At 31.5% G+C, this 72,089-nt stretch overlaps 1 protein-coding gene across 1 annotated transcript in view; it reads right to left on the bottom strand.

The window, feature by feature from the left end:
* Positions 1–1,624, bottom strand: part of LOC132717730 (uncharacterized) — a 5,915-nt gene extending 4,291 nt beyond the window's left edge. Inside the window, 1 exon segment of the mRNA XM_060701285.1 lies at positions 1,574–1,624. Coding sequence (XP_060557268.1) covers positions 1,574–1,624 — 51 coding nt within the window.
* Positions 1,625–72,089: the final 70,465 nt, after the last annotated feature.

Here is a 72,089-nt window from a genome sequence, read left to right as displayed (position 1 = left end):
TATTATTACAAAAGATAAAAATTTATCATTTAAATGTTCTTATGGAAAAAAATGTTGATAAAATCAAAGTCATTTAGAAGATTATATAAATATGATGAATATTAATATTGTGTTCTAGAATAATTTTTATCTGATATATGAATATATAATATATATCATAATAATATTTTTTTTTCTTCCATTGTCACCCAATTTACTTTAAATAAAACAATTCATGAAATTAGGATGAATCTGGAGGAATGCTGCTTTAACATGTAACATTTCAACCGTTGAAAATTCTGCTTTTAGACCCATCGAACAAATATTAACGACTCGTAACATATCATGATTATATAAGTTTCATATCATATCGTTGTCAATAAGAATAAACATTGGCCTCTAAATATAATTAAATAAATTACATTATTTAAACTAAGAATTTTAGGATTTATACTTAACAACATAAGCATTTATATGTATACCATTTTGCTCCCCAGCATAATGTCTAAAAGTGTAGTAAATTAAACGCCAATTAAAAATATGTTGTTATACAAAAAAAAAAAAATTACAAAAAGAAAAACAAAAAACAAAGCAACACTTGTTTTGTTTCAACTTTGATCAGCTTGCACTATGATGATACTGTTCTTATGATTTTCTTGACTCACTAAGATGAGGTTTTAACATTTTTATTGTGATTTTACAATCTGACTGATAGGTTAGATAAATCACTTAATATAAATCATGTTATGACAAAATAAAAGACAAAATTGAGATAAGATATATTTACAGAGGTATGTTGAAAGCTCGACATTAAGCACCATTCTTATTTGTTATTTATACTGCCATGATTTGTGAGAATGTGTAGATTTAGTTATCCTCCATGAACGTTTTCAGTAATTAGCTTTGGACTAATGTCATTTTTGTTATTACTTGTTGCTTTTTTTAAACTTGTAAATATAAACAAAAAAAACTAGGCTTCGCGTTTGTCGATGAATTGATGTTCATAAAAGGAATACTGTTTCCCTTTGTTAAAACTTTTATTGTTTGAATACAAAAAACTCTATCATCATAGAAGCATCTTTGTTTTTCTTTTTATTTTCTTTTTGTGTGTTTTATTTCTTAAATAATGCTTCTTTTCGTAATTTTCTTGTAAGTGATTTTTTAGCATATGTAATCGTGAATGTACATTTTAGACAGTTATACCATTTCTAGCTAGTATAACAAGTACATCTAAGTTGAGGTTAGTCAAATGAAATAAAAAACATAGACGTAAATAATCTTGTCTTGTTGTTAATGGTATTTCTGAAGATGGTGGTACTCAGGAGGTTCTGGGACAGACAATTCAATCAGGCAAATGGTTTCTATAACACAATAAAGCAAAGATACGATTGATGGTTCCACTAAATGAAATAAAATGTCACCATAGACTTTTTATTACCTAGAAATACATTTTTATTGGATTTATAGTGTTTGTCTGTAATGTTTTTACATTTTTTTATGTCTTTTCTTTTGTAGCCATACAAGACAAATATATTTAATATATGAAACTATAGTTTGATTTAATAATCAAATAATAATTATTGATTATTAATACCGTCTGGATATTGCACTCTCGTGAAAGGACTTCACGCCTTTTCCTAGCCATTTTGGAAAAGTACCTTGCCCAGTTTGGGAAATTTTGCGTCGAAAAATTTCTAAATTGGGGAAAATATTCTTTTTAAACTCTTGGCATATTATTTTGAATAGTGCAAAGGCGTTTTTTTTCAAATCAATGCAAATATCATTAAAAGCATTAAATTAATTCAAAATTTGATAGTGAAATGAGTGGAAACATCTGTGAAGTTTGCCAGTTTTGATACCGAGAATTTCAGTTCAATTGGAATTTTTTTAAAACATGATGGGACTATAGTATTTTTAAGATTTATTAACTAATTCATGTAGGCCTGGAACAATAACTTCTTTGCAAAATTGTAGATCAGTCTCTCAGACCACCTTTTCTGAAAGACATAAAAGAAGGTTTTAAACGATTTTAGCTCAAATTAATCTACGAATAGCCAAACAAAAACGTTTTTCATTTCAATTCTGTGTGTATCAGTTATTATCATTTTCATTTATTTCTGTTTTAACTTTCCCAAATCCAAATGATCTTTGTTTAAGTTTAAAAACGTGTTTAGACTTAAGTGGAGTTCCTTTAACTATGACCATCAAAAGTATAAAACTGTGTGATTAGATGAGGATATGAAGATTAACAGAGGAGCAGTGATTTCAGAAGGCAATCACTCAATACTTCTTATATTGTTTCGTCAAGGTCAGTATAAAGGATCGAACTGTGCAAACAAGTCATGAAAAGAGAGGAAGGGAAGAATGATGCATTTTGTGAATACAATATACAACATAAATAAAACGCTATCAATTTAAGATTTCATTTTGTATTAAAGTATTAAATATCAAAGAAGCATGCACTTAATTTACACTACAACATCAATCGTTTACCGTCTTGCAACTGTGTTGTTTTTCATAGTATTTTTTTACTAATTGGATTAAGTTTAATGCATGTATGAACATCAATCATTTGTATCTGATTAAATTTAACCTGATCAGCAAGATTTCCCATAAACACATGTGTGTCAGCAAGTGTAACACTTTTTGTATTTGTATTATTTAAGCAAACAAATAATGGTTGTTGTTAGAGCTGACATCGATTGATACTGGCTTCCATTTCATCTGTTATCGACTTAATATCATTCAGGCATGCTTTAAGTAAATTGGTCTATAATGGAAGGCCTAAATACCAAAACTAATTAAATATGTCGTTAGTATTTAGTGTCAGGCATAATAATAAACTACAAAAGATTCCTACATGTTCATGTACTTTGTTGGTTAGTGTGTCATACATTATCTGAGAAAAAGCTAGAAAAATAATGTTTCATCATTGATTTTTTTACTCTACAACATTTTTTCCAAGAAATATTATAAAAGAATATCCAAGTATCCAAGTGATGAATGTGTATTCTGTCTGTTTTTCTCAATTCTCAACATTAAAAAATTTATGATAAACAAGATCATCAAGGAAAGGCGGCGTTCAATGAACACAGCCCCCACCCGACCCAGTAACAAGAGCCAGTGGCAAGGAGCCCAGGAGGACAACAAAAACAGGAAAGGGCATAAGGCAGAGTACGGGCAGGCAAACCACTACCTAAGAATAACTAATTAGAATCTGATAAGGAACTAAAAGAAACAAATAAATAATTGAACACTACTGTAGGCCCATAAAGTCAAAAGGCACAGGGGAAGGGGACATGAGACCCGGGAAGGGAGGGGGGGGGAATAAATAAAAACTAGGGGCAAAGGGGAAGATTGCACATTTTACACCAATCTACTTGAAGCAATTATGTTATTTTTTCTTCTTTGCCAAACTTTGCATTTCATCATTAAGCGGTAGAATACATGTTTTGTTTTGTTTTTCGAGAGAAACAAAAACAACAACAAATGAATTGCCAATTATCTATGTAACATGACATGACTAAATACCAACTTTCTTTCAATTAATTATATTAGATTTCTTTATTTAACCAACTTTTTGTTAGAATTGAAAAAAGTAATTTGATTTAATTGTTTTGTTTACAATACATAATTAGTCAAAAAGGTTGACTTATCGCGATATTATGTAAAGGAAATAAAATAATGCAAACTGCATAATGTTTCGAACATTCGTTATATAATCAAATTGTGTTAGTTTATCAGAAATCGCAATAATGACAGTGTGCCGTCATACAATATTTAAGATTAGCCGATGCTCTCAGATACAGTTGATGAAATAGAACGACATAAAACGCGATTACGCCTTAGCGACATGACTACTTTATAATAACAATATTTGTTATAAAAGTTGTACATTAACAAAGAGTGTATGTCATAAGAAATTTTGAATTTTAAGTGATTATAAATGAATATATCGTAGTAAACCTCCAAAAATATAATAGTATAACTGCATAAATCGAATAATTAGCGTTAAATTGACAATGAAAAAAATAGCATTTGCCTTCTTTAACAATATAAGTTATTCCATTGCATCTTGCAAAAGGTAGAGTACATACACGTCAAATAACTACGATTCATTTTAGCTCGCCTATTCTATGAGAATAAGTAGAGCCTTACTAGTCACCCGAGCTTCGGCGTCGGCGTGACCACTTATGTTAAAGTTTTTGTAATAACTCAAATATTTTCGAATTCCATTGACAGATCGTTTTGATACTTTGCACACTTGTTCACCATCATGACGCCAACTACTAGACAGGTGGAGGTAACTGTATCAAGTATTTTGACAGAATTATGACCCATTTTTGACTTAGAATTTATGTTAAAAATTTTGTAACACTTAAATATTTTAAAAGTCTATTGGCATATGACTTTGAAACTTTGCACACTTGTTTACCATTATGCCCTACATCTAGTAGACAGAATGAGGTAACTCTATCAAGCAATTTTACAGAATTATGCCCCTATTCCGCTTTAGAATTAAAGTAATTGCTTAACGCCTAAGATATTTTCATATTTCATTGACATCTTGCTTTTAAACAAGTTGTAAATTGTATTCACTTCTTTGTAAGCATAATATGACTCTCTCCAAGGCATTTAACACGGATCTGTAAAGATAATACATAAATATTTTTTCCCCATAGTAGTTCTATACAAATTGTAAATGTTCACATTTAATAAGTTTGTTTACAGTTTTATTTATTTTTTAAAAGCTTCAGGAAGGATTTATTTCAATACCGATAGTCCATTTTTAATTCACGCCTATGATAAGGAAAAAGAGCATACTTAAAAAGATTTTCCAAGGACGACTTTAACCCATGAGCATATTGCGAAAAGTGGCCGTTTTCATTGAAAACCCCCTTGGCAGCGTTTTACTATAATTGCGTAAGTTTTTCGTAAGTATTTTCCTATCTTTACGCTTACGTTTAAACTTATGTAAATCGTAAGTGTGTTTCACAAAACGTTCGTAAGTTTTTTCTTAAACTTGCGTTAAAATAGTGCGTAACTCGTAAGAAGGTTTTCAGAATAAGTCCATAAGGAGGAGTTAAAGTAATATTTAATAACCGCATTTTTGAAAGAGGCTAAACTGGTATTTCGTAGAGTCAGCTACGGACACTCATGAATGTTGCTGAGCAATTTGTATTTTAAGTGCATATTGTGCCAACGGCAATCCACCACAGAGGGGTTCCTCCCGATTTCTAATATATTTATAGAGTAGAAAGGAAAACACAATATGATCCATCATGGAAGATATTGAAAGGGTTTTTGTTTGTTTTGAGAAGTGAAAAATATGTAATGTCCGCAAGTGAAAATGTGGATTTTCACTTAATATTATATCAAGGGTCGGCCGCAAAAAATATGATAAACAGGATCAACAAGGAAAGGCGGCGTTCAATGAACGCAACCCCCACATGACCCAGCAACTCGAACCAGTGGCAAGGAATTCTTTATTTCATATAAGTTACTGCAGTTTTGCGGTAAACCCTTGATGTCATTTTATAAAATTCTCCATTAATCTACACAAAGCATAAGTAAATAGAGAATACCATGCTAGTGTCTGATATTATAAAATTTATCAGGCAAGGCTAAGAAAAAAATGAAGGTCGAGGCTCTGCCGAGCTCTTCATTTTTTTTCGTGCCGAGCCTGATAAATTTTATAATATTAGACACTTGTTTGGTATTCTATTTATCATGTTTTCAATTTCAATTGTTGTTTGATTTTTTTTTTATTTTAATTGAAGCAAAACCCTATCCAGAACCTATTCAGACGGCGCGCAATAATATGTGAAATGTCAAATCAAAAAGAAATAGTCCCGAATGTTTTAGTTAATTGTAAGTGACGCGTTCATATTCAAAATTTCTATTCGATTCAAAGTTTATCAGTTAAATATTTCCAACCCAGTAGCAGGAAAATATATTCCATTCTTTTTATTTCATTTCGCAAATTTCGCATATTTTTGATGAGGTGTCTGATAAAGTTTGGGGTGACTGATAAAGCTAGGTTTATCAGGCATGCACTTTATCAACAGAAATCAATGTAATGACATGATAAAAATAATATAAAACGCTTAATAACTGATTTATAATACTTTTGGTCGAGGTCAACCACGACTTAGGGCGGTATAGAATACCAGTATAGTTTTGGAGAAGACAATGGTAATTAAAAGACTTTGGTCTTTAAGCCGATAGGACGATTTCCATATATATTTGTAAATGTCTTTTACTAATATTAATTTTTAATAAGTCCATATGCCACATTATCATTTCCTTTCTTAGACTTTACTTTTCTAGAGCCTCTTTCACCATTAAAATATATTACCAGTCACATATGTCTATAAAATTCTCGGTTTCCTGCTCTTCCATTATTCGAAGATGATGTCAGTCTTACTTAAGTAAGTTCTAAGTCAACAAATTTTAAGCATAACTTAACGTAAAAACTTACGAAATTCTTACTTACGCAATTTTTTAGTAAAACGCATTTACGGAAAAGAATCAGACGTAAGTTAAAACTTACGTAAATCTTAGGCGTAAGTACGTTAGTAAAATAATAATAATAATAATAATAATAAGAGAAACATCCGAAAAAATGTTAAAAAACTAACATACATATTTATGTTAACAAATTTAATTTGGTGTTATACATCCATTTCCCCTTTACATGGATAAAAGTACCGAGGACGGTATGCAAATAAAAGTAATAGTCTTCAATATTTAGTTTGGTTTAGTTAGGGCAATATTTCTATGCATTCATGTATACATTAATGCATGTAAATACAACAAAATTAATTTATGTATAATAATTCAGTAGTTTTAATCTAACGCTTCGAAATCGTTGTTATGATAATAATTGATTAGTATATAAATTGTTTTGAAGATTCTATTGTAATGGTATCATGTCTAGTTTGTAAAGTATCACATTTGAAATAGTGTCATGTTACAATTGTAAACGATTTACTTTCATTAATGGCTATGCGATATTTAAACGATCAATTCGCGAGTTGTCAAAAACCTTAGGTGATGTTTAGTGATATATATAACAAGTATATTTGGATGGTCGACACACTTATGAGTGATCATAAGTTTAATTAATCATTATACAATGCCCACCATCAACGTGTACTTAATGGAAGTTATCATTAAGCAAAAATATTGTCTAACAATCTGAAAGCTCTTCATAAATCACGATAAAACCTACTGTTAAATTTGTGTAAGCAGGCTTTGTGAGAACTGAAAGTTTAAATATTACGTGTTCTAACCTAAAATTATTTCAGTTATTAAATCTAGTAAAAGGCTGTGAAGTTCAAATTGTAGTTTATTTTGTAACTTGATTTTACTTTTGAAAAACTAAACATCAACGTGGTAGTAATAGGGGTGATGATTATATTATATATATTTTAACCTTCCATTGTTGTCGTGTTTCTGTTGACATGCGTTTATGGGTGTGCATAGCTTATATTCTTATAGCATTGACTTTTTACTACTCTCTGCATAGAAATGAACATTACTGTAGTCATTTCTCAAATAAAAATTTCAGTGGAATGAGAATTTAAGAGATTCTTTTAATGACAATTATATTTGATAATTTTGCAGTCAATATTTATTTCGCACTTTATATGCATAGACTATATTGTTATTCCTATGTGGTTCCTCAAATTCATTTTCGCTTACAAATAATCTATAAATTCAGACTTTATAAGGCATGTTTGGAGCAAAACAAGGCAAGATATGATTAATAACTTAAAATAAGAAAACAAGTGTTCGTGACTAAAGCTTTTAACTATATGTGTTTTGTGTAAAAAATATTTGAGCATTATACCAATGTAATGATAATTGAGCTGTTATCATCAGCAATTGCTCAGGTCAATGCTATGATGGAGTGTAAGTTGTATATTGGCCTCGTACATTGATATTTTTTTGAACAGGCATGGTTACGAAATTAATATATCGAACATCAAAATAAATATATATAACCGTTTAGTGAAAAGTCTAAAGTTCTTAAATATGAAAAAGTTACGAACACTTAAATATATTACGCACCCAAAGAAATCATGTTTTATTTCATAGCAAATGTTGTAAGTAACATGTTGGTGTGACATTACTGTTTTATAGGAGTTAAAACACAATAGACATACCTTAAACATTGATGATGATGTAGACGTCCGTCGAAAATACTTCTGATACTGAGTTTTAACAGACGGATAAAGAGGAAACTTTAAAAGGTTTTCAATCGAATATTCATTAAATTTGTACAGCTATGATTCAGAAAATGATGAGAGTTATAGTGCGATATACAAAAAGTATAACTATAGTTTACACTTCCTTCTACGATCAACAACATTAACAACAAGTAACCTAACAGAGAATTGATGACTGAGTATGAAAAGTAAATCAAGAAGCACAACAAAATAGAAGATGTAGTACCTTTAAAGCAAATAAAAATCGGAATGTCAGCACAAAATAATCACTTAATTAGAAGTGTCTGATTAAATACCTAGAAATGACATGAGTGTGGGTTGTTTGATCGATGCCAAAATATGAGAAATTGAAATTAGTTGTCAACATTTGTTGAATTAATACAATTAAATTGAATAAGTTAATAAGGTATTGTCATCATTTGACAGTCTTGTGTTATTACAAAAAATAGGGATGGTTTCTATAAAAACTAAAATACAAGACAAAAGATAATGACATATGAATAGAACTGAATCATAGAAAATTATAAAATGACAAGGGATACAATTCCTCTAAATTTCTTCAATTTTCAATACAAGGGGTCACAAACAAAACTATACCATCGTAAAACAGGAAGCCGAACTTTGACAAAAATATATCGCATATTCATTATATCAACTTTCACACTATATATATCTGCATTGTCAACTTTCTGAAGACTTGCTTACTTAATAGCCTTTACTTCATTGCTTTTGTTAACCATATCCATTGCACTGGATTCTTCTTAAACAACTCTGTATTAAATAAATTTATCTCTTTTGCATGGAATACATTGTATGTAAATACAGTAAGGGTTGTCATTAGTTCTGGTGCAGACTGGTGTGATGATATTTTTTACCAATGCAAGAGACACAACTGCTGAGGAAAACATATCATTTTATAGTCCTATCTAGATTACTGAAGAATAAAATTTATCCGCTATAAAGGCACACTTCAGTATGAATGATGAAGGCGGAATTGTATTACAAAAACACATTGCGACATCGGGTTATAAATCATTGAATACACATAATTATATGTATATACACAATCAAATAATCAATGAATAATGTACTATAATTGGCTACTTTGTACAGTTTCAGATATACAGTACCATTGAAAACAACATAAAATACACACATAATAACCAGGATATCGTACAGTTTGGGTTTAAACATGTTTAAGATTATCGAGGGATAATGAAAAATTAAAAACTTTATAGACCGGATATTAAGTAAATATCTAGCATGATTAATTCAAAAACTGACACAAATAAAAATTGCAACAAATACTGTAATTTTTGTTGTTTATATTGAACTTCTGCTTGTATAATCCGTCAGTGTATTTTAATACTCTCTCAATTTAGCCTCATTTTTCTATAGGGACATTCTAAAAACAGACTGATGTAATACAACATATAATCACCGGCTATAAAAATAATTTAGTTAAGCTGAAATTGCTTGTTTCGTCATTAATGCGTTAGCGTTAAAGAAAGATTGAAACAATTCTTTGGTTCGTTGGTGTTTTCTACAAATGGTCGTGAATTATTTATTTCTTGCTGAAGAGTATGGCGACAGATCGTAGGAATAGAAACAGAAAAGACATATCAAATATATAACGTTAATCTAGTTGCATTATTTTACTTAAATCTATTGAATTTTACTTGTTACACTTAAACTTATTTGTTCGTGCGTGTGTGTCTGTGTGTGTGTGTGCGAGGGCGCGCGTGTGTGTGTGTTTAGTACAGTTTTCAAAATGTAGCTTATTTGCGTTTGTTGCATTTCGGATATCATACCTCCTTTTGTTTGGTGTCCTGCTGGGCTACTTGCTGATAGTCCTATGTTGCTGGGGTGTGTTGGGGTTGTGTTCATTGAACACCGTCCTTCCTTGATGATCTTCATATTTTAGTATAAACGTTTATATTGTGTTACCTTTATCACAATTTGTCACATTCAGCGATATATTGTAACGGTGGTAGCATATAGTATGTTCCAAATATAATTAACTCACTTGTCCTTGTGAGAAAAAAACAACAACAAATTCTTTTTAGACTAAACGTGCATTGAATCGTACATCTTTTACCAATTGACTATTTTAAGATTGAGTATAAGGTTGGAATAGATAAACAATATACAAAATGTAACAGACAACCTCTGACTTCAGAACAAGACTAGAACAAAATTATTTCTAAATTCAAAATTTTACTATTTCATGTTTAAATGTTGAATTCTGCTTAAGCCGGTGCTAGGGGGCGTGTACGGTAACTTGCACTTTCCAGTACCGTCCATGCACAGGCTCAATCCAACCGAGCCTGCAACATTTTCAATTTTGCCGTGTTGGGCTTTCTTTAGGGATTCTGTATTTATCTATTTTACAAAGAAACAAAAATGTCGATAAGGGGGGACAACAATTTTGAATTTATATCGTTATATTGCATAGTTTAAAAACTTACCAATTCATTAGGATTCATAAAGATTCAATATCCTTCAAGATAAGATAGAGATACATGTAGAAATAGTAATGAATATTAAAATTTTCATGACCTGGAATCTAATAACAAAGGACCTATATACAAATATACCTAACACTTAACTCTGGCGTGGGTTCGATCCTCGGGAGATGCTTTGGTAGTTAAGCGCGGAGGAAGGTAGTCTGGTACTGGTGTAACTCTCCAGGAACGATGGTTAGAAAACTACCCGCCTATATGACTGAAATACTGTTGGGAAAAGGCGTAAAATAAAACAAACAAACAAACAAACTAAATCGATTAATATCGAATTCAGTTGGTCATTTGTTTTTTTATTCATCGATGCTAAAAAGCAATTTTTCTCTAGCGAGTGTATGCTGCTTTAATATGCTTATCTAAAAAATAATGTGGATAAAAATGCAAATGTCTTAATATTGCAGAACGGATTCATTGGGGTTCGTTATTGATTGTATTTGTTTAAAATTAATGTTTATTCAAGACTTCATTATCTACATTGTACGGATACGGTTGTCCAAAACATTCGCGCACTGCAGTTATTGTCGTGTGAGTTATTAATAAAAACAAATGAATTATATATCACTTCAAGGGGAAATCTGTCTCAGATACGAAAACAAAAGAAAAAGCCGAGTAACCGGCGTGTCGTGAAAAAGAATTGTCATACCGGCGCAAAACAAAAAATTGGGTTTAGTTCATTACTGCAATTGTATTAATTTTTGTTGCTTGTTATGTGGTATTTGCTTCTTATGTATAATTTGTTTTACTGTCCATAGAGGAAAGATTGATGCAAAGTCTTTTGTAGTTCTTATTGTTTTTATGCAATGTACGTGTAACATATTCAACCAGTGCACGAATATATTGGACAACCCTCATCACATGCGCCGGCATTACGGAAGGACTTCTGCCTGACCGGTTGTCATGGTCTACCAACTCTCGCCCTTCTACAGAGCCTTTGTGCCATTTAAAAACCAGCCTTCGCGACACTGAACTTGTCCCGCTTGTCCTTTTAAGTTCTTTGTAGGTATATATTGGTGTTTTACAAATATTTGCACAAAATTTAATGATCGTCTGTATTTCCAAACGTTTAGCGACTGACATTTTTACGTAATTACAATATTGACGACCACACACACATGTTTGTTTACGACCGTTACAATAGGGCAAATGGCGTCATATTTTCTAGTGATGTTAGGAATACGTACACACACTTTGTCCTGATTTTTTTTGTTTATATGTAGTGTTTAAAGAATACCGTGATGCATCAAAGTATTGAACTAACCCAATTTTGTGTTGTGCGCCGGTATAACGTTACCAAGGTAACTGTATGACAATTCGTTTTCACAACATGCCGGTTACACGTTTGTTTCTTTTGTTTTCTTATTTGAGACATATCTCCCCTTCAAGTGATATATAATTCATGTTTTTCTATCAATAACACTCACGACAATAACTGCAGTGCACGAATTTTTTGGACAACCCTCGTAGATGGGGCTCAAGTTGACAATAAAACACAACAACGTGAATTTTCATTCTTGCAGTTATAAAGAATACAAAAATATTCTCGAATTATGGACCAAAGACAAGAGTAAAGTACACCCTTAACTTATGTGTAATTAATTGTAAACAAATGAAATTAATATGATGCAGTAACATACATGTATTACAAATCTGACACGATCCTTTTTGAGCAACAGAAGGCAGCAAAGAGGACAATATATATACCAATAGTGACGTATTTGGTAAAATAATCTATGTAAATAATTTAAGATAAAATAGGACATAACTCGTAAACTTATCGCTTTGAGTAAAATATGCATAACAAATGACCATTAGTACTCATACTTAAATCATAAATCGAAGTTATGGTGATGAAATAATATTAATTGTGTAATCCCATCGGTTTATTTGTAGAAATTGTAGTATGTTTACTGACTGATTACATGGGTTTATTCCTTACTTTTCTCAGTTAAGTGTAATTGATTGATATGGATGTACATATAAACAGCAAGCTGTGATTTATTGTTAGATGTATAAGTATTTAAAATGTCATTTTGTATGAAAACTTGCCCGTTAAAAATATGTCAGTTTTCTTGATATCGTTAATGTGAATATAACCCAAACTGGCATAGATAATTCCGCAAACACTTTCGATTTTGTCTGGCAAGTCTATTTTCAAAGTTTCGACTTCTCAATACTTTATCCTCTTGCTACCATAATGATACGATACACTGAATAATTGAGAGATTAAACTAGGAGATTGTAACATATCGATTCCAGGTCTAAGATTTTATATTTCATAAGACACATGTCTGGTTAGGGAGATGGAAAACGAATTTACTCCATTCTGATAACAAGGTAAGTAGTCTGGCATTTACTTTATAATATACCCGACAAACATAATAATAAACGTTTTACACGGATATAATTAATTTTGGTCTCAGTTCGCGTTTTATAAGAATGTAATTTAAAAATACATCATTTCATAGCATTAGTTTTGTACTTCATCAGTTAATAAAAAGTTTTGTTTGTATATTCTTTAAATTGAAAGTGCTGATTTTTATTCTCAAATTTTATATTTAATCATTGCAAAATAGAAAGCATAAAATAAGTAAAATACCATTCAAACATGCACTAGTAAGTCAAATAATTATACATCAACAAGTAGTATGAGATAGGCAGAAAACAAATAGAAATAATCTTTCCTGCTGATGTTAAGTTGCTGATATTTGTAAGACATTTGCACTTAGGAGGTGCTGGTACAGACAATTCAATCAAGCAAATGGTTTCTATAACGCAATAAAGCAACTGTACGATTGATGTTTCCACTAAATGAAATAAAATGTCACCATTGAGTTTTTATTACCTTGGAAATGTTTTCTTACTGGATTTGCAGTCTCTGTATTTGTCTGGCTTAAATTATGTTGTCTATTCTATACTTTATATCCATAAATAACCCTTATTATATTTATTTATCAAAGTCTTTTATTTATTAAGAAACAAGGGAATAACTTATTTATACTAATTTTGAATCAATATAAAATATTTCACTGCAAACGTCACCGAACTCCGACTACGTCTCCAACTGCCAAAGTTGCACTTGGGCGTCTAGACAACAATTATAGTTTTTGACAGAGATGTAGCTCCGTTTGCGATACTGTAAGGGAGATTACTTTTACAGGTTTGGTTTTAAGTTTTACGGAAGTAGAACGCGGAAGTGAACAATAAATCAAAGTATCATGCTTAATTGTCGTAGATTGTAACATACTTGCTTCGCTAATTGGAAGGTAACTGCTTACTAATTACAATGGCTGTTTGGATGAATGGAAAGGAAACATTTTAGATGATTATGAACGAGCATGACTCCGGTTCAAAGTTAGAATTGTCTGCCGACGTACAGTAAGTAAATAAATTCGCACGTGTGGTGAGAATCAAACATCTTATTCTGATAAAAACTAGAAATTCTGATAACTAGAAAAACATACCTGCCAGGACATGTAGAAAGGTAATTTTTTTTTATTTCATGATGAATTCTTTGTGAACAGTTCTGATGAGTCATATATCTCGGTGGTCGACCGAATTAGTAGGCTATCCTAGATAACTAACCATATTTTCTCGCAAGTTATTTTTTACTTTTGAATAAGCGATAAGAAACAAGATGAGCGGTGAAGCTAAATAGAAAGAAATAAGTTGATTTATTAACGCATTTCTTAACATTTTACGTATCATTTTAAGCATATGTATTTGCATTGCGTCGTCCGTGCACTCTTGTTCGTGAACACTCTAGCGGTCACATGTTTGCCGCAATCAGCATCAAACTTTGTCAGGATGCTTATCTAGGTAATAGCTCGGATGAGTTCGAACATGGGTCATCTCAGATGAAAAACTAGGTCACAAGAGCTATAAATATAAAAACCTTGTTTACACTCTAGCGGTCACATTTGTGCCTCAATCATTATCAAACCTTGTCAGACTGTTTGTCTAGGAAATAGCTGGGATGAGTGTGAATGAAAAACTAGGTCACAGGATCTAAAAATAGAAAAACCTTGTTAACACTCTAGTGGTCACATTTTTGACTCAATCATCATCAACCTTGGTCAGGCTTCTTATCTAGGTAATAGCTCGGAACAAGTTCAAATATGGGTCATCTCGGATGAAAAACAAGGTCACGTGATCTTAAAATAGAAAAACCTTGTAAACACTCTATAATCACATATTTGACTCAATCATCAACCTTGGCGGGGATGCTTATCTAGGTAATTGCTCGGATAAGTTTGAACATATGTCATCTCGGATAAAAAACTAGGTCACAGTAGCTAACAATAGAAAAACCTTGTTAACACTCTAGTGGTCACATTTTTGACTCAATTACCCCTCCCCCTCTTCCGCCGGTCTCCTGTCCCCTTTGACTTTGTGGGCCTATTATTCAATCATTTATTTGTTTTCTTTGAATTCCTAATCAGTTACTTATTATTTATCATTTAGTGATTAACCTGACCGTGCTCTGTCTTGTGCCCTGTCCTGTTTTTGTTTGGGGTCCGCCTGGGCTCCTTGCCACTGGTTCTTGTTGCTGGGTCATACGGGGGTTGCGTTCATTGAACGCCGCCTTTCCTTGTTGATCTTGTTTATCATATTTGTTTAGGTAATTGCTCAAATGAGTTTGAACATGGGTTATCTCGGATGAAAAACTAGGTCACAGGAGCTAACACTGTAGTGGTCACATTTTTGACTCAATTATCATCCAACTTGGTCAGGATGCTTGTCTAGGGAATTCCTCAAATAAGTTCGAACATGGGTCATCTCGATGAAAAACTAGGTCACAGGAGCTAAAAATAGAAAAATCTTGTTTACACACTAGTGGCTACTGTCTTGATCCAAATATCCTGTAAATTGGTCTGAAAATAGATAAATACAGAATCCCTAAAGAAAGCCCAACACGGCAAAATTGAAAATGTTGCAGGCTCGGTTTGTTGCGTTCATTGAACGCCGCCTTTCCTTGTTGATCTTGTTTTTCATATTTGATTGAGCTGAAAGTTTGTTTTGATGTTTGAACTGCCTTATAAATGAAAAAATGCTGACAGCCACATATCTTTTCTTTCCTGTAGATGTACCCAAGAGGGTCTGTAAAGGATTATGAATTTTATATAGCGGATCAAACACATACCAAATTAGAAGAATCTATGTGTTTTTTAGACTTGTGTGACAACATAAAATTCTGGAAACAAAGTGATCCCTCGGAAGCATTAATCACAACAAAATAACATAAGAATTGCAGACTCGGTTTGATTGAGTCTGTACATGAGGGATAATGAATAAGTGCAACATCCCTCACGCCCCCTAGCACCGGCTTGAGCGGTACTCTTAAAACTTAAGCAGATTAGACTTTACATTGTAACATGTCCCCACTATATGTCAGGTGATGGTCAGACAAAGATTCAAAGTGAAGTTGTTTCTGAAGTGCTAGATAAGGCTGGCACTCATAGTGAAAATTTTGATGATCCAAACTTGCCAGTTGTTAATGTTGCATGTGAAAAAGCGGGACCAAGCCAGAAGACTGATGCTTGCAAGGGTTCTAGTAGCGAATCTTTACCATCTTTGAATTTAAATGATCCAGGTGAATACCTGATTCAGATTGATGGCAGTGGCCATTCTGGGTCTGACTTTCTTGATTATTGCTCCACAGTACATTTTGCAGACACTGAGAAGCATGAAAGTTCTGATGTAAACCAGACCACAAGTTCAGAAAGGAATTCTGCTGGCGAAATTACAGATGAAATAGATAAATACAGAATCCCTAAAGAGAGCCCAACACGGCAAAATTGAAAATGTTGCAGGCTCGGTTTGATTGAGCCTGTTCATGGACGGTACTGGAAAGTGCAAGTTACCGTCCACGCCCCCTAGCACCGGCTTAAGCAGAATTCAACATTTAAACACACAAATGGTAAAATTTTGAATTTAGAAACATCCGCAGATGTGTTCATACGGCGGTTATCATGGAACCTTCAATGAAGTTGAGGAAGACAATTATGTAGCCGATTTCATCAGAAGAAGCTCTGAAGCTATCATCAGTTCACAGTTTGGTACATATGATAACAAACCAGGTATTATAAGAATACACCGCACCATGGTAATGAATGAACTCATTCAATTTTATAAGGACCCAGCAATACTTACAAAATCTTTACAGTTCTTTTTTATAGATGAGCAAAAAATAGTTAAATACAGAATCCCTAAAGAGAGCCCAACACGGCAAAATTGAAAATGTTGCTACCGTCCACGCCCCCTAGCACCGGCTTAAGCAGAATTCAACATTTAACATTGTAACAACGTAAAGGATTTCAACGAGCGGAATATTTTTATTACCAGCAAGCTTCTAAAACAGGGCTACCGCTATCATAAATTACGGAAATATTTTACTAAATTTTACAATCGTAACTTTGATTTAATTTCTAAATTCAATAGTGATTTAAAAACTCTTCTGCGACAAGGGATTAGCCAGCCTGGTTTTTATGGCGATGTGGTTTACAAACTTCGTAAGATTTTGGGTCATGGTAATTTTTCTGCTGTTTTTACTAAAATTATTAAACGTTTTATTAAAAGAGGTATGACCCTACTATTTTAAGACATACTGCATGTTTTAGTGTTCAACCCTTTTACAGTTGGGACACTACGCTTTCCTCTTTTGATTGCATCTGACGGACCAAGTGGGAGACTCTATGATGATAGTTTTTAAAGCCCTTTGGGACTGAATTGTCTTAATGTTCGTCTTCTGCCTTGCTTCGTCGGGCCCTTGTAGGTGATTTTCTTGTTGCTCTGTCTTCCTTTAGGACATTGAGTACTTTTGTTATGGTCATTGGGTTTACTTTTATATGTTTCTACATGATTATTTAGTGTTTTACTTATTTAACCTTTTGTAACCATGACAACTGTTAGAATTTCACTTGGCGGGGATTCATTTTATTTACACTGTCTCGTTTATAGGAACATGGTGGGGCTAAGAGCGAGGTTTGGTGCACCATTAACCGGTTTTAAAACTCCCCAGCAGTCATTATTATGCTGCTGACCGTTCCAAGGCGGCGCCCCACTGTGTTCCTCAGATGTATGTCTATGTTGTTTCATACTGTTTTGGTGACACTTTTGCTTGTGTCCCTTGTTGTTTTCTCGTCTACGGTAAGTATCTTCCCCATTGCCTCTAGTTTTTATTTCTTTGATTAACCCCCCCCCCTTCCCCCGGTCTCCTGTCCCCTTCCCCTTTGTGGGCCTATTATTATTTTCTTTGAATTCCTAATCAGTTACATATTATTTATCATTTAATGATTAACGTGTCGTTGCCCTGTCCTTTTTATGTTTGGGGTCCGCCTGGGCTCCTTGCCATTGGTTCTTGTTGCTGGGTCATATGGGGGTTGCGTTCATTGAACGCCGCCTTTCCTTGTTGATCTTGTTTTTCATATTTTAAACGTGAAATAGTAAAATTTTGAATTTAGAAACATCCGCAGATGTCATTATGCGCAAGGTGTAAGCAGGGATGTCTATTGGGAAGAGTTTCTGCTGAAATATACAGATGGAGAAGATTTCAGAATTCCAGTTCTTTCCAATGAGTTTCTACTGAAATATACAGATGGAGAAGATTTCAGAATTCCAGTTCTTTCCAATGAGTTAGGTGATTGTGAATGGGAAGCTATTGGTAGAATACTTGTAAAGGGTTACAAGGATGTTAAATATTTTCCAGTAAATATTGCTCCGGCATTTTTTGTGGCCATGGTAATTGGCGAATTAGCTGTAACCCCAGACATTCTCATTAGCTCATTTATGTCATTTATATCTAAGACTGAAAAAGACGTCCTAGAGCAGGCACTGGCAGGTGCAGAGCATGATCCAGATGAACTTATTGAAATTTTTGGTAGATTTGGATGCCACTCTCTCCCCATGATTCTTCAAATAACTCACAGGATTATGATTCGGGAACCTAAATATGCAATTGATGCACTTAGAGAGTCGGACAGCTAATTTTGACAACATTTTTACCAAGTCCTGAACATTATTCATTCAGTGTATGGCTCTTGCGGAACAACCATTCAAGAGGTTATGACCCTACTTTTTAAGACATACCGCATGCTAAGTGTTTAACCCATTTACAGTTGGACGCTACGCTGTCTTGCTTCGTCGGGCCCTTGTAGGTGATTTTCTTGTGTTGCTTTGTCTTCCTTTAAGACATTGAGTACTTTTGTTATGGTCATTGCGTTTTCTTTTGTATGTTTCTACATGGGCATTTCGATGTTTTACTTTTTTCACCTTTTGTAACTCATGACAACTGTTAGAATTTCACTTTGCGGGGATTCATTTTATTTACACTGTTTCGTTTATAGGAACATGGTGGGGCTAAGAGTGAGGTTTGGTGCAACATTAGTCGGTTTCAACTCCCCAGCAGTATTTATGCTGTTGACCATTCCAAGGCAGCGCCCCTCTGTGTTCCTCAGATGTATGTCTATGTTGTTTCATACTGTGTTGGTGACACTTTTGTGTCCCTTGTTGTTTTCTCGTCTACGGTTAGTATCTTCTCCTTTGTCCCTAGTTTTGATTTATTTTATTTACCCCACCGTCCCCGGGTCTCATGTCCCCTTCCCATGTGCCCTTTGTTTTTATGGGCCTTATATTCAATCATTTATTTGTTTTCTTTTAGTTCCTTATCAGGTACTAATGATTTATTCTTATGTATAATTTTAGTGGTTTGCTCTGTCTTGTGCCCTGTCCTGTTCTTGTTTGGGGTCATCCTGCGCTCCTTGCCACTGGCTCTTGTTACTGGGTCGGGTGGGGGTTGCGTTCATTGAAAACCGCCTTTCCTTGTTGATCTTGTTTATCATATTTTATTGAGTCTTTTGAATGTCATTCCAGTTTTAAAGGAAAATGAATCCTTTATGTATTTGAAAAAGTTTATACGTGGACGTCAAAAAGGAGAACTTAAAAAGTTCTTACATTTTTTAACAGGTTCTGACATGCTTTGTGTTGACAAAATTGAAGTTACTTTTGTAGTGCGACATGGGGCTGGAAGAGTTCCAACAGCACACACATGTGGACCTTTGTTAGAGCTACCCTCAACCTATGTGAACTACCCCGTTTCAGGAACGAGTAGGTAAGCATCCTTCAATCTAAAGAAAACATGAACATGATGATTGCTTGATCAAGTTGTACAGACTCAATCAAACCGAGTCTGCAATTCTCTTGTAATTTTGTTGTGATTAATGCTTCCGAGGGATCACTTTGTTTCCAGATTTTGATCAGCATCGTTTGATGTTTGATACAGGATGGATTTAAAATTATGGTTAGCTGTAAACTGTTTCATTGATGTATTTATGTTTTATTTTAAGACATTATAGTGTGTTTTGAAGTTCTTGTTAAAGAGTTAATAATTGATTTTTTTTACAACCAAGATGTAGAGCTTAGATATAAAGCATGTAACATCTTCCAGGGGATGTCTACCAAGTTTGTCCAAATAACCCCTAGGGTCAAAATTGACCCCGCCCCATTGATTTTCCTTATATAAACATGTAAATCGTAGAAACTTAAAAAAACTTCTTGTAAAAACCCAAAAGAGTAAGACCTTAGATATTTGGCATGGAATTTGTTCTAATGTATATCTACCATGTATGTATGTACTGTAAATCCGGTGTTTTTCGTGATGTTTTAATTTTCGCTATTTCTTCTGGGGTGAAAAGGGACTCTGCTTTAACCTTTTTCTCAGGTGAGCGATCCAGGGCCCTATGGGCCCTTTTGTTTATGTTAAGAAGCTATCAAGTAAGCTTATGGAATGTCAGTGGTTCTTCTCAGATGGCCGTTTATACCTGAAATAATACTGCATTTATTGAACGAGTTGAATATATTATGCTAGTCTCTGGCGAGCAAAATATTATTATTCAACGGGCTCAATAAATTCAGTAATGAACGTGCTCGAATATAATATTCTATTTACCACACACTCACAATAAAAACTTTAAAGTGCAAAATAATCCTTTTTCAATGACGCGCCTATGGAGTAACGCTAACGTTTAGCGCGTATAATATTTCACATTACATGTCCCACTCCTTTCGCCCTTGTGTCCTCTCCGGGTTTTTGTTTGGTGCCTTCTGGGTGTCCTACTTGGGTGTGTCCGGGGGCGGCGTCCTGTGAACGTTGCCCTTGCCTTGTGGATCTTTATTAGTCCCCTACCGGTTTAACCGGAGGGGACTTTAGGTTTACCCTCCGTCCGTCTGTCCGTCTGTCTGTCTGTCCGTCTGTCTGTCAGTCCGTCAGTCCGTCCGTCCACAAAACTGGATCCCGCGATAACGCAAAAAGTACTGAAAATATTTTTATGAAACTTGATATATGGATAGATGGCAGTATGGAGATTATGCACGTCTTTTTTTTTTTCTTCCTATGTTGAAAATTCTGGTTGCTATGGCAACAAATAGTCTGAAAATATGGCAAATTTAACACATGAACTGGATCCAGTGATAACTCAAAAAGTACTGAAAATATTTTTATGAAACTTGAAATATGGGTAGATGGCAGTCTGGAGATTATGCACATCTTTTTCTTTTCTTCCTATGTTGAAAATTCTGGTTGCTATGGCAACAAATAGCCTGAATTTCAAGATTTCTGATTTAAATTTTTCAGCTTTTTCACTATATGTTCTTTATTTCTTAAGGTGTTTACTTCAAACTTTAAATATAAGTTTCTGGTCATCAACCACATCATATGTGACAAGGTTTATAACTCTAGCACAAAAAATATCAGTATTACCTCCCTTGAACTTAGATTTTTTAGGGGAAAAAATGTTGTCTTTTTTAAATAACTTCTTTATTTCCTAATGTATCTACTTCAAACTTCATATATATGTTTCTTATTATCACTCGACATTTTTGAGAAGGTTAAATACTCTAGCAAGACTATTTCCAGAATTATGTCCCCCTTGAACTTAGATTTTTTTCGAGAAACTGGTATTTTCACTCCAACTTCTTCATTCCTTATAGGATTTACTTTAAAATCCCACATCGTAATAATATGACAAGGTTGTATAAACATAATTTCCTTACTAAGCAAACTTAACACATTACTGTGATATAGACAAACTTATTTTATTATGTTTTGTGGTTGATATTTTCAAATACAGACTTCATCCTCAAATTCATTATAAATGGCAATACACAGGAGTGTATGACAATTAAAGAACTTTTTGAGGGACCGGTAGGGGACTACTGTATTGCCCGCAATACTATCAAATGCTTGTTCTTGTTATTTTACACTATGTTTGTATAACGCAAATGACGTCACGTTATGATACACACAGAGCCGTGCAATACCATTTTACGGAGACCCAAACTCGGCACTATAATGTGATAAACAAGCATCCGGAATCATTAAAAAAAGTCTGGAATTTATAATAAGAGATATTGTGGATATTGTATGATTGAAATAAGATTATCATTCATTTGACATGTTCTTTAACGTTTCCAGAGTTTATTGTGACAACTATTGTGAAATCTTAACGCTCTAACCCGACTCACGTGGATCAAGTTAGGAAACTACCAGTTTTTTTCTTTATTTTGAGAAAAGTTTTCTTCCTTTGACTGCCTAGTGTATTTATTTTGAGAATATTTACAGAACAATGAATGAAAAGTTCAAAACGAAGAAACGGAAAGTTTGGTTGTGTCTCCCTTTAAAACAAGACAATTTTAACTTATTGCAACGGTTGACATCCGCAATAAAGACAAGTCATACGTTACTTCTGTTATTAAATAATCATAACAAGTTTAAATTGACGCAATCATTTTATCTTAATGTATTGAACTACTAGCAGTTAAAATGTGCGAACCAAAAAGAAACTAATCGGAATACATTGTTTTTTTTAAACTTTCATCCGGTTTGAAATTTGGTTTTATGTATATCATATTTTGTCAAACCAACAAAAAGCGTTGGAACAAAGACAATTTTTAATTTTGATTTTTTTTTATCCCCTTTCTGTTTTTTCACCATTATACCAATTTATTGACAAGTTCAATTTGACCTTCGAAGGGCCCTTGTAGGTGATTTTCTTGTTGCTCTGTCTTCCTTTAAGACATCGAGTACTTTTGTTATGGTCATTTGGTTTACTTTTATATGTTTCTACATGATCATTTTGGTGTTTTACTTATTTAACCTTTTGTAACCATAACAACTGTTAGAATTTCACTTGGCGGGGATTCATTTTATTTACACTGTCTCGTTTATAGGAACATGGTGGGGCTAAGAGCGAGGTTTGGTGCACCATTAACCGGTTTAAACTCCCCAGTAGTCATTATTATGCTGCTGACCGTTCCAAGGCGACGCCCCTCTTTGTTCCTCAGATGTATGTCTATGTTGTTTTATACTGTTTTGGTGACACTTTTGCTCGTGTCTCTTGTTGTTTCTCGTCTACGGTAGGTATCTTCCCTTTGTCCCTAGTTTTTATTTATTTTATCCCCCCCCCCTTCCCCGTGTCTCATGTCCCCTTCCCCTGTGCCTTTTGACATTATGGGCCTTATATTAAATCATTTAATTGTTTTGTTTTAGTTCCTTATAAGTTACTAATTATGTATTCTGATGTAGTGGTTTGCCTGCCCGTACTCTGCCTTGTGCCCTGTCCTGTTTTTCTTTGGGGTCTTCCTGGGCTCCTTGCCGCTGGCGCTTGTTGCTGGGTCGGGTGGGGGCTGCGTTCATTGAATGCCGCCTTTCCTTGTCGATCTTGTTTATCATATTTTTTGTTTTACATGTACATATGGTACGTGTCAACAGTCAAAAGTAATGCAGGAGATATAAATTTACTTGCTTTCTTGGTAAAATAATAATTGCTTAGTAGTGAAAATTAATTAAATCAAGAATACATTCTCGCTAAAGCAAATTGAGCAATGAAGACTAATGAAATAATAGATAGCAAACAAAGTAGTTTTCACGATAAACATTTGTTCACAGAATTATGGATTTGCTTTTGGTTCAGTAACAATTAATGCTTTAAATGTAAAATGTGTATGTACTGTATTGCTATTACACATTCATTATATTGTGATAGTATTTTATATGAATGCACTATAATAAATACTCGTAAAATATTGTTGCGTTGTTGACAGGTCACTATTACTGTGATGTCACTGAAACAGGACATTCTACGATATATGATGTCTCTGTATTAAGTGCATGACACGTCCACCTATCTGTAAGTCCATAAAACACAGTGATGTTCCCGCAAGATTACAATTTATTAAAACTGTTTATTATGATTGATTTAGACGGTGTTTATCTACTGTCTGACAATTGTCACATAAAACATAGCTTGTGCACATACCTCTCAGACATTTTGAAGTAAATGAACGCTGTCAGTTGTCTCCGGTACACAATCTATGTCTCGATCCATCGTGTATTTATTTAAACACAAAAGAAAGTATTGCACTAGTCTAGTGTCTATATGTTAAAAACATTACTTCTCTTATCTAATTTGAATTATACAATACATATTACGTGTAATATTGAGCGAAATGTTCACATATACATAAAATGCCAATTAACATATACTAAGTTTAAATTATTTGTTTCTTAGAAGTTTTTAATGTTGCCTGGTAATAAAATATTCGACACTTCATATTGCAAAATAAAACGACAATTAGTGCATCAGACAGTCACAATTGATAAATTGAAATTTCTATGACAATCATTTAAAAAACATATTTGCCATTTTTATATCGTTGATTATATTTTTGAGTAAACTAGATATGTGTCCATAGGATACGGTTGCCCCCACACTCCACTGTTTTGTAAATCGTATGACTCTGGGTCAAATATTCTTGGGGTTACATGTGCCACAAGTTGGAAACTAAAAATTGTTTACTAAGTAAATACTAAATAAATCCACATGCGAACCCCATGGTGCATAAATACATATGCTGACCAACATTCTTATAAACTTTCAGGCCTACAGGTCAAATACTTTTTGAAAAAAAAATCCCAGGTGCATAGCTTCACAATGATGTTGAATATTATTCCTGTAAAGTTAGTTGATTCCAAATAACACAACATAATGAAATGGTTTTTACTAAGTCAAGGGCAATACCTCTACAAATACTGGATAAATCCACAAGACTAAGATGCACAACTACACATGCTGACCAACATTCCTACTCTAGGTTAAAAACATTTTGAGCTACGCATGACACAAATTAAAAATTGCAGATTTTCAGTAAGTCAAGGGCATTTAATCTAAAACATACTTAATATACACAACTACACATGCTGATCAATATTCCTGTAAAGTTTCATGACTCTATGTCAAATACTTTTTGAGCGGCACAAAATGAGAACGGACGGACGGACAAGGGTAAATGTAAATGCCCCCCCCCCCCCACCTAAAGTTGGGGCACAAAAAATGTGAAAGAGAACAAAAACTAAAGTTAAGTCGTCAACGTGTTTGAAAACAGGTAACTATGTAAAAGATTACAGGCGTTTGAGTAGCAATGGCACATGCACATATCTCGTTCTGTGTATTGTCTTATGTCCGTGTATTATTTACACGATAACAATTTAATATGAACATTTATAAAGATTGTGTATGTCCGTTTCAAGATTGTGTTTAATGTTAAAATGTACGATAACATATTGAACTATTTGACATTTTCATTAAAACTATTATTGTAAAGTTATGCACATAACCGAATGTGTTATTTGTTCTCACGAGAATGCAATTTATATTCGCATTGTTGAAGCCTAAAAGATACATGAATTTATGTATGATTTTATAATGCCGTTATCAAAATGATTTTGTAATTTTGTTTTATGTTCTAACATTTGATTGGTCGAGATCCTATGTATGATATAAAAAAATGATTTTAAACATTTCCTGCAGATTTGGTAAAGAGATATAAAGAAGACACTTGTAAGCGATTTCACCATATTGGTCGTAAAGTAAAGCTCCAGCATATTTAGTTGTCTCCAGAAGACAGCATCGCATAAGTATTACCAATGTATTCCTTATATCTCTTTACCAAATCTGCAGGAATTGTTTAAAATCATGTTTTGTCTTTATATCATACATAGGATCTCGACCAATCAAATGTTAAGTTTTCGTTTTTTTTTCTATGAATACGATTGGTGTTTTATAGGACATCTGAATCTAAAACATCCCAATGAAATTGTAACTCCATATGTTATATATGGATATATGATATGTTTGGCTTTCTTTAGGGATTCTGTTCTTTCTCTATTCCATACATTTACATATTTAATTTTATTTCTTGAAGTACTTACTACATATTCACTATTGATTAAATACAACAAGTAATGATTATTAGTCAGTTTTCTTACTTTATCGAATTTGTAAAAAGTCTTTAATCAGGTAAAATTTACCTAGTTTGTGTTGTCCTGGTTATTTCGATTAAAAATAAGTCCGTTATTATTTGTTTGGTACATTTTGAAATTAGAAAACTTTCCTAAGGCATAATTGCAAAAAAAAAAATAAAAAAAAAAAAACAAAAAAACTGGAAACAAAGTGAGACCTCGGAAGCATTAATCACAACAAAATTTCAAGAGAATTGAAACAATTACCCATCGATAAAAGTTACTACGGAGCATCATCTACCACCAGTCTCTGATAATAAGTTGAAATGTATTAATGGGTAGCGTATTATCTTTTGTGTTGCTTTTGTGTGGACAAATAAAAGTTAGTTATGTAAAATGGTATTAAATTTTACGACCTTGGTATGCGAAAGACATTTTCTTTTTCACCGAAGATGCTGCCAATTATATATATATTTATAAAATATATAAAAATATTTGGTTATATTATAAGCTTCCTCATTTTTCTTTCTTCTGTGATCTTGAACACGATGAAAACATGTATTTTGAATTTATATTGACATGTCTAATCAGTTATCAAATTACCGGACAAAAGCTTTTTTGGACAAAACAAGACTTGATATGGGATGTATTTAAGTTATTTGAATCCGCTATTGCTTTGATTACTGGCGATGTTTAGGAATTTGACTTAATTGTTCAACTTCAACACTTATTTGTTGTATGTCAGAAAGGATTTGTTGTATGTCAGAAAGGGAGAGGTATTTAATAACGGGAAGTGAATACATGATTCCATTATAAATTCATTCATAAAAATAATGTATTTTGATAAAACTATTATATCTTAGATTGGCATGGTGCGTGACATCGAAGAATAAAACACCGATTAGCTTTATTGTACAGCAATATATTTCAACAAATAGTATGTATAGTAAGTAGTTAAAAAGTAACATTAAACATAGATATTTAATCAGTTAAATATTTATTTACAGCAGGGCATTCATGCACATATAAGTGATATATTTATGCCACAACAATCATCATATGTATATCTGAAAAGGAATCAGCCATGATACGTCTCAAAAGCATTTGTTTCATGAACTGAAGCAAAGTGGAAACACAGTGTTAACCATGAATGAGAATATTACATTACAGTAAAACGTATTTTAGTGGCCAGAACCAACACAGATTTCATTTGCTTTCAATCGCAGCATCTTTCTTTTTTTATTTTTTTTTAATTAGTTAAAAAAAAAAGAAAAGAAAAACAAACAAACAAACAAACTCAGCACTGTAATACTAGATTTAAAAAAACAAGAATAAAGATCAACAAGGCAAAGGCAACGTTCACAGGACGCGGCCCCCGACACACTCAAAAAACCCTAGAGCGGACATAAGGGTGAAAGGAGTGGGACATGTAATGTGAAATAATATCAACTAAAACGGGCCCATAAGGGAACTAAAGGGATAAGGGCTGTAAGGGTGAAAAGGTGGGGGGTAAAAATGGTTGAGGGGGGATTGAGGAAATACTTACCGTCAACGACAATCCAACAAGACAGACAACACAAAACATGTAAACATCCAAAACAAGTAACAACACAGACATGAAAAACACGTGAAGGAACACACAGGGGTACCGCCTCGGAACGCTAAGTTGTAGTTAAAGTCTCAGTGTGCTTGCGCTATGTCTAAAAGAAGGTTTTCTTCCACATATCCTAGTAGTCGAATATAAAAATGTAAAAAAATACATTTCGAAAACATCACCAGTGGCTTGTTCTACAAGGTGCCACCTTTAAACTAATATAGATAGTTTCAGATTAAGTATTGGTTGTACGTGGGATACAGGAATCATGTTTTAAAGTGTGACAATATTTAACCGCTTCGTTAATTCTTACAAGTGCTTTTATCTTATGCTAAATCCAAGATATATCATGCGTGGTTAATAACTACTATCAACAACAGAATAACTTCTCTGCTAACATATTTAATTGATTAAAACTGTTCAAAGTGCATGAAGATTAAGACATTCCAGCTACATGTAATTGTTGTTTTGTAGACAACATTAGATGTTCGATATATCCAATAAAATCATCGAAAACGTCCAAATCAGCATTTTGCAAACACATATATTTTGGCTTTCATTTTGATTTCATCTGAATACACATACAACATGTGCTTGCAAATAGGACTTGGTCATTTTGCATTTCATATTCAATTTGTCAAAACTTATTTGTGAAAAAAAAAATCAAGTACGACATAGACGAAAGAAAAATCAAACTTGGAATTTAAATACGAATCCATAGACGTCATACAAACTGTTTCGTCGAGACAAACAAAATCTCAAAATACGCCTAGGTTTTATCATGTTGATTATACATCAATTTTGTGAATGATTCAAAAATCAGTTCAGACATACTTTTGATACTTGCTTTCTATCTGCATTTAAGTTTGTTTATAGGATAAGTGCTATTGTCATATACCTACTATTTTTCCGTTAAGTCATTTGCAGTTTTGTCATAAAACTTTGACTTAACTTTTGTATTGAGTCAATTCTTTAAAATATGAAAAATGTTCTTATGTTAATTTCTTGAATTTTTTTTTATTTGTATCGCAAATTGTCTTTGTCTCGCAGATTGCTCAATAAGTAAATTTATGCTTGTCATGCTATTAAATGAAAGTTATAGATTTCTACTTGCATATACTGGTAAACGTAATTAAATTCAATTCAATAATACATTGCAAGAAACACTTTATGCAGCCAATAAATATGCACTTTTTGTCAATAGGAAATAATTAGTTTGGGGTCTTGCTTTTATCTTTGTGGGGATGGTGGTTAAAATATGGTTAACAAGAACAACAAGGATAGGCGGCATTCAATGAACGTAAGTCGCACTAACACATTATTATGTCATATTGCAACTTTACAGCTTTTGCTGATGGAGGAAGACCCAACGGGCCCCTCTGAACATTATTTCAGGCAAGAAAGCAGTCATAGATTTCTGTGTGCAGACATCAGTGCTTTTCTTATGAACATTTATTACTTTTCAAATGAAAAGAAATACCGAAAATAGGAGATACTGTCGTTCAATAGGCTAGATTGATGACCTTCTCACATAAAAACAATTCAAAGTCCCTGACGAGATTTTGCTTAATGTTGATCTTGTATAGGCATGGCAATGTGATTAACGCGTCTGACTAGTAATCTAATGATGATGAAAGTGTGTCTATTAGCTTATATTTTCCTACACAATCGAACTGAAATAAGTTTTGTATATAAACCAATTATCTTTTGCTTGAACCATAAACTTGGATATTCACATCATCGTCATTAAAAAATTGTTTATACCTGAAATGATATCGTAAGCAGCTAAACTGGAATTATCCATTTATTTTGATATCATTTTTTTATACAAATCATACCCTTTTTTACCAGCTATCTGTATGAGAAAGCCTAGTAAGAGTATAAATACGATGTGCATCCTCGAGAATCATAATATCACTGAGCAGGAATTGCAATGAAGCAAATGTATTGGGAGTATTTTAATAAAAACATTTTGTTCAACTTTATTAATACACAAATGTCTATTTCATGTCTACGTTTCTTTCGTTAATCAATAAAACCTAATTTCAGAATTTGTATGACGTAACTTGCTTCAAATTATAGCATGTATACTAATTGGCTACCGTTAATATTGTATTATCTCTTAATTATTATTATAATTATTGTATTATTCTCTTAACCCTGCGGACTGTTACAAAATCAAATCTAGTAAAAGTCCATACAACAAATGAAGCAATATAAGGGTTAAGGAAAGTAATTTGATATAAGTAAATTGACTAAAGTAGATTAAAGGTAGATCGCACACATAATTACATTAACATCATTAAATATTTAAGACATGACAGTTTATCTCCATATACTGCCACCATACGTACATTGATTTATCTAGTTCCTGCTATAGTAAATCATGATATGGATAAAAAGATATAAAATACGCATTTTGAACCCGGCTGCTTATAGGTGATTTAATTCTCCATAGGAAATAAAATTGTTTCTCATTTGATAAATTTACCAATTCGTTTTACGTGTAGTTGTAATATAAAACATTTTGAACAACTTTATATTAGTATATCAGTTCTGCATATGGAGACAAATGTGTAATTGTTAAGAATTCATATACAGGGAACACTTACACTGAATAATTCATTTAACCTTCTGCAATAATTTATTTGACAGCGCTTGTAGCTCCAGAAAAAAAAGACAATAATTAAATGATACAACAACGTCATTGTTGAAATGGTTTTAGAGAAATGGAGAAATGTGCGTTCTTACTCATTCATCATTTTCTTTTTGTCATTTTCTTTAGATTTTAAGCGGGAGTTTTTCTTGTTGACTGGCATTGTCAATCAAACAACAAAAATCTTAACCTGTCAATTGTAATGTCAACACAACATTTAACCACACAGATCTAACAAGATTACTGTTAACGTTAAACAGCCAAAGTACAATGATGTGTTTGATTTCAATGAGTATATTTTTATTAGAAATATTTTTATTTTTTTTGAAGCGCTACGAACTGAATTATAAATTTCTCATGTGACATAGATTAATTACTTTTCTGTTGATATCTAAATACAAAATGACAAATTCAGTTGTAAATGTGTCAGAGAACAGAGATTGCTAATTTTAATATGTATGAAATGTTATGTTCTGTTTTAATTTGTTTTAAGTAACGACATTAATGGTAAATGTACGATAAAGATCGAATGATCAAGCGGCATCAAACCAAAAATTATTTGACGTTATATAATCTCGAGAGAAAGGTCGAATTTATGTGCCAAAGTCAAATCAGGCTGACGGTAAAGCTGGTAACATGCAGGCATCAGCAACAATATGAGCCAAATGATTTGATAAACATGAATCTTTATCTCAAGATAATTCTTTAGAAACTTGAAGTATGTGTGTAACAAACGAAAGATTGGATTCTAGAAAAGGTCTAGATCAGAAGCCGAGGGAATCTAGAATAAACCGATTTATTATTTGGCAATATTACATTCGTTCAAGCACACCACGTAGGTAGACAAACTAAACATTAGTCATTTAGAACAGAACGGCAACAACAACAAAACAACTAGTTCTCAACTATATGTTGTGTCATCCTATATTCAGATAAAATCAAAGGGTTCTGGCTTGCGTTGTTAACTGATTGACAGATTGACATTAGTACGGATTATAAACGCCGTATTTTATTGTCATTATGGGTATCATCGAGTCATTATTGCATATTGACGAGCAGCAATCAAGTATAAACATCTAAATAAAGTATATCGTATATCGACTCGTATACCATTGGCATATTACTGAAATATCATCATATTGGAACAGGGAGTGTAAGTATCAATTTTCTTTCCCTTTAATATTTAATTATGTAGAGTAATCATGTGTGCGATTTGCCTTTAACACGTTTTATTAATTTACTCATATCAAATTCCATCAATTAAGAGATTATTTCATTATTGGTAAATATCAGCAAATAAAACATTTATGATAGCAATTTCCATAACAATATTTATATTTTAATTTCTTAATTATAATCGATGTAACGATATAATTATTTTGAACAAATTCTCATTGTTGCATGTGTGCTTTTTTCCTTTTTTTAAAATTTATTCATTTACTTATATATTTTATTTTGCTTTTTTGTTCTTATTTGTTTTAATTTTGTTTATCGATCTGGCGCCGTTTATAGTTCACTTGAAGTTGTTTTTGTCACATAAAACACATGTTTGGCTTGATATACTCCAGAGAAACAAACAAAAATATAATGAAAAGGTTTTTTACCAATTCATCAAATGCGAAAGGTTATTTTGGTTAAAATACATGTAACATAAAGAGTTAAATTGGTAGTTTTACTTGTTGCGTTTAACTGCAACATCACTGTCTGTAGCTATTGTTAAGAGAAACCCTTAATAACATTCTGGTGTTTTACAAAATACACCATCAGTAACTGTTAATACAATCGTTTTATTTGTATGAGGAAGTGTAGAATAAAAAATGTATATGAAATGAAAAACATTTAAAGGTCAGATTTGAATCGTTGGTATTCTTGGTCTTTTTGAAGAAATATTGCATTAAATTAAGTTGTACACATTTTACACATTGATTCCACCTTTATTATAATCTACTAAAATTCCAGTTGGAACTGATAGCATTTGTTTCTATCGTAGATCATCGTTCACATGCAAATATACATATGAGTGAGGTTATATGCTCCGTCATGAACATAAATATTGATATACCATGCTTCTTGATACAAAAAGGAAACATTATAATTTCCTTTACCTTTTTCTTCATTTTTATGTATTAACCACCAAGACTGATTTGTTATTCGACGTCTGAACACTCATAGAATTTGTAAATGACACCTTTCCTACTTCGAACCATACAATCTAATATAATTTTAAACATTTTAAGATTAGCCCCTGCCTTCTGGTGGTTGTTGCACTTCAGCTAGTGTGGTATCTTTGGTCTTCTACACAAAATAAGAAAGTCGCCAATATGAATTTTTCAGCATTTATGGAACTTATGATAAAATGGAATACAACAAAAAAACCTGGCTTGTCTAACTGCTTTTTTAATAAAGATATTTGCTAACATTGATGAAAACAAATGTTTGCCCTGTGGAAATGTGATTTACTTTTATACCTTCTGTAAATGTGTAAAATATTCTCATAAATTCCAAAACAGGAGAACTAAGGAAAATAGAAGAAAAATCAAATGGAAAACAGGCAATATATCAATAGAAATTAAAGTTCACCTCAGGTAACTCTACGAAATGACAACCAAACAGTATTGTCTGTAGACAATAAAATAGTATAAAGAATTGCAAAGTAAAATTGTAAACCTATTCAAGTGCTTTATTAGTTTAGATAAACTATATTGTCCAAGTATTCCTTTTAAACATTACCGTTTTATTTGTAAAGACTTTTCATCGTATTCGCAAGTATCATCATCATGTGTAATTTAAAAATTATGGATAATTGGACACTTAACGGTTAATTTGTTCTAAACAAATTGAAAATATAGAACAAGTTGAACTACCGTTGATCATGATCCCTTCAATATATTCGAAAAAATTAAAAACATTTTGAGGAAACCTGCTCGAACTTAAATATTTACTGTTCTCTAAAATTTTAACAACTCGTTGTTATCTCCGAAAATTTTTATTTAGTAGAAACAATAACTCCATTTAGGCCCTGTCAAAATACATTTGTGTATCATGCGTGTTTACTATAATCAAAACCTTAAAGTTTATTTGATTAGAAATTTTATGTGATTATACTCGAATCTAATTCTAGTTGACTGACATTACCAATCAAACAAAAATAAACTTCAATTGTCATAGATTCAATCTCAACAAACGTGTCATCGCAAAAAATAACAAAATAACACGTCTCTGTTTAATGTTAAACAGCAAAAGTATAAATCATAATAAAACTAAAATCAGTTGATATTTTAATTTAAAGATTCGTTTTATTAAGTTAAGAGACGAGTGAAATTTGACAAATTTCTCGTGAGAATAAAATGATTTTTTTTCTGCTGTGGATGATTGAAAGAAAGATGAATTCGTTTGTGAATTTAATGAATGACAACGAATGCTAATATCAGAATGTTGCCATTTAAAATTTTATTTTGTCTTTAATCTGTACAGTTCTAATTCCCATAGGGAAGTTTATGGAAGTTTATTAATGGATTTTTAAAATAAAAATTGCTAATTTCATATTATGATAATAATGAATATTTATCACAAGTAGTTAAACATTTCAATGAACTAGATCAGTTTGTAATACATTAGTTCCTCGTGATAGACAGTGGTATGCTGACGGTATTGTTGATGACTATATTTTTGAGTGAAATACTTGAAAGGGATCAAAAACATCTAATTTTACTATATAGCTAGCTAGTGTGAAAAAATTAAAGGCGTTTGAGCAGCAATGGCAAATGCACATATCTCGTTCTGTGTATTGTCTTGGGTCCGTGTATTGTTGTAACTGTAACACCTGGCCTTGGCGAGGCTTGATTCTCTTTCATCAAAGGTTTAACATCCATTTAAAGCATGGCTAAGGCGTGTACATTATAAAGTTATTGTTATCTGCACAATCAAATTAAATGCGATTTTTGTTTATTCATTTAAATCAGTGTCTGTGAAATTTTATCCAAATAATTTAAAATCCCTCATTTAGAAATGAAATGTCACATAGTGTCAAATTTGAAATATTGGATGCAAATAAGATACGGCATTCATAAATCCATTCTCTTCCATAAAGTCCCCTGACAGTTTTACAATGAAAATTGTAAAAGACTGCTGTTTTGATATAATTATTCAGTTTCTTTAACCAAAGATATCAATTTTGCAAAAACCTTTTAACCCTTTCCCTCATGAGCATATTGTGAAAAATGGCCGTTTTCATTGAAAAGCCTACTGTTACAAGTTCAAACTGCTATGAAACTATGAAAAATGCTTCAATACTAACTTCAAACTTGGCACAAATGTTGACTGGACCATTGCCTTTGTAACGACATGCTCAGTCTTAAATTTCCTGTTACCATGGCAACGAGGGGACATCTAAAAATTACCAAAAATCACTATTTTGCCTTGATTTTTTTACATCAAAATTGATTTCAAAGTGCTGCAACTTCTCAAGGGATTGATATAGAGTCAAAGGCTTTTCAGCGTTGGTTACTTACACGTTACCTTATGATCGACCTGGGGTCATTTTTAGCCTCTCACAAGTCCAAAATTTTCTTGGCGATAAGGGGGACTACCGCCACCTTCAACCCCCCCAAACAACATTTCTCAAACGAAAACATGTGTTTGGGACCAAAATAGGACATGTTTTCACTATTTGAGGTCTAAAAGAGGGGGGGGGGGGGTGTCGAAAGTGCGTTGTTTCGCGTATATATGAGGTAAAGGGTTAACGAATAAAAAAGAACGTCATCTCAGAAATTTTACATTTTTCCTATTACATATTTTTGGATAATGACCCTTTTAATTTCCATGTTATTAAAAAAAAACATCTTGCTTATAAGCTTACAGTTTCAGCCTCTCAGTTTTAGAGAGGGTATATTCGATAAGTATTTGTTTATGTTCCAATGAAATAACGATACCAATGGAAAGGCTAAGACATATTTATACCTAGAACATTAATAAATAAATGCGCGTAGAGACTTTTCCCCAGTCTTTTCCATGTTTTCCTTTTTACAGTGAGTAACGAAATCAGTACTGTGCTGGACGTCAAATATCTTTTTACACAAGAGGAATTATTTTCTAAGTGTCTACTCACTACTCGGCCATGCTACTTAACAGGTGTCTAAGATTGGTTTCATTTCAAGACATTTCACGAGAAAGGTGTGCGCGAATTTGAACATTTTTTGAGTAATTATATTTTGTTGGTTTGGCAATACATTATATGTCATATCGCCACTTTCCAACTTTACTAGAGCAGGAATACCTATGATGCCCTTCCGTGCATAATTATATAAAATAAATTGTTGACCACTACTAGGCATTTCTTTTATGCCTAACGTAAAATATTTAAGGCTTTAGATCTTATTTCCTGTATAACAAATACGTTTTACTGTATACTCGTACGTCTATGTAAAACATCAAGACTATGCCAATTTTAGACCCTTTGGTATAATTATTGATATAGAAAACCAGTAAGGTAATGCTTTATGTTCAATACCTAATCTCTGGCATATATAATCAATGTGACCCTTTTGTCAACTCGAACAGAAGGGAAGCAGTAAGTTTTGCATCTAGATTCAATGGAAAATATAAAAGTCTTTGTAACTTTATCAAATGAAATAATTTAAGAAAAAACAAACTGCATACAATCATTCTTTTTCAAAACCAGATTTTTATAGATTATTAACTTTAAATTTTACTATAATTGCACATTCACCTGGTTGTATATATAAAAAACTAAGATATTATTGTTTTATATCCCTAATAATATAATCGCAATTAAAATGAAATATAAATCTTTATTTGCGTCGTTTTGTAGTCCCATGAAATTTACTAATGCAAATAAATACACACGTTTATAATTTGCTCTAAGCGGCAATTGAGATGTCACTTGGCGTATTTCACACGGTATATTGTAAAGTTGTTTTCCCACGAGGTTTTGATACTCGCACAGTTAATGCTTTGAAACAGACGGCAATTGCATAGAAGTAAATTCGGGTAATGATTTGGTTAAAGCAGAGCCATATCGCAAAAAAAACTCGATGTAATGTAATTAAGATTTATAAACTCGCAAGCAAAGTATCGACAATTGTATGTGACATTAATAGTTTATCACAGGTTAGTTAATACGTTGATAATAAAAATGAATTTGAAATTTAATGACCATTTGTTGTATTAACAAAACAGGAATATAAAAATAAGATACTAGTAAAAAAGATTATTCAATCAAAACTAAAATTTGATAAGCAAAATACACTAACCATTGTTACATAGTAAGAACGTTTAAATATGATTTCCGCGTCACATGACCTAAACTGTATTGTGTGCCGTAAAACTGTAAAAAAATATATTTGCTTACATATGTAAATTTTACATGAAATGATGTTTAGGACAATAATGATACTATTGTTTTATCATGCATTCTTTACAAGAAAATGGTTATAAAGAGTCAGAATGTCATTTTTTTCGTTCCGTGACTCATAAATGCAAATGTCTTATCTTGAGGTTCCTTATTATACTTTTTTGTTTCATCAATTTATTATTTTATTCCTATCTGCATTGAAAGACAAACAATATTAAGAATTACTAAATTTTTTGAGGAAAAGGTCAGTTAACTTCAATAATTTAGAAACTATCTTATTCAATTTGTTTAAGGAGCGAATTTTCTAAGGTTGTGATTTTAAAGGATATATTTACGTTCAATTCATAGATTTGAATGGGGATATAGAAACAATTATATTTTTCATTTCCGGACTTGCTGTTTGCTTACAAATCCTGCTGATCAACTTCATTTTTTTCTAAACATGAAATGATTCCTATAACAACATGTCCGTCAATCACAGGTTATAGCCTTACATTGATAATAATTATTACATTGATAGTAAATATTGCAATAACTGAATTACCATTGATTCACTCACCGAGTTCTCTGTTTTCCTTCTTGTACGTTTTGTGCACGTGAATATCCAGGACATCAAAGAGGAAAATATAAATGTTAGCAAAATCAATATTCCCTGTGGCAAATATTTCTTGCCTACCGTTAATGGAGATGCATTGAGTTTGTTTAATTAACACAGTAAAGTTTCATAGTAGAGCTAACAATAAATTCATTTAAAATACTGCAGAACAGGTAACAAGTGCGTGAAGCTTGCTTGTAAAAATTTGTGTTACAATTTTTTTTGAAAATGCAAAAGAATCACATTAAAAATCATTTGGACAATTTCATAAAAGCTGTAATGCGTAAACGTCATGGGGATAAACTTTTCTGATGATGACTACTAGAAACACTTGAACGTAATAAAATCATAGCACTATCTCGTATAAAATGTCGCCAAATAGAAAGAAGTAGAATAATGTAGGGAGCTATTGCAGATGAACTTTCCGAACTTGTTTAGTTTTCATAAAAAGCGGACTAAAATTATGTGAATTTGGATTTGGTAAATTTTGTAAAATGAAAAGGGAATAAACGCTAACTTTTCCAAAATGACCGTTAAATTAAATAATAAAGATAATGCTGATCTAAAGCTAATTAAGGAAATCGTAAACTTGCAATAATTACAGAAATTATTTAGTATAGATTTCGTTTAGGTATTTAGGAAACTCTTACCAGTAATTAAGAAAGGTGATATCTAAAATCATTTAAAAGGCTTACTTACAGTTTTAAACAATTGATTCTCTAGAAAGATAACTCATAATAACATTTACAGAAAATATATCTTACTTTGTATTATTGAAAATATAAATGTTTATTAACGATTTTTGATAAATCTTACTTTTAAATATTGATAAAAACTTACTAAAGTCAGCGAAAATGCTAACCGACATATTGAAAATGCACTATAATAATTACAAAACCCGTTTTCTGACAATTTTTATTATGCAAAATCTTTTAGAAAATTATGCATAACGCTCACTATCAGCAATTTAAAGCTCTAACCAAATATATAGCAACTATGTACTTAAAATTACAGAAAGCGGTTGCTAACTTTGCTAACAGAGTTTTTTTCCCAATTACAATTACAACAAAATAATCATAAAAATGCATATTAACACTTACTGGCCATGGAAAACGATTTCAATTTTATAAAACGCTCAATGAAATGTAAAAAGGATAATACAAAAATATCATCTATCGATTTTAAGAAACGGTAAATAACATTTATAATACGAATCGAATACTTGCGAAACGTTTGAAATGCATTTATCCGTGTTTTTGTTAGGATCGGATTATTTGTCCTGGGGTACATGTCCAATTCGCGGTATTGAGGTTTGCTTTACACATATCACATATTATATAATTATATTTTCATTCAAACATGTATTATCACCGTGTTTTCATATATGTATCATATCTGGAGAAAGTTTGAGCAAAAAGGTTAACTTTCATAAATGAACTGCTTAATTGATTAAAGCACATGGGTTATACATGAACAAATTGATAAAGTCTCCGGAAATATATTTAGCTGTTATTTAAATTCGGTTTAATCTGGGTATTATTCATGCCCTATGTACGTTACAAAAATTACTTAATCAAATTAGATAGTTTGGCAGACTTTTCGTGCTAGTACAAACAAATGTACTAACAATAACAGCCAATCTATATATCTTTATATTTTTTAGCATTTATATACATGACTGTCAACCTCGTATATGTCGGAGTTGATGGTTTTTTTTATAAATTCGTATTTGTTTTACGTAGCTTGGCTGTATCACTTTTGTTGATGAAAGACCGATTGTTATTCGGCGTGGGCGATATTCATGCTGCAGCTATTGTCTAAATCAATATTAATTTTATGCATCTTGTCAAAACATTCATGTAGAAAATAAACGAAAATAGCAAATAATCTTCGTAGGAGATATGTGTGTTATTATTTGGCAATTAGAGTGCAGATACGCTTTAGGCAGTTAATTAAGTATTATAATCATAATATTAGTCGTTTTAAATCAAATACTGCAACAATATAACTTTTTTTGATAAAAAGAGCTAAAAAGTATGTATATTTCAAATATAATATATCATACAAATTAAATTATGCATTGAAATGAAACAACAAAATGAGAAATCATTCCCTTAAAATTACTTGTTTGTTTTGGGAAAAATAATCATGATATATGATGTCTACTCAAAATCGTCTGGCTCCAAATAAATGAATCTCTAGATATAAACACGGACCATATATAAAAAAGAAGTGAAAACAGTGTATGTTTGTTTGTTACAATGTATAATGCAATAATTGGAATATTCTATATCGTGTCTGTTTCTGTATACAGATCGAACTAAGTTAACCGAATTTGTGCTACAATGTATGTAAAACTGTGAACAATACCGATAATTACCCCAATGGCAGTTTTAATGTACCTAAACCCTTTTTATGTGCTCCTTATTTATTATGGTTACCTCTTCAAGAATATGTACTAGAGTTCCGGAACAACTTCCGGAGAAAGAAAATAACGCCAATTGTAAAACTGTCCCATACCATTGATTTTTATATCAAATATAAAATAGACTGGGTATCAAATTACATTTGTAAGTCCGTAAATAATGGAACTATAAGGAGTTCTCATTTACATTATACCGTTTATTGTTCAAACAAGTTTCAAAAAATAATCGTATCCCATTGTGTACATTGACGACTTAAATCACTGTTGTTAATGGAATCGTGGGCGGTATATAAGATACCTTTATAAAGCAATCTCAATTTAATGTATATTTACCATACATTCATGTAGAAACAAAAATAGCAAGCAATCCTCTCGGGAGATCTGTGACTTATCTTTGGCAATTAGATAATACACTACCGCTTAACTGTTTCTGTCAACACAGGAGCTTCGCTTCCATTGCCCAATATTTGCAATTTTCAAATTTCATAAACCATTGCCAAAGAAGTATAAACGCCATATATGGAGATACAATGATGGTGACTATGATGGTTTCCGTGTTTGATTGGAACTCGATAAAAAATGAAAATGTTTATGAATTTACTTCTAATTTGACAAATGTTATATTGAATTTAGGGAAAAAGTATATTCCTAACAAATGTGTTACTATAAACGATCATGATAAACCCTGGATAACAAATGATATCAAACATAAAATTCGTCAAAGAAGAAGAGCCTATAGAAAAGCAAAACTTACTAACACTACTGCTCATTGGAATAAATTCCGTAGGTTAAGAAACCAAGTTGTTTCTTCTATAAAACAGGCAAAAGATCAATATATAGATTCTCTTTCAAACAATTTAAAAAATTCGGCTCTTTCATCTAAAGATTGGTGGAAAATATTACGAGGTTTTATTTCTGATAAAAGTCTGTTGGAATTCCCCCTTTATGTGATGATGTTTTAAATGAACTTGTCTATGATGACAGAAAAAAGTCAAATATTTTGAATACTTATTTTACAAGACAATCATTAATTACTGGCTCTGACAAAGAAGTCCCTATCTTATCATCTGCTTCAGCTAATCCTCAATCATTGGAGTCAATTACAATTTCCACCTCTGAAGTTGAAGATGCAATTAAATGTCTAAAAATTGTAAAAGCTTCAGGACCTGATGGTGTTGATAACAGACTTCTAAAGGAGTCCGTTGAACACGTAAAATTACCTCTTTGTGAATTATTTAATTGTTATGTTCCATTATCTTGGAAAATCGCTAATGTATGTGCAGTTTATAAAAAAGGAGATCGTTCACTTGTGTCAAATTACAGGCCTGTATCCTTGTTATCAACAATAGAAAAGGTTTTTGAACGAATCATATTTAAGCATGTATTTAATTTCCTTAATCGTTCAAAGTTTTTTACTCCATTTCAATCGGGTTTATTCCAGGCGATTCTACAGTAAATCAGCTTGTCTTTTTGTATGATACTTTTACTAAAGCTTTAGATGAAGGCCTTGAAGTAAGAGTTGTATTTTTTGATATAAGTAAAGCTTTTGATAAGGTGTGGCATAAGGGGCTTCTTTTCTAAACTTCATCATGCAGGAATAAGAGGAAATCTTTTTAATTGGTTTTCTAGTTACCTCACTGATAGACAGCAGCGGTGGTTTTACCTGGAAGTACTTCAGATCTTACCAATATGGAGGCTGGAGTCTCACAGGGATCTATCTTAGGACCACTCTTGTTCTTTATCTTTATAAATGATATTGTTACAGATATTAACTCAAAAATTAATTCTTTTTTGCAGATGATACAAGTTTTGTATATGATTGTTAAGTCTCCAGTAGAACAGCAACTCAAATGCAATTGGATATTGAAAAGATATCAAACTGGGCTAAACAATTGGCTTGTGCAATTCAATCCTAATAAATCTGAGTCAATGGTAATTTCTAAAAAGATAAATAAACCACACCATCCTCCATTGTCTATGTCTAATGTAAGCATCCCTGTGGTTGAATCTCACAAACATCTGGGCTGTTTTCTTTCAGATGATGCTTCCTGGCATGAACATATTTCTTACATTAAAAACAAGGCTTGGTCACGGATAAATGTTATGAGACGTCTTAAGTATTTGCTTGATCGTAGATCATTGGAGGTTATATATTTTGCTTTTATTCGACCAGTTTTAGAATATTCTGATGTAGTTTGGGAAAACTGTTCAAACTATGAAAAGGAAGAACTCGAAAAGACACAGCATGATGCTGCAAGAATTGTAAGTGGATGCACTAAACTTGTTTCCATATCGGAGCTCTATCACGAAATATGCTGGGAAAGTCTTGCTGAGCGCCGTCGTAAACATAAATTAATTTTATTCTTTAAAATGGTAAATGGGATTTCTCCTGAATATCTGTGTAATCTTGTTCCTTATACAGTAGGTGAAACAAGTCAGTATAATCTTCGTAACTCAACAAATCTCAAAATTATACCTACAAGAACTTCTCTATACGCTAATTCTTTTGTTCCGTCAACATTAATAGAATGGAATGAGTTACCACTCAATGTAAGACATGCAAACTCATTAAACAACTTTAAGTCTCTCCTAAATCTGGGAAGTTGCAAAAGCAATTCTTTATTCTATTACGGTGACAGGAAATATCAAATACTTCACACGCGACTCCGGAGAAATTGCAGCTCTCTCAATCAACATTTATTTTTAAAGAATATTGTTCAATCGCCCCTTTGTCAGTGTGGTGAAATTGAGTCAACCTACCACTATTTTTATGAATGTCAAAGATTTGATAACATAAGACGTATTCTGTTTAATACAGTATCAAATATTATAGCTCCTTCATTAGAGATCATCTTGTTCGGAACGGAATCCAAATCAATTGAAGCAAATAAGATTATATTTTCTGCAGTTCATAAATATATCAAACTAAGTAAGAGGTTCGAAACATGATTTATTGAAACATCTTGTACTCATTATCACAGTCGGTTTTTTTTCTCCATTAAATTTGTATTCTCCAGAACCAGCCAAAGCCAGTCAGTTCTTAATGTGCTAGGATAACGTTATAATTATAACTAATTCCCCCAATTTATTTTATATGTCTGAATATGTATGTATCCTTAAGGTTTTTCTTTCTCTAACATATGTATATCTAATATATGTATATGAATTCATACACATTGTCTCAGTAGATTGATGCCATCACTTTGTTGTTAATTCAAAATAGAGTCGGAGAAGAACTATATAAGATTTTATATCTTTCGTTCTAATCCATTTCATCATTGGCGTCCGCGCCGAAGCGCGGCGCTCTTATGGAATGAGATCAGATTTTGTGAAAGGGCGACAGCAACTTCTCGAGCCTTTTAGTCGGTCATAATAAAAGCCGAAAATTCCGATCGGTATGAGGGTGCTTGATTATTAAATAAGAATGAAATGTCGCGATGTGTTACAATGAATTTTCGCAATGCAAACATTTACAAATGAAATAACCTTTTCCGTCAATAAATCGCGCTCTTCGGGGTTTTTTATTTATCATTTTGTAGTACACAGTCGGTTATCATGTCATGGTATGTTATTGTTGTACATGTATCCTAGAATGATCAGTTGATGACCTAAATATTCCAAAAACCTATTTATAGATATATCTTTTTATCACTCCTATCGGTAAATGCCGGTCTCTCCCGGTCTATTTTGACCAGGATTTACTAGTGACCGGCGAATAGTACCACACGTTTATTGTCCGGTCTCTCCCGGTTTTGGAGTAGATGTTTGATATCGTTACAATTAGAAAAAAACAACAATAGCATGTTTTATTTTATCTATATGAGATAAAAACAATAAATAATGTACACGGATTTATATGTAATATAAATCCGTGATATGTACAATAATTGAGAAAAGGTACATTTTTTATGGTATTAAAATGACATTATCAACGTTGAAACATTTTATTTAATTATTCAATTTGTTATCCGTGTTTAGTAAAGATGCCGAGGAATTATTCAAAGTTACAAATTAGATTTTATGAATTATTCAATTGATCGATAATTTAAAAAATGATAAAGAAAAATACAATGTACATGTACATGGTTTAAGAATAAACAATATTATATATTGAAAGATAAACCATAATTTACTGACTTTTCCCAGTTAAGCTTTGACTTATAATCGTCGGTCAATATGACAATTGAATTCTTAAAAATTTATTTTACAATTTTAATAAAAAAGAGTAGTAAAAACTCAGTATTAAAATAGCACATAAACACAAAAAAGAATAAAAGAAAACAATATTCATAAAATTTGTATTTTTTAAATTAAAATTAATAGATATTACAATTATTGTATAATAAACAATTATGCTCAACATGATCAACATGGTAATATAACCAGTGTCATATTTTTACTAACTTAAAGTGTGAACAGATACCTTAAGGGGGTCTTCGCTAATAGCGATAACATGTACATAATAAGGGACAAATGTGTGGTACGTGTTGATCATGCGTTACACATATGGATTATAAATGATTGCATACATGTATATCCGTTGCTATTAATAACCACGATCATAAAGAAATAACAAGTAATATTCTAATCTCTAGCATGCCAATCAAAGTTCATAATGAACAATGTCTTTCGTCCGCTCATTCATAAGTGGTATACATTTCTGGTAGTTTTTAAGAATATCTTGTCATCATATGTTCATCTTCACTTGCTGCATTTCTTGCTTGGACGCCCTTTGATGCTTTGCATCAATGCTTTTCTTGTTGTATATATTGAATGATTGTATATTATGTACTGTGTATGATTATGAATAAAATATGTTTAAACTAATTGTTTAATAAACAGCGGGAGTCAGTTGCTGAAATTGTAAAATATCTTTTTATGAAATCTGTGTTTTTGATGGGTTTATTTTATTTATTCCTTTTAAAGTTTTTTAAGTCATCTCATAAAAAAATTTGAATTAATACTGACTGAAAAGGGAATAACAGTTTTAGATCAAACTGATTGTAAAATATCTTTCTTTTTTTAAAGTATCCATAATTTTTTAAATCGTATACTTATGTCAAAAACATGTACTAAGCGTTGCTTATCTAAACAACGAAACGTAAGTGAATTACTTTTTTAAAAATTGCATTCTTATCTTTGTAGACTGTAAATCATCGGTCTGAGTGCAAAATGCTTGTTATTGTTTCAATATTCATTATAAATCAACGTCAAATATACATTGGAAATGACCAACAAATCATCAGCCGTAAATTGCTTAAAATTGTTACGTGGGTTTTTGGAAATGAATCTTGATAGTTGTTGTCTACTCAAGATAGTCTGGCTCCAGATTAATAGATTCTCTAGACATGAACATGGAATTGAAGTATATTTGATAGCATCATATATCAGGAATTTAAGTGACAGACTATGGTTGTGTTGCAATAAAAATTTATATTTATAAATCGAATATTCGTTATTGTCTCAGTTTCTCGTCAGATTGTATCAGCAAACAACACATATTGGAAGGAAAATAGAGTATACATTTGCGTTATGCAAAATGCATAAGTAAATTAAAAATTAACAATTAACAGCGTTCTGCGTGAACTTTTACTCTAATTGTTTTGTTTTTTTTTGGATTGTTTCGTAAATTACGGCTTTAAAAAAGCATCATATTCTAATACAATCACAATGACCATGTACAAACATGTATCAAATTTCCTAATACCATTTTTTTATCATTGTCGAAACATGACGGCATATTATATTTCAAATATTAAAATGGAACAAATAAATGGCCTCTTTTTTTAATTAAATAATTTCCTATTTTATGAATGCTTATTCCAATAATGTATTTGATAATTGTTTATAATATAGATCTTTTTAATGTGATAATAATGTTGTTAACAATGTTCTTTACCATCAATTGGGGTTTCATATCTTGAAATTTAAATTGCTTCTCGTAGGAATATGCTAACAAAGAAAAAAAAACACTGAAAGGATTTCTATTAATCCGTCACTTTCTTCAATTTCACATTTGTACATATTCATTAAATCATTGTAAAGAAAGATCCAAACGATATACCCCTGCAGTTCAGTGACATAGCATAAGTATCCGTCCGTATTGTGTGACCAATTGTTTTAAAACGGCTAGTAAATCATGTTAGCATACATTATCCCCCAGGGACCTGTGATGCTAGCTGATGAAAGTTGGTGACTTAAAATCATTGGTTGCTCACCTCTGTGGTATCAAATCCCGCCAGGATAAGGATTTTCACGTGTGAGTAAGCTTGTTTGTAGAAGGTAGCTATTTCTACTCGGGAACACATGGATGTTTTCATTCTATGCAGACGTGTCAGTAAGGTCAGTAAATACAATCAACATGCCTTAATAGTGTGTTAAAATAAGAAGGTAACATTGTGTCAATGTAATATTATATGATATATTATATACACTATATATCATTATTTGCTGTGTTGTGCAATTACAAATTCTGAACTCCCGTGTAATTTTTTACATACGTAGAGACACGATTGGTTAAAAAGATTCGAGAGATTTGTTTGTATTTTTAACAACAAGAAGAGGTCTGTATTAATAGCCAACGATAGATAGAAACATTAATTGAGAACTAGACGAAAAATGACACTGTTCATTTATTTCAAACTGCCTTGTTTTTTAGAATAGGACCTTTTTATGTGACATCAATTACGTAGTAACTAAAACGCCGCCTCGATTAACATTACTGTCTTTTCTACTTTTATTCAATTTACACAATTCTCTTGAGAGTTTATAACAACATAATTATTCAATTCCATGATTATAAAGGAAAAGAAATCGTCAATTCCATACTACTGATATTAGGTAAAATCACAGAACTGATATAACGAAATATCGCTTAACTCGAAATACTTGCCCTTTATTTTTATTAAATATATAATTATTGGAAATGAATCGAAAACAAACATAAGTTATCCCATCTCATATAATTGAAGCCGTTTACTGTTTATTTGCAAAACTTGGGATAACATGGGAATGAAAAACAAATAAGGTTTGACAAAAGATGTTTAGCTGCGTAAAACAATGTCATTTGTACGATCAAAATATTTAAGAGTCTAGATATAATCGAAATGCGAACAGTTTAGCAATATAATGACAATGTACTTTTCTAAGTCAGTTCAAGATTATAAATTAATTATCACAATTAAAATAATGAATCTTTAAATGTTGTATTCTCGTTTTTGTTAGATAGGTTAACAATATTATTTTTAGTCATAGCCAAGGCAATAATGAAACTAAATGTCTAAAACAGATTAGGCATGAGAGTATGCTTTAAACGAACGTTTCTAGTTATTTGTTTAAAATACTTGTACAATAGGGAGACCAATAAAGCTTATTCCAAATATTGATTGAAATATAATATACCTTTTTTACAGAGGTAACATTTGTCTTAAACAAATATTAAATTGCTGGAGGACACATGAAACTAAACAAAAAAGTTTGTATGCTATAATTAAATATTGTAATATTATACCGTGCTTTTCTTTAAGAACAATATGGTTAAACAATTAGTTCTCAGATTGTTAAACGTGTGATCTTTCACTCTCTGTGAATTTTATTTACATAGCATGGAAAGTTATTAAATAAGATTACGTTAAGGAAAAATAAGGTAATAAATAGAAAGTTATATACATATAAGATTCTTAAAAGAATATTTCTATATTTTTTTTTTTTCCAATTCTTATTTTGTTAATTTAAAATCGGATCAATAATATGGAACACGCCCCTTAGAAAGTAAGCATGTATGTAATGTGTGCATTAGGGCATACCTGTGTTTTATAAGCATATTATTATTATTATTATTATTATCATTATTTTATTATTTATTATAAATGGAATAGCGGGATATCGATTTTATGTAGAAGATCTTGCACATAACTTGGTGAAAGAGATGTCTGCGTGTAGATAATAACATGAAAACATGAACATCGTCGACAGAAATATGACTTCAACATTTGCAGATATCGTCTGTCCTACAAGGTGTTATGCATGGTCGTCATTACACTTTTACATCTTCTTTCCAATTTACTAAAGATGTGCAGACGTCATCATTGCAAGAATAGCCGAAAATCATTGTTTTTCACAATGAATTTTAATGTAGCTCTTAGTACATGTATATGTTGAGTATATAAAGTGATTCATATTTTTCACATACAGGTGATCTACCAAAAAACAAGTCTGCACATCTAGTTTATAAGCTTCTAACACTCAGGACGGAAGCGCGATAATTGACACAGTACATACATATTCCTACCTGTCAATGCCAGAACATCCGGCAACTCTGCTTTTACTTGGAACCGGATATTCATGACATATTTATTTCTTACGCATTACTTGTTTCTGAAAGGGATGCATTATTGAAATTCCATTCATTTATGCAGTCTGTTTATTGGAGAATTTTATGAAAATGAATTATGTGATTATCTCTTATAGTCGAGGTTCACATGCTTTCCCAGTTTTGACCTGCATACTTTTTTCATCAATAATCATAAAATTTGTGTTGCCAGAAGGGACTTTTTTATGTATTTTGTTGATGATTAATGTCCTCTACTATATAGAAGTAAAATAAAAAAGAAAAATATCCCCTTGGGTTAATTTCATTCCGTCCTTAAAAAATTTTTGTTGTGTGAAAATTTGCATTGCAAAATGTCAGACAATAAACCATAATACTCCATGTTTGTGTTTTCTGTCCGTCCATACGGAGCATAAATTATAAGTGAATAAGATACTGTCACCCTTAAATAAATAATTTTGGTTCATTAACCTCTACAATTCTTTAGACAATTTTGTTCGGGACACTTGTGACGGAAGATGATTGCCTTTAAGTTACGGATTGAGACATAAGAATTGAAGCCGTCGTTTAACACTGCGTTTTGTGTAGTAACGTGACTTTTTTAAACTGGCAGCTCTTTAGTCGATCCTGTATGTATCAAGATTTCTCATCAACTGAAAATGCTAAAGTGCATAGTATCTAAAATATAACTTTTCTTTCAACCACCTGAAATAATTTTACCTTCGCGGAAAATAGGTTTTGGTACAAATCCTGTATTGAAGATATATTTTAGAATTTGTGACAATTTTTTTTAAAATAGAGAAAAGCTTAATCCCTAAAAAACGCTCAAAACAAAAACAAAATGGATATATTGCAGTGAACCCGTTCTTTTATGTCTAGATGGGTTCACATTATATGAAATGTTGAAGATTTTGTCAGCCCAAAAGTCTTAAAATATGTCGGATTTAGTCCAGCAAAAACTTGCTCCATACTGCTTTAAATCAAATTATAAAACTGTGAGATTCATTCTAAATCATATACCATTTCTGGTTTAATCAAAGTTGTGAACTTCAATTCAGTTAACAACGTTACATGCAAGTCTTGTACAAGTTTATGTTTCTCCGAAACCACACACAATGAGAAGGTCGATTAAAGTTTCAAAATAATTTAAAACATTTAATTTAATGATTTACAATAGTCAGCATGTTTATAACAACTTTTGCATCGTGTTTAAACTAAATACGTCTTTTTGAGATTGAACCTAATGTATGCGGAAAAAACAATTGTGTACTTTGCACTGTCTCAATTAGCTTTCAAAATTGGTTTCGAAAAAAAGAGAGATAGCTTTGAAAATATGAATTGGTACCGGATAGTTTATGTGTGCTGCCAGTCAACTCCTAGTAATATCTGTGCCACTAGACACCCTGTAATAAATATAGTCCGACTGAGACCATTCAGGAGGTGCGCGATGACATTGAAATCAAAACATTGTGGCTTACCTTAAAGATAACACTTGCATTTAAATTCAGACGGAGGTACGTTTATATTGTTATACAATTATTCAAAATATGCTATATGCCTATATCCTATGTTATACCGATAGTTATTATTTTTATTCACTTATTAACTATTAAGATTTTCAAAAAAATATTTTGAGACAGTGAGAGAATTGTATATCAAACTGAGAATGTTTCGCATAGCTTTTCTCGGAATTATTTTATTAATGTCTTGAGGTAATTAACAAGCATCATGTACAATTACTAAATATTATCTTTGCATTTAAGAAATGCGTTTTACTTTCATCAGGTATAATTGGTTTGATACAAAGTTAATGGCTGCCGGTATTGACGTGTTCAAGAAAATTACTTGATTCTCTGGTGGTTTGCTGGCAGTTTGATAGGACAATTGATGGGTTTTGGGTGCAATAAAGTGAGGAAACAGACCTGATTTTATTAAACTAATTTGACTTACTGGAACATTGCACTATTGATTTAACACACTGACTTTACAACTTGACAGAGATATGTTCACGTGTGAAATGGTAAATATGCTTATAGGCAAGAGCACAATATTGTTTATTGTGTGACATTTCGATATGGATGCAAAAGGACAAAACTAACTTTTGACTGCACTCAAGCACACCTGTGATGCAATGCATGCATGAGATTTTATATTCGATGGCTCTCCTTGTTCATACGGCGTCTTTAACTAAATTAAATCATACTGACATTTCCTCTGAAATTTGATGAAACCAGAAATATTTCTTGCATAAATGTCTGCTTAAATTGTTCAAACATTTCCTGTGCATTGCAAATCTGCTTTACAGAAGATAAGAATCAAAGTGCATTTTCTTTTCGATTTGGACTGTTCGTCGGCGGTATTTGCACCTTTCGCCGGCCCCCCAGTGGCCCACCACCCCAAATAACCGGGGTTCCCCCCTAACCTTTAATTGGTTGGTTTTTTGGCCAAAAGGAAATTCCAACCCCAATTTAAACTTTTAAAAATGGTGGAAAATTTCCCCGGAAAGGAATATTGAAGAGTGTTTCCCAAAATGGCAAATTTATCAGGGAACCTTAAATTTACACGTATTCCTTTTCCAAATAAAGGGGCCCTTTATGCGCCCCCAAAATAAAAAAAAGGAAAAAGAATGCAAGTCCCCTTTTATCAAGGTTTTTGGGGAAGGGAAACCAATTTAAAAGGTAAAAGCTTTTCGGGTTTACTTTATTTACTTTTTAGGGTTCTTTGGAAGGGATTTTGTTAAGTTCCCGCGGGACTTTTGTTCCCCAATTTTTTTAAACCGAAGTTTTTTGAGGCAGGGCCTTTGATGTCATATCATCCCTAACGTTGAGAAGAATATAACGGCTAAATAGTTGTTACGGTAATGCCGAGGTATTATTCCGATATTTTGGAACTGTATAAATTAAATACCGTGATTTATTAAAAAGTTTTTTTTTGTAATCTTTGGCTAACAGATTTGGCTTTCACGTAATTTACCTATCATTAATTGAAAAAAGAACTGTAATTATATATCAATGACGTCTCCATATATTGCTGAACAGTTTAGGAACAGGGAAAAAAACTGGAGATTTTGAAACAGAATATTTTTTCATTCGTTTCACCACAGGAATAGACGTGATATTTGTTTCTTGTCTAGTTCTGATTAGTTTTTTCCCTAAAATGTAGGAATGAATTCTGACTCTTGGGAAAGAAAGATTGGGAAAATATGTCTGGCTTCTTGTCTAAGTGACAGAGCCAATTTTATTAAGATGAAAGGTGATATTTTATATTGATTCAACTGTATAAGCTTTAATCATATCATAATTGAATAACCATAAAAAAAGAAATGTTGTTAAAAGAAAAAATTTGAAGAAAGCCTTAGTCCCCAATAAAACTAGCCCAATAAAAGTAATTTAATTGAACGTTTTTATCACAAATTGAATAATAATGAAAAACCAAAAACAATATAAAATAGCATACTCGTATGGAAAGAATAAATAAATGTTTTACACCAAGTCAATTTTCTAAATTGTATCCTACACTTTTTTGGGGGGTAGCAGGGGATATTTAACCGACATTTAACCTATTATCCAACCTCTTCATCTTTTATCTCCTTTAATGTGTGGTTAGAAAAACGTATTTTGTGGCTAAACAGAAAAAAATGATTAAGGCACGTAAACCCAATGTTAGTCCGTTTATCTGTCTTAGCAAGCTTTCTACTTTCCATAAAAGGCTAATACCAACTAAACCGACAATTAGAGGGGTTATTTTTAGTGGTTTATTCTGTGATATGTCACACAAAAATCAAAGAAAAGCCAACAAACCCTGAATGTTTGAACGTTCGCGTCTGTCAGTTACACTGGGAATGAGTAATGAACACAAAACCTACATGTTTAATAAAACACTTTATGGAACAATCGATCAACCGTGCAAAAGAAGGTCAGCAAATAAGCACATGAATATAATACCGATTTCTAAAGAAAGTCCACTGAAAACGACACTTTGTCTGGATTGCAAAACAACAAGTATTTATAATAATGTAATATACGAAGCAAATAATGTTTCATGGAAAACATTCAACAAATTAGCACATAAACATTATAAAGATTTTAAAAGCATTAGTAGGAAAAATAATGAAAAGCAGGAACATACTGGTCGGGGACCATCAACCGGACACTTTTTGAACGTTTTTCCATACAGATTTTATACTTTCAAACCTAGAGACTTGGCACAGTACAGATAGGTTCTTCTCCTAACTAACAAACTAGTCTGTTTATTTCTGATTATGTTGACACTTATATCTGAGGCTTGTCGTCGAGGGTATCAAATTTACTTCAATTGTTTACACAACAATACCATGTGTCCTGACAGATATGTACAAGCCATGATTTAATTCAGATTAAAGCTTGGGTGGGTATGTTTTTTATTTTTAACATGATATACAATATTTCAGAGACAAATGCTGAAGTTTTGGATATTCTATTACTTATTCTGCCAATGTTAATAGCAGGTATATGAGGTCAGTTATTGTACTCTTGGCGTCCAAATTTTAATGTCAACATTCTTGAAATAGACATTAAAATACAAATGTTAACGAAAGTTGAAACAAATTAAATCAATTATGGAAGAAACATGCATGGTGATTAAAAAGTTACTGATAGATAGAAAAATACTGAATAAAGAAAAAAAACTAAATTAAACATTTTCGGGGTCGTCCGGGTTTGGTGGTCGTCCGGTTTTGGTGGTCCCCAACCTGTACCATTTTAATAGTTCTGCCGTCAATTAAAATGACTACATATACAGACAATGTATTTTTTCTTACTTGTAATAAATACTTCATCAAGGATAAGAAAATTACCAAAACGTGCAAAGGAAAGATGTGTCTTCTATTTGTCGCTAAAATGATATCATTTTAGCCTAGAGGTTTATGATAAGACAATTTTATCTAGCAAATGGTTTCTATAACGCAATAAAGCAACATTGCGAGAAACGAAATAAAATGTCAATAGCGGATTTATATTACTTCACACGATAAAGAGCCTATATCTGGATACAATATTTATTCTTGTTTTCAATATCGGACGATCGTTACTTAGATATTGTTTCTATCTATAATTAATGTACATGATAGTTATTGTTAAGTCGCTTAGTTCGTTCATGACTGATCTAAACTGTTCAGCAGAGCAGTAATACTCCGAAGCAAACATTGGCAATGCAAAAATTGATATTTGCTAAAGTGCCGTCCCGTCACATAATATCATCAAAGTCCTAAATATAATTCATTCCTGACAACTGTGAAGTATTGGTCGATTACGCAATATCAATTCAATGTTGCATCCTCATTAAATTAATAAAAAGCTTCTCTATTTATAGTATTTTAATTGGATTACCCTATTATCAGCAATCCTAGTCACATTATTGTCTTCCATTCGTAAATATTAAATACTGGAAAATGAATCTTGGTATAATCCTGACAGTTGTACGAGTAGTATATACCATCATTGACATAGTATCCATGGCAAACATCTGAGAATGCGATTTTCAAATCTATTTGGACTTTTTTGTTGAACAAAATATTTCCAAAGCAAGTGTTACTATATAATCGTTCATAAATAAGTTATACGCAAATTTATATTTAAAAAGTGGTGTAAATGGATGTATGTTGCTACTTCTGAAAACAAATTAAAATTGGGAAACATAGTCCCGCCTAGAACGATAAAATTGGAAATTGAAGTTTCGGTTTAATTGAGACTGTTTATGAACGGTAACGTCCACGCCCCTAGTAAACCTTTTTTAACCCTTAATCATATCTAGAGATGTCGTCCGAGGTTGATGAAAACTTAATGCTAATTTAAACATAGAAAAAAGATTACAATTCTATTTTAATGTAATGTACTTAATTTATCATAGCTAAACATATTTGACGTTAGGTTAATTAAGGATTATGTAATGCATTATGTGCGATGTCATATGGAAGGCTAGTCAGAAAGATAATAACGCACTATCTGTAAGATATTTTAATATTCTTTATTAATAGCATACGCACACACGCATTATCGACATACTTGGTTTTGCTTTTAAGTACTTCTTATCAAAGTCCCAAAGGGACATCACCTTTTGTGCAACTTTAAATGCTTCTTTCCATAATTGTACATGTATATAATTTGATATTAATTTTATCATTTCTATTCAGTAATTGCATTCAATGTGTTTTTCTAATACACTTTCTATTTCAAGAAATCCAAAGTTCAGTTCAGAGCATTTCATGGTTCAAAAGTCAATATTCAACGAATATCGTTCACTTCGTCAGCTGATAAAGTTCTGCAGAGTTTTTTTTAATTTTCATTCATTATAGACGACACTACATTGATCGAAATTTGTAAAAAATCCAACATAAATGAATTATCAAGGCAAAAACATAAACACTGCTTACAATTGACCGCTCTATCTCGGAAATGCCGTTCGCTCATGTTTTAGAACACCACAATTGTGTAAGATTACCGGGCGTGTAAATAGTTTTAAGATATGTCAGTGAAAGATCTTCGTCCAGCCCATTATTTACACGCAACTGGAGGCTGTGATTTGTATAATTATGCTTAATTCATTTTCTTGTAACTGAAATTATTTAATCGTGTTTAGCTGGCGGGAATCCCCGAAAAGTATTGTTCGAAATGTTCTAGAAGAATTTGCTCCTTAATCTGTTTTGAACGAAGAAGCGGGTCAATTATTCATTTTTTCCCTTTAATATGGTTGGTAAGAACAAAAATGATATATTTTAATTGTCTTCAAATCAGGTGCGCTACATAAGTTTGTTGTGTCTTGAACAGGCTTAATCAAACCGAGCCGGCAACATTTTCAATTTTGGCGTGTTGGACTTTCTTTAGCGATTCTGTTTTTCTCTATATGATTTTGTTATATTTTTCTTGTCTGGTGGGAATTACTTGTAACACATATATACGCTATAGTTATGAAGGTAAGACTATTCACAATTAATGAACACAATCAACATCACATTTTGATGTTGTAACTATTAAACTACATAAAAATGGTTGATATAAGTTGCAACGTTAATCTTTGTACACTCGTAATCCAAATAAGATCCAAACCAAAGTATTTCACATGTATATTATTCACCTTTAAGTTATAATAATTTAAGATGTGTAATTCTTAGTGTTTTTTCAGTACTTGTGTCTTTATTTCTTGTTTATATCTAAAGCTGTTAGATAGGGAAACAAATTGCAAATGCCTAAAAGTTATATTTCAAATAGTTGATTCATCAGGTTAGATGGTTATCTAGATGATTTGTATTATCCCTCGTTATTAAAATGAGGAGCCATGTCTAGACAAACTTGCGGAGAATGATCAGGCATAAGTAGAAAATAAAACACAAAAATGTGTTTTATTTGACTTTTATTGTACACAACAAATCTTTTTTCAAACAAATAAACCCGTCAACAAAATTGGAGGGAATATCTAATTAGTTGTTGCACATATAACTTTGGTTTATATTTATTATTCGCTGTCGATGAGCGGCAACTTGTCCAGGATATATTTACTGTAAATAAAATTATTCATATATAACTTCCGGTGTAAACAGCATCTAGACCTAATATTAAAATTGATTCCAAATTGAACATATTACATTCAGTTTAATATGTGATTGTATTGATTATATTAAACCCGCTTATATTCAAACAATTAAAGATGATGATGTACCGTTAACAAGAAAAACACACACAAAAAAAAACAAAAAAAAACACACACACGCAAACAAAAAAAACAAACAAAAACTATCAAATAGTTAGCACACTTAACATGAATAAGTTAGTTCAATACTGCATCTGAAATGTTATTTTGCAGAGACATTCCATTTGCTTCTCAACTTCATTTATTAATTTCTGGTGTGTGAGTTAATATTATAACATTTTGTAGGACTGATCTTATTGTTAGTTTTATAAAAAGGAACAAAAAAGAATATCAAAGATGGCAGTTAACACAATTGCTTTTTTGAGCTCAATTATCAATGAAATCAGTGCAATAAAAGAGTTTTATGTATTTTTTTATTTTGCAATAAAATTTGTTTCGTTATTGCACCTTGTTCATGCAATTTTTGTTCGGGTATACGATTTTGCTCCTTTCCTATACTTACAATTGAATTTAAAGATAAAGGAAATTTAGATATGGTCAGCAAATAACACAGTTTCTTTGGAATTAAAACGAGTCCATCAAACTTTTTGAATATTTTATAATGATTCCCATTTTGATTTTACTTTTGTGATATAAACTAATATAAATAATTTCAGCATTAGGATTTATTGCCTTACATATAACAAAGCAAGAGATGATGAATTAAAACTTGATTGTCAATGCTGTCCAAAGGCAGGCTCAGTTAAACCGACCCTGCAATTCAGTTTGTCGTGTTAGATTCTCTTCAGCATTTCAACTTTTCACTGCTACATTGTCGTGGTTCCATAATGATGCACCGATTATTAACATGATGAAAAAGGAGATTGTTTCAAATAGCAAATCGATTTTACTGTCTGAGACCTAATTATTTCAGAAAGCTTCCGTATAGCTAAGAAGATGGGAATATAACTGTCTCTATTCTGATAACATCCTTAGTGGAAAATAATTGTTAGTTTAGCATATACACCATACAGACACAAACCGGTACAGCGTTTGTACGCTTTTAAGAAAAGTAAATCTATCAACATTTCAAGGATTGATTTGCATGTTATTTGCAGTTAATGACTTTTTTAAAATGATTTTGCAGTATTGATAACCATATATCTTATACGTGACTAACGCAGAAAATATATTTTTCTGCAAATACTGCTGTAGTTTTGGTACTTTTTTGTAGATGTTAAGTGCCGTAAGTAACGTGTAAATTGCTTCCTTTGTTATATTGGCAATATTTTACTTTTAAAATGTATTTGACTACCATATTGGAGTATTGGACACGTATTAAGTAATTTAAATTTATGCAAAAAATAGAAATGTATCAATTGCATAATTATGCTCATGAAAACAAATGTTGATGATATCCACGTAATTTAGTAGGTCTTATAAATATGATGAATAATTATATTGTGTTCTAGAACAACCTTATCTGCTATATGAATATATATCATAATTAATTATTCTTGTGTGGTTTGTTGTTATGCCTGATACAAAATACTATAAACATGATTTTTATTGCATAATTACAGGTCTTTAATTTTAACCAAATTTACTTTAAATACATTTAATAAAATTTCTTGAAAATTATGATGAATCTTGAGGAATGCTTCTTTAACATGTAACATTTCAATCGGTTTCTAAAATCTGCTTTTAGGCCAATGGAACGAATAATAACGACTCAAATAATAACATATCATGATTATATAAGTTTGTTATAATATCGTTGTCAATAAGAATATACATTAGCCTGTAAATAGAATTAAATAAAATGCATTGTTTAAATTGAGAATTTTAGGATTTATACCTTGTAAAAACATAACCATTTCTGTAATAAATAATATATTTTATTATTTTGTTTCCACTAACAGCATTATGTGTGAAAGTGTAGTAAATTAAACATAAATTTAAACATATGATATACAAAAACACATGTTTTGTTTTAACTTAGATAAGCTCACAAGCACTATAATGATACTGATTTTATGTTTTCCTTGATTTTATTGAGATGAGTGTTTTTTACATTTAGTTTACACAGCAACAATTTTGTTAATGGTGATAATGTTATATGTTGCTGTTCTGTTCAGTTTCTTTATCAAAGTTTGTGATTTTACAATCTGACCGATAGGTTTGATATATTGCATTATATAAATCATGCTATGGTAGAATAAAAGGCAAAAATTAAGATGAGTTTGAGTTATTGTTCAGTCATTCTTTGTGAACATAGATTATTGCAATGGTTGAGAAATAGCCCAGTATATTGCTGATATGATTGTTTTGTAGAGGAATGTTGAAAGCTACCCATTTATCACAATTCTTATTTGTTATTTACACCGGCAAGAATTTTTGAGAATATATTCATTTAATTATCCTCCATGAACGTTTTAAGTACTCAGCTTTGGACTACTGCCAGTTTTGTTATTACTTGTTGATTTTTCTTTTTAATTTGTAAATATAATTAGAAAACTAGGTATTGCATTTGTCGTTAAAATTTGTATTGTTTGAAAATAAACAACTATGTCATCATAGAAGCATCTGAGATGTTATTTTGCACGTTTATACATTTCAACCCTATGTTTTTACTGCAATATACTGTGTAATGCTTGTATAAAGCTTCTTTTCTTAAATTGTTTGTAAGTTATTCGTAAACATTTGAAATTGTGATTGTAAATGTAAGACGGTTATATCATTTCTTGCTAGTATAATAAAAAATCTAAATTGAGCTTAGTCAAATTAAAAAAAAAACCGTAAATAATCTTGTCTTGTTGTTAATGGTATTTCTGAAGACGTTTGTACTCATGAGGTTCTGGGACAGACAATTCAATCAGGCAAATGGTTTCTATAACACAATAAAGCAAGATACGATTGATGTTTCCACTAAATGAAATAAAATGTCACCATTGACTTTTTATTACCTAGAAATACATTTTATTGGATTTATAGTGTCTGTCTGGCTAAAAGTAATATTTTTACATTTTCCATTTCTTTTCTTTTGTAGCCATACAATACAAATATATCTAATATATGAGACTATGAATTTATTTATTAATAAAATCATAATTATTGATTTTGCCTCCTCATTAACACCATTAGGTTATTGCGCTCTCGTTAAAGGCCTTTTCCTAACCTTTTTGGGGAAAGTGCCTTGCCCAATTTAAGAAATGCTTTGTAAAAATTGCTATATCTGGAAAATAGTTGGAACATTTTGAAACCTCATTTATGCTCTTTTGGCATTGTATTTGAATGGGCAAAATTGCATTTTCCAACTAATGCAAATATCGTTGAAAATATAACAAAAGTTGACATTGAATTGAGTGAAAATATCTGTCTGATGCCATACTGAGATGAACTCTGGGAGATGTGTCCGTTTTTGGTATCGAAAATTTCAGTTTGATTGGGATATTTTTTAAAGACTGAGGAAAGGCATGCAGACATGCCTACCGGAGTCATATATATTTGTTTGTTGTTGCTTGCCTAAGTATTGATATTTAACTAGATGATAATTGATACATTATAATAATTATATATACATCTTTGAATCGTTGTCACATATATCCTTTAAGCGACTCCACAGAGCAATTTTGACATGATAGAACTAGACTTTTTTCAAGATTTATGTATCAGTTGCTGTAGGCCTGGGACAATAACTTGTGTGCAAAATTGTAGATCATTCGCTCAGTCCATGTTGTCTGAAAGACAAGGAAATGCTTTCAAACGTTTTTAGCTAAAACATGTCTACGAATAGCCAAACATTTTTTTTTTCATTTTGATTCTGTGTATTTAGGTTATTGTCATTTGCAAATCTTTCTGTTTTAATTGTCCCAAATGTTCTAAATTTTTAAACTTATTTTGACCTTAGTGGAGTTCGTTTAATTATGACCATCACATATATAAGAGTTTGTTTTAGATGAGGGACTGAAGGTAAACAGTGGAGCAGTGTTAACAGAACGCAATCACTCAATAGCTCTGATATTGCTACATCAAGGTCAGTATAAAATCGAACAGTGCAGGGAGGAAATGGATAATGCGTTTGTGAAAACACATATATACAAACTAAATAAAACACAATCAATTTTAGATTTCATGTTGTATTTAAGTATTAAATATAACAAACACGTAAAATGTATATAACACATAATATAATTAACAATAAAGAAGCCAAACTGAAAAGGTCAGTAAAATATGTGTGTATGAACCTAATTCCTCTTCACTCATACTACTACATCAATCATTTTCCGAATTGCAACGGCTTTGTTTTTCAAAGCATTTATTTCATTTATTGGATTGAGTTAAATGCAAGTATTTGCATCTGTTTAAATTTATCATGTTCAGCAACATTTGGCATTAAAGCATTTGTGTGAGCAAGTGTAACTCTCTTTGTGTTTGTATTATTTATACAATCAAATAATGGTTGTTGTTAGAGCTGAGATCGAAACATATTGGCTTCCATTGCATCAGTTATCGAAAATTAACAAGTCCTTAAGAACATTTACGCATATCTAAAGTGAATTCGTCTAAAGACGGACTGCCTAAATACCACAAATAATCAATTATGTTGTAAGTATTAAGTATCATATATGAAAACAAACTACGACAGGATCATACATGTATATGTATATTGTTGGTTATTGTGAGATAAATAATCTGAAATTACATTTCTATAATATTCTTTCCAATAACAATAAATTATTTTAATCATTAAAATGCCACTTGATCATTTACTCTATAAACATTTTTTGTTCAAGGAATATTTTAAAAGAATATCCAAATGATTTCTTTCTATTGTTTTTCTCTATTCTCAACAGTTAAAATACAGGGACATAATTGCCCATTCTACACCAATCTACTTTAACAAATCATGTTTTTTCTTCTTTGCCAATCTCGGGAAATAAAAACCTTTTAAAAAACCTTTTAAAATTTTTTTAATAAAGTTTGGGGTTTTTTGATTTCGAAAAAAAAAAGAAACAGGCAACAAAAAAAAACTCCCGGGGTTAATCTAAAAAAACCTTTGAATATGCCCATACCTTTTTTCCCTTTAAGGGGAAACTGTTAAATTTTAAAAGTTTTTTATTAAGCAAATTTTTTATTTAAATTTGAAAATAGAAATTTTAAATTTTTTAATTATTTTTGTTTACAGAAATGTTTTTTAAAGTAAAAAAAGGGTTTTTGACTTATCCCAATATTATTTTTGGAAGCAAATAAAAATTAATGAAAATTTCCAAAAATTTTTGGGGAACATTCGTTATTAAAATTTAAATTGAGTTAATTTTAATAAAAAATTTCTCAAAAATTTGACAGCGTCCCGGGTCATTAAAATTTTTAAGTTTTAGGCGTTTTCCCTCAGATAAAACTGACTAAATAGAAATATATTGAAATGAAAAACGTATTTGTCTTACCGACATGACTAAATTATAGGAGCAGTATTTGTTCTAAATGCAGTACAATAAAAAGAGTGAATGTCTGAAGAACTATATAATTATTTAATAATTATAAATAAATATTATTTGTAATAATATATAATAATAATAATAATAATAAATAATTAAGTGTAATAACATAACTGAATGAATCGAATAAGTAGCGTTAAAATGACCAAGAAAAACACCAGACGGACATAAAGTTACAAGAGAGATATATGCACCTTAAATTTTTCCATTACTTAATTCAATAGTTAATCTATAACAAAATAACTTATGCCACTGCATCTTTTAAAAGAGTACATAGACGTCAGATATCAAAACGTTTGTTTTTTTTATGTAAACTTTTCATGTCATATAAATTTTTTTAAGCTCTTTCTAAAACTTTTTGCATTTTAAAGGGACCCTTTGTTAACCCTTTTGGGTTTTAACGGGTTTCCATATAAAGGGGATCCAACTAGCTCGGACCCTTTTTGGGTTTTATTTTTGGTGCATTTTTAAACCCTTTGATTATATTTGAATTTGACCCCAAAAACGGGAATGCCCCAAATTTTCGAAAATTGTAGGGCTGCTCCGTAAAAAAAGGTTTTTTGAAAAGTTGTAAAAATTCAGTAGGGAACTAAACGTGAGGGATTTATTACATTTCAAGCATTAGAGATAAAGGTTTTTTTTAAAATTCCCCCAAATCCTTTGGTACAGTTTTTTTGTTCCCGGCCCACATCTATTTTAAAATGTTTATTTGAAAATCAAACACACAGAAGACGTCAAAAAAAACGAATTGTTGGCCTATTAAGCTCATTGCTTTTAATAGTTTTTGTCTGACCGCGTTGTCGATATTCCATTTTTCAAACAGTTCGCAACATGATATTAAATTACATTCATTAATAATGTCTGTTTAGGTACCTTACCATTTAATCTCTTTTTTTCTTTTTGTACACTATTTTGTATGTATTTTTTTATAAATTAATTTCTCTTACAATCAGTATAGTTCTAGGTACATCTACACGTTTCAGTGACTATCAGATCATATGCATCACAATAAATAAAAGAAGTAGGAAAGACTCACCGTAGTAGTTCTAAATCTGAGATACAAAAATGAAAATGTTTGCACTCAATTCTCAAAGTGTGAAAAAGTCAGTTAGGGTTTATTTCAACATGAATAGTCTCTTTTTAATACACGCTTACGAAACGTTCCTCTTTTAAAATTATGTTTTACTGACGACTTAACGTAAAACCTAAATTAAGTGCCGTTCCCAACCCAAACTGTTTGTGCAAAAAAGTGTTCATTATTGTGTAGGCGGCATTTTATTACTGTCTGACAATTGTCACATAAAACATTACGCCCTGTTCTTACAACTTACAATTTAAAGCAAAATTTACTGTGTTATTTGTCTCTTTTTTAGAACTTTTATGTCTATATATATCGTAAAGTTGTCTTATTGTTACCTGAAATATAACAGACATTATTATACATATAACTCTATCGTATTATCTACATATCTCTGATTATCTATATGCAATATATACCAACAATGATTCATAATTGAATTAACTTTTACAGTAAACGATTATTAATTATAATTACACAAAAATACAACGCAACGCTCCATTATAATTTCTGAATTTACATGATAAACGTTATCCACGAACGGTAAATAATTCAATGTTAACACAAACTTTTAATTTATGCCAATCTTGTTAGCATAAATACGCTAAAAACTTACTGAAGGTACCACATCACTGAATTCGTCTCTTAAACAACACTTTAAAGAAGTGACATAAAATTTTATAACGCTTTCCATCTGCTGCTTGTAACTTAGACAATTATTGAACTTTGATCAAAAAGAACATTTCCGAAATACCTGTATCAAATATTTCCTTCATAGCGATTAACGCATGGGAAGACATTATTACTAAACGGTGAAAACTTTATTTAAAACAGCAATATAAAAATTACATCCGACACAGTTTATTTTGTTTATGTACAATGTTCATGCGTGTTGAATGTAACAACTCTTTACGATACTCGACCATAGGATAACGAAAATGACACGATTTCATCGTTTTCAAATAATGAATATATTTTAAATATTTCAGTTGATATAGCTTTTTACCTTTAAAGGAAATGATGGCTTTAAAAAACAATAATGTATGTCCATCAAAGAATTAATAAGAATTAAGGTTTCATTTATTATTAAGTATTATACACTTACTTTTTTATGACAATTAACATAAAATAATATAAAACAATTCAATGGAACTCATTTTTGAAGTTTATTTATGTATATTTTATGTTTATTATATGTAAATAACAAATATTCTTATACAGTCTAAATTGCCCATGCGACCACGTGTATTAAGCGACTTTTGTCTTATGTCTTGTGTCTTATCTTTTCTTAGATATTGTTTCTATCAATAACTCATACACATTATATTTATTTTAAAGTTGCTTGGTTCATGACTGATTTAGACTGTTTAGTGATGCAGTAAAAGTCCGAAGCAAACATTGGCAATGCAACAAATGGCATATGTTTAAGTACCGTCACGTCACATTATGTCATCAATGTCCTAAATGTAATTTCTGTCAACTCGAGGTCGATAACGAAATGTGAATGCAATGTTGAATCCTACCTTACATTAATAAAACATTTCTCTATTTATAGACTTTTAATTGGATTATCCAGTTATCAGAAATCGCAATCACGAGATTGTCTGCCATCCGTAAATATTTTATACTGGAAAATGAATCTGGGCATATTCCTGAACGATATGACAACTGTAGTATGTAACATAATTGACATAATATTCATGGAAAACCTCTGAGAATGCGATATCCAAATCATGTTGGAATTGTTTGTTGAATCAAATATTTTCAAAAACAACTATATATATATAAACTGTCTTGTCGTTTAAAAATAAGGTATTCACAAGTTTACATTTCAGATGTGATGTATAATAGGAACAGAACAGAACAGAAATTTTATTCAAGATTTGTACATGGTACATCATCTTACAATTTGTACAATTTAAATATACTATACAATAGTCACATGACATTTAATGTATATAAATATAGCTATAGATCTTAACATACATACTGTTAACAATGAAAATATAGATAAAGAATACAACATGAAATATTCTATTTACTTCCTGCATAGAGGATTAACCATTCATTATTACATATTATAAGACATGGATGTTCTATTAGCCATAGCATCTCTGATATAGTAAGCCAAGTTACACAATATTTTCTTATTATTACAATTTAACAATTCAATAAATTTGAACATACTTGGTCTAACATAGTAGTATCTCTTAATATATTTTTTACGAATTTCAAGAAAACAGGTACATACTAATATAAAATGGTATTCATCTTCAATATCACGAAGATTACAATATATACAATATCGTTCATTTCTAGGAATTCTGTTTACACCATAACGTCCGGTTTGTATCAGTAATGCATGTGAAGACATACGTATTCTACTTATATAAGTTCTAAGATTTCCTGGTATAAGATCTAAATAATGTTCGTAACCAAACCCACTCTTCAAATTATTATACAAATTCAAAACTGGGCTACCATTAATGTCAGAATGCCAGTTTTGTAAAAAGTTATCTATTACACGTTGCTTATATTCGCAGATAAAAGATTTATGACAAACACAACCTTGATTCTCCCGTACATCCATAAAACCATAAGTGTACAACATATCTTTGACATTAGATAACCAATTACGTTTACCACTTGTACAATCATTATAAGACATATGATATATTTCTTTCAAAATAATATTATCAGTTTGTAGCAGCTTTAACATTTTACAATTTTTACATATCTTGTTACAAATAATGGATAACGTCCGAGTTCTCCGTAAACAGCTGCATTACATGTATTTAACCTAATATCCTTTTACAAAATCTGAGATGTACTCTTTCTATTTCCTTTGACTTACTGTTACCCCATATTTCAGATGCATAACAAAGAATAGAACCTACAAAAGAATCAAATAACTGGCATAAGATTTTAGGTTTTAAATTGTATTTCTTACAATTAATAAGTAAAATATTCAAGGCCTTAGCTTTTCCAACTAACTGCTCTTGGTTTAAAATAAATGTGCCAGTATAGTTAAAAATAACACCGAGGTAATTAAAATCATTAACAACATCTAGCTTTATGTCATTATACAAAAATTCTTCTTCTGGTAATAACCCACCACGTTTCCTAAAAACAACCACTTTAGTCTTTTCTACATTGACTTCTAAACTCCACTTTTTACAATAAGTATATAAAAGACTTAAACTTGTATTTAACTCTGAAACTGAATTACCTAGTATAACCATGTCATCAGCAAAAAGTAAAAGCATAAGTATAATGTCATTAATTTGAAGGCCACTACTAATATCTTGTTCTAAGAATAATTCTACATCATCAATAAACAACGAAAATAAAATTGGCGAAAATAGGATGCATTTAGCTAGTTATGCAAACAAATTAAACAAATTAAACAGGAGAAAACAGAATCCCTAAAAACGTCCAGAACGATAAAATTGTAAATTGTTCAGTTTCGGTTTAATTGAGCCTGTTTGTGGACGATACCGTCCTCATCCCTAGTAAACCTTGTTTAATTCTGAATCATTTTTGAGATGTCGTCCGGGTTTGATGTAAAATCAATGATAATTAAAAAATGCAATTCTATTTTAATTTAATGTCCTTAATTTATTTTAACAAAATTGATATGACGCTAGGCTAATTAATGATTATGTAAATATCTTTACATTCCGTGCGATGTATAATGGAAGGTTAGTCAGAAAGATAATAACGCACTATCTGTAAGATAGTTTAATGCTCTTTATTAATAATACACGCACGCACTTATTATTGAAATGCTGGGTGATGACAATTCATTTGCGTTAAACTAGTTCTTATTGAAATCACAAAGGGGATTTATTTTGTGTACGACTTTAAATGCTTCTTGTCATATTTTATATTGTTTGACATTTATTTCATCATTATTATTCATTTATTTAACTCCTTTTATTGATATTTTTTTATCTACTATTTCCATTTGTTTAACCCTGATCTGCTCATTTGGGGTCCAATAGAACCCAGAGCTGTTCAAATGTCTGGGAAACAGTGATCCCTCGGAAGCATTAAAAACAGCAAAATTACATGAAAATTGCAGACTCGGTTTGATTGAGTCTGTAAAAAGTTTATTTTGGCAAATAAAGTATGCAGTAAGAAGCCCTGCATTCATATTGTTTGAAATCATGTTTTAAAGGCTGTTTCGACCATGACATAAAAGAAAAAATAGTGTTTGGGTCCAATAGATCCCGGCACATTGGGACTTTCACTATTAGCGTGAGTGTTAGTGTAATTATATTGGAATACATGTGAGTCTAGGAATTAAAGTGAATTGGACAAACATCCTGGTTTGTATTTATAAGTGTTTACATAAACATTATATTTTCATTTAAGGTAATTTGTTCCATTGATTATTGAGTTGTCTTTCATTCCCGCTAAAATATTTTTTAACCTTGCAAATGAGTTGTTGCAATTAAACACTATGTCTTTTCCTTAAGTACATGCAGGCCAAAATAATTGTATAAACGCTAAATCAATTATTCAACCTATATTATATCTCATTTTTGTTATTTTTATAACTCATAATCAAATGAGGCTTTTACTGATTTTTTTACATTACTTTACATTAACTGCTTACCAATTGTTTCTTTTCTATTACAAAACCCAACAACAACACAGGAATATGACAATATGCAATAGTTTGTTTGTTTGTTTCTTTGGATTTTTACGGCACGTCTACACATAACTGGCCATATCGTGCCGAATGCTATACTAGGCTTAAAATGTTATGTAAAACTTTGTAAATGACAATAGAAATGAGCCAATTAGATCCTAGAATACAAGTTTATCTCTTTCAAATAATCAATTATGTTTTTTGATGGAATTGTATTAAAGAGTTCTTTGAGTGAATTGACAGTCTGAGAATAAAGTCTATTACGGGTCTGTGAAAAATCATGACATTCAAGAAGAAAATGCTTGACAGTAAAATTTTCATTACAACCTACACAGAAAGGGGCATTGTCATATGTGAGGAGATAAGAGTGGGTAATTTTAGTGTGTCCAATTCGGCATCGAAGAAGAACTGTTTGATCACGGCGGTTTGACAGAGATAGAGATGGTGACACATCAAGAGATGGGTTTATATCGTGAAGTTTATTAAAAACGGCATTGTCCCAATGTGCTTTCCATTCAGATGATACGAGTTTATTTATAGCCGGTCTAAAATCACAAGCAGGTAACAATTAGTCAGTTTTTTGAAAAAAAACAATGATTTGTTAGCTAAAGCATCTACTTTTTCATTTCCTCGTATACCTACATGACTTGGAATCCAATATAATTTAACGTATTTTGTTTTTAGTATATCATGAAATCGTAAATGAAGTTTCTTTATCATGATATTGTCAGACTTTTTATTTTTAATGGATATTAAACAGAAAGCGAGTCAGAAAATATCACAAATTTATCGTGGGTATGCTGTGCTATGAATGACAATGCTAAATCGATAGCTTTTGCTTCAGCAGTAAAAAATGATGCATTATCTGGTAACCTCATACTAGATGTAAAATTATTTTCAAACACAGCCGAATCTACTTTGCAACCTTCTTTTGAACCGTCCGTATAAATATGTATAAAATCTTCATGCTCTTCCTTAATTGCTAGAAATTTGATGACATTTTTATATTTGAAAGGTTAATATTTATTTTCGAGGAATAAAAAGTCCAAGGTGGAACATCCTCATCGTCATTTTGAAGGATACTGTCTGAATTAATTTTAAGTTTATCTAAATCATCTTTTAAACGAAGGCCTAATGGTTTAATTTCCTTTGGTTTGTTAACAAATTTTTCAGTATAACTTGGCTTGAAAATAATATTTGTAGCTGGATTTGTGCTATTAGATGAAATTCTAGTTGCATAATGAAGTGATAGCTTTTTTCGACGAAGATAAAGCGATGGTTCCCCAGCTTCCGCATATAGACTTTCTACAGGTGAAGTGCAAAAAGCACCTAAAGCTAAACGTAAACCCTGGTGATGTATGGTATCTAGCATTTGAAGATATTGTTAGTGACAAATACGGTTCCATGTATGGAAGTGCCGGAGTATTTTTGACATTGATACCGATCGAAGCTGTGTATAACGTAGCATTTTGAAACGGGCACCGAAATTTTTTAAGACGTGGCCGGTTTTCAAAAATTACATATTCATCCGTCATGTCATTCATGAATTGATTTCTTGACAGCTACATTTCATTACTGAAATAACAAATAGAAGTGAAATATATTGAAACTCCTTTTTGCCTTTAAACGATAAGGTATATAATATAAAAGAAAACATTATGTTGTAGAAGCTTTCTGGGGCCATGTATTTTGCTACTCGCAACGTTGGAAAATTGATATCTCACTCGACCTCCGAAGCTGCTCGTAGCAAAATACAAAGCCTCAGAAAGCTTCTACAACATAATATTCCGTATATATAAGTTCCGTGAATTAACCTAATATCAGTAGTATGGAATTGACGATTTTTTTTTCTTCATAATCATGGAATTGAATAATTATGTTGTTATAAACTCTCAAGAGAATTGGGTAAATTGAATAAAAGTAGAAAAAACAGTAAAGTTAATGGAGGCGACGTTTAGTAACTGTGTAATTGATGTCACATAAAAGGTCCTAGTCTTAAAACCAAGGCAATTTGAAATAAATTAACAGTGTCATTTGTCGTCTAGTTCTCAATTAATGTTTCTATCTATCGTTGGTAATTGATACAGGCCTCTTCGTGTTGATAAAAGCGCAAAAAATCTCTCGAATCTTTTTCACCATTCGATTTCCAACACATGTACTTGAGTTCAGAATCCTCATTTTAAAAAAAACAACAAAAACATTACATTGTTCTTATTTTATTTCGCTACTTTCTAGATATTTGATCATTATTTTCAAACGGTCAAGTAGAATACGAGTAAGAACAATAATATTTATGGGCGGTTGTGTCTATTCATTTATTTGTTAAAATTCCTGTCCCTCCTTTTCAAGACTTTTTTTATTATTATAACATTGTATCTGATAAAGAGTTCTTATGAAAGCACTTTCACAGATGTTGCTAATGTATTTTAATTTAATTGAAACAGCCTATAAACTGTAAAAAAAAACACTGTTTAAAACATTTTTATAAAATTAAAAGAGTCGATAAAATAGGAAATTATCTGATCATTAAGTTCCATTTTAAATGAAATATAATATGACGTCTTATTTCAATAATGATAAGAAATAATTGGTATTAGGGAATTTCATACATGTTGGTTCATGGTCATTTCCATTGTATTAGAATATTATGTTTATTGTTAATTATTAATTTGTTTATACATGCTGCATATAAAGACAACTATTCATTGTATTCTCCTTTTTATAGTTGTTTTTTGCTGATACAATCTGACGAAAAACTGAGACCATAACGAATATTCAATTTATAAATGAAAAAAAGTTTATTGTCATACAACCATAGTCTATCACTTGAATTCCTGATATATGATGCTATCAAATATACTTCCATTCCATGTTCATGTCTAGAGAATCTATTAATCTGGAGCCAGACTATCTTGTGTAGACAACAACTATCAAGATTCATTTCCCAAAACCCACATAACAATTTTAAGCAATTTTCGGCTGATGATTTGTTGGTCCTTACCAATATACATTTGACGTTGTTTTATAATGAATATTGAAAGAATAACAAGCATTTTGCACCCAGACCGATGACATACAGACAATAAAGATAACAATTCAATTTAAAAATAATTCATTTGCGTTTGTTTCGTTGTTTTGATAAGCAACGTTTAATTTTTTTGTTGTTGTTGTTGCATAAAAGTACTTGCAATAAGCGGGGTTACAAATAAAGGATTATTTTAAAAAATAAGGCATACTACAATAAGTTTTTATCTAAATCTTTTTATAAGATAACATACAAACAACAATTAATGGATAGTTTTCACCAACACCAAGAGCAACAACAAACGCAACCATGACAAAAACAACACAAAAAACAACAAAAGAACTATCTAGATTTCAAAAATATATGTACTATTTCAGCGACTTACATCCGCTGTTAATTAAACAGTTACGCAAAAGTGTATTATCTAATTGCAAAAGATAAGTCACATATCTCCCACGATAATTGCCTGCCATTTTCGTTTCGTTTCTACATGGATGATTTGCAAATATACATTTAATTTAGTTTGATTTCTAAAGGTGTCCTAAGTACCGCCCACGATTCCATTAACAACAGTGATACGGGTCATTCTACATAGCTAAACGAGTATATCCTCTTTAAATACCTGGGATATTTTAAGATAGTGGTATTTACAACAGTGCCGTAACCTTCCTACTGAATCTATACAATTCATGTCGCCATTTTTATCTGTGATTATATAATTAAAACTAATATTGCCAGCGAAATTTTCAGTTAGATACATGGAACCTATAAGAGAAACAAATCGGTATATAATTTCAAAGATTGCCGCCAATGTACCCATAAGTCGTAGATGGTAGATGCATTAACAGCTATACTTTTTTTTAAATTTAGGGCAGAACACTTTAAAATGTTACAATCAGACTAGAACGAAAAAGTGCATATACACAAATGGTATCGTACCGCGTAGTTCTGTTCTCAATAACGTCAACTGTCCTCTGGCCTAGACAGCTTTTAAATATAATTGCACGAGGTCATAACATTTCTGACGATATTTTGTCATGAGTATGCATAGAAACATTTCAAAACATAGAAACGTAAATATTATTTTGGCATTGTAAAACCTAGGAAAAATAAAGCGCTTGGAAAACATTCGCCGCTACATTCATTTAAATTAATTGCTTCATTTTGTGTTCATACGTATACGGCGTTAATAAGCAAACAATCTCATGTCAGTCCTATAAACTTTACAATGTACCTATTCCGTTTATTTAATGTACAATCATTTACATCTTTTTTAAACATCTTTAGTTATCATCTGATTTTGTTTCGTATAATGTAAACAAAGACATTTATCAAAAAGATTTTATAAGAAAGAATACCAAAGTAAATGTAGGGGAAAGTGATTACTAAATAAAGTATGCTTTCTTGCTTTGTTAATATGTTGTTGGTGTCATATAATATATGATAAACAAGATCAACAAGGAAAGGCGGCGCTCAACGAACGCAACCCCCACACGACCCAACAACAAGAACCAACGGCAAGGAGCCCAGGCGGACCCCAAACAAAAACAGGACAGGGCAAAGACAGAGCACGGACAGGTTAATCATTAACCCTTTACCTCATATATACGCAAAACAACGCACTTACGACCCCCCCCCCTTTTTTTTAGGCCTGAAATAGTGAAGAAATGTCTTATTTGGGCCCCAAACACATGTTTTCGTTTGAGAAATGTTGCTTAAAAAAGTGAGCACTTTTTCGGCGCCGCCCCCATCCAAAAGATACATCAGGGGGTTGCCAGAAGGGGGATATGCCCCCTTTCTGTTTAGGGGGTTTGAAGGGGGGCTGAGTCCCCCTCATCGCCAAGAAAATTTTGGACTTGTGAGAGGCTTAAAATGACCCCAGGTCGATCATAAGGTAACGTGTAACCAACGCTGAAAAGCCTTTGACTCTATCTCAATCCCTTGAGAAGTTGCAGCACTTTGAAATAAATTTTGATGGAAAAAATCGAGGCAAAATAGTGATTTTTTTGGCAATTTTGAGATGTCCCCTCGTTGCCATGGTAACAGGAAATTTAAGAGTGAGCATGTCGTTACAAAGGCAATGGTCCAGTCAACATGTGTGCCAAGTTTGATTAGTATTGAAGCATTTTTCATAGTTTCATAGCAGTTTGAACTTGTAAGAGGAGGCTTTTCAGTGAAAATGGCCATTTTTCACAATATGCTCATGGGGGAAAGGGTTAAATGATAAATA

The sequence above is a fragment of the Ruditapes philippinarum genome, unplaced genomic scaffold (genome assembly GCF_026571515.1).
Source record: "Ruditapes philippinarum isolate M1 unplaced genomic scaffold, ASM2657151v2 ctg2783_1_1_1_1, whole genome shotgun sequence".
Taxonomy (NCBI): domain Eukaryota; kingdom Metazoa; phylum Mollusca; class Bivalvia; order Venerida; family Veneridae; genus Ruditapes; species Ruditapes philippinarum.
The sequence above is the reverse complement of the archived record's forward strand: the minus strand, read 5'-3'. Positions and strand labels throughout refer to the sequence as shown.